The sequence below is a fragment of the Callorhinus ursinus genome, unplaced genomic scaffold (assembly GCF_003265705.2).
Source record: "Callorhinus ursinus isolate GAN/ISIS: 27379988/994484 unplaced genomic scaffold, GSC_fseal_2.0 scaffold22, whole genome shotgun sequence".
NCBI classification, from domain to species: domain Eukaryota; kingdom Metazoa; phylum Chordata; class Mammalia; order Carnivora; family Otariidae; genus Callorhinus; species Callorhinus ursinus.
Genome location: NW_027397084.1, coordinates 13,957,496 through 14,029,584, shown reverse-complemented (window position 1 = coordinate 14,029,584; position 72,089 = coordinate 13,957,496). Strand labels below are relative to the sequence as shown.

The 72,089-nt window shown below is 37.0% G+C and overlaps 1 protein-coding gene and 1 long non-coding RNA gene across 5 annotated transcripts in view; both read left to right on the top strand.

Moving 5' to 3' along the window:
• The window catches only part of COL21A1 (collagen type XXI alpha 1 chain), a 380,703-nt gene extending 360,642 nt beyond the window's left edge, over positions 1-20,061 (top strand). For both annotated transcript variants that reach the window (XM_073905127.1, XM_073905126.1), the window contains 12 exons: positions 552-605; positions 2,405-2,458; positions 5,314-5,367; positions 7,032-7,103; positions 8,805-8,840; positions 11,700-11,744; positions 14,650-14,682; positions 15,248-15,394; positions 15,484-15,538; positions 16,250-16,450; positions 17,247-17,324; positions 18,802-20,061. In XM_073905127.1, the coding sequence (XP_073761228.1) occupies positions 552-605; positions 2,405-2,458; positions 5,314-5,367; positions 7,032-7,103; positions 8,805-8,840; positions 11,700-11,744; positions 14,650-14,682; positions 15,248-15,394; positions 15,484-15,538; positions 16,250-16,450; positions 17,247-17,324; positions 18,802-18,989 (1,017 nt within the window). In that variant the 3' untranslated portion in view covers positions 18,990-20,061. The remainder of the gene's footprint in view (positions 1-551; positions 606-2,404; positions 2,459-5,313; positions 5,368-7,031; positions 7,104-8,804; positions 8,841-11,699; positions 11,745-14,649; positions 14,683-15,247; positions 15,395-15,483; positions 15,539-16,249; positions 16,451-17,246; positions 17,325-18,801) is intronic.
• A 28,746-nt stretch (positions 20,062-48,807) lies between these two features.
• Positions 48,808-71,524, top strand: LOC112837843 (uncharacterized). Of its 3 annotated transcripts, XR_012381982.1 has the most exons (6): positions 48,808-48,903; positions 49,612-49,697; positions 57,299-57,323; positions 67,090-67,321; positions 70,215-70,323; positions 71,472-71,524. It is a non-coding gene; the product is annotated as an uncharacterized lncRNA (long non-coding RNA). The 3 variants fall into 3 exon arrangements; XR_003211824.2 differs by lacking the exon at positions 57,299-57,323; XR_012381983.1 differs by lacking the exons at positions 57,299-57,323; positions 67,090-67,321.
• Positions 71,525-72,089: the final 565 nt, after the last annotated feature.

Here is a 72,089-nt window from a genome sequence, read left to right as displayed (position 1 = left end):
GGGATCTTTGAAGACCTCTCCAACTTCTTATAAGACCAGCACTATCTCCCAGAGGATGTTCTTTCCAGGTTTTTGTTCTTGTTGTTCAGGGTTCAAAGACTCCCTTGTAGGACCTAGTTAGCCACAGTCCAAGAAATTGAAGTAGACATGCTATTCTATATCCTGTATTTTCCTTAATTTATGTTTACTATCATGTTTCTTCATCTGTGATAAATAAGAAAATTTTTCACATGATTTTTCCTCCCCCCGTTGTCTCACCTCACCAACTCTGTGTGAACTTCCAGGTCTTCATTTGAAACAATGACAGTATCGCTCCTGATTTTCTCATAAAAATATATGACTTAGTGATTTCACAGACCTTAGGCCCAAATCTTTAAGGTGTTATGTTCCTGATTTTTCCATCCTATGTTGCTTCTGTTTTACGGTAGAGAAAGGGGAGGCAGACTGGGCTGATGGGTATTGAATTTTCATTTCATAATGCTTTGGTGGGAAATTCCTGGAAATGGATTGATAATTCAGAATTTTAAATTTGATCTGTATTTGATTTTTAGGGAGACATTGGGCCTCCAGGACCACTAGGAAAGAAAGGAGCTCCAGGGATTCCTGTATGTTAATGTCATTATTATCGGGTATTTGAAATACATTTTCTATGTACCAGGAGTTCTTATTTTGGAGTTTATAAAACTGGGGGGATCCAACAGTGGGATTTTGGGGGTCCATAGATCCATTTGTATGAAAATGATTATGTCCATTTTTCCAGAAACCAGAAAACAAATATTCTATCTATTTACTAAAAAAATAAGTACCATAAAAAGTCTAAAACTTTAAATGTTCTTTTTTCATTTTTTTAAAAAAAGTACACATTTATTACACTAATGAGGGAGAATATATTCAGAAGAGGTAGTATAGGAAGATCCTTAATTAGTGAACAAATAATTTTGGAAGTTTTGAGACTGGAAGGGACATATGAGTTTGATATTGGAAATTATGAAAATCCTATTGTATGTGTGCAAGATTGCATAAAAATTGCTAGAAGTGATGTTAATTTTAACCTGTGATTCAAGTTACCTATAATAGCTTTTTCTTTAAGTTAAATGGATATCTTTCATGTTTAACAGTTTATGACTTTAAGTTAAAAACAGATATTTTATCTATTGCTTGGTGAAAGAGCTGGTGAATTTTGCACATAAGAGTAAATAAGAAAAATATTGTGCATTAGATACGAATTTGACTTTTGGGGAGGTTTAAAAGAAGACTGTTCCCTTTAAAATGGAATATTCTACTTCCTTCTTCACTACCACATCATTTGTTCATTGAAAGCATAAACTTGGTGGGGTGCCTGCGTGGCTCAGTCAGTTAGGCGACTGCCTTCGGCTCGGGTCATGATCCCAGGATCCCGGGATTGAGCCCTGCATCAGGCTCCCAGCTCCGCGGGAGGCCTGCTTCTCCCTCTCCCACTCCCCCTGCTTGTGTTCCCTCCCTCACTGTGTCTCTCTCTGTCAAATAAATTAAAATCTTAAAAAAAAAAAAAAGAATAAACTTGGTGATTTACCAGTATCTGAGTTAGCTTCCAGAAACTGAAGGTATTGGCTAGAACTTCACTGAACTTTGAGAATATGTATATGTAACATACCTACTATTTTATACACAATGTGATGAGCCAGTATGTTTTACATTTTACAGTTGCAATAATATCCTATGTTGATAGCAAAGCATAGTAGTGATGATATGGTATTTTCAATATGATCCTATTGAGATTATGTTTTCTGATGATATTAATTGCATATTTTTTTGCTCATCATGTTTCCTTTGCTATGTTTAAGAGAAAGCAAATGTTTTTAATGTATGTAGTGGTATTTAAAGTAGAATCTAAATTAAATTAGTTCCTTGTTGCTAGAGTAATTATTGTCATATTTTGAATTATATGCTTAGTTAAAAATGTGACCATTTTGTGACTTGAAGAGAGATTGTTAGATTCAGAGAATATATTAGATGGTAACTCTTTCAAAATATTGTTTAAGAAAACAGAAATTGAATGTAAAGTTGACGAGGATGACATCTATGAAGAAACCTAATTCTTAGCCATCTTGACAAAAGGAAGAAAGGGAGAATGTAGGGAAAAAAAAATCAACTTTTGTTTACATTTTTCTTTTACTAGCTTTCCAGGAATTTTTGCTATTTGTAGGTTATTTGAGCAACCACGTTAGGAAGGCTTTGCTGGCCTTCATGCTATCTTGTGTAGATTTTGTATTATCCTTTATTTGGATGTATGTGGGAAGCTTTTCCCCATATTGTATTATTTTTGTAGCAGATTATTATGAGAATGGGTACCTTGGAAATGGATTTAATATTTTTCTAATACTGTTTTCTAAGTTACTCTTGAAACTTCCACTTAAAAATGTAGGGTTTGATGGGACATGATGGCTCACCCGGTCAGCCTGGAACACCAGGATCTAAGGTAAACAAAATGAAACTAAATAAGATAGAAAACTTTATGGAAAATGACCATTTATGTACTCAGAAAAACTTTTAACTATACTGATTTTATTTTAAATGTTTTAGTTCTATGAACGGTCATTTGTAAGAATGAAATCTTAGAACAAAAACTAAGCATATAAAAACAGGCTGATGTAAAGCAGGTCTGGTTTAAGCTGGAAAGTGTCCGAATCTCTCACTACTTGACCCCCTCCTCCTCTCTCATCATCCCAGGGGCACTGAGGACCGTGTAGAGTTGTATGGAGTTTGGTGCCAAACCCCACCAAATGGAGAGGGTTAGTAGTTAGGATTGAGGATAACTTTTTACCAGTTCCTAAGTCATCATCTTGATCTTTTTATTTGGTAGAGTGTATATGGAATTTTTATTGTAAAATACCTTGTCCTGAGTTCTGTTAGGCATTCTCTCCTTCAGCACTGTGAGTAAGATAGTATATTATCTTTACTTTCATTTTTAAAAAGTGTCAGGCAAGCCTGACAAATATGTTTAGGATGTCAGGTTAGGTTATTCTCAAGATAGAACGGAAACTCTGAATACCATGGTTGGACCATTTTCTAGGTATATGGAATCCTGTGCTAAGACAGCTATTTTTTTTTCTTAGTTTATTAGAGGCTCAAATCAAGTATGTTCTGGCTAGACTCAAACTATTCTCAACTATTTAATGGTAGAATGTAGGACAACCTTACAAAAGGAAATGATGGAATTGCTCTTTTGGAAGAATTAAACCTTTAACTAGACGTTGTCCCATGGGAATAGACGCTGGGATACAAAATGAGTAGATGAGTAGATGACCTAATCTATTCTACTTTTAATTTCAAAACTACTTAGAGAAAGAAATAGGATAAAACATCATGGGAGCCCAGTGATGAGGGAAAAGTAGCTGCCTTTTCACCAGTGGTGGATCCTTGTGAATCCTTGGAGTATTGTGTGTCCTAGCAGTAGTAAGTATGCACAGAATTGGTATAAAGCCCTTACCGAGTAGAGATCCTGCATAATATCTCAAAGTCATTTTCTAAGAAGATACAGAGTAAGAAGATACATAGTAGTTGTAACTGGGGTACAGCGGACTCCCCATGGTTTTCTGGATGCTCTAATTCTTATGAATTCAGCCTAAGATTTCATCAGCTTGTTTTTATCAGCCACTTCACATTGTTAGCTCACACTGAGCTGGAGGTCATTAAATCTGGAATTTTCATAAAAGGTTTTAGAACAATACTGTATGGCATCCACCACTTGAGTAGATTCTGCTGATATGGCTGGGAAAGCTGATATAGCTGTTTCCAGGATCAGTCTGCTTATTTTTACATGAATTACTGTAAAGTTTGTTTTCTCTCATCTTGTACAATTCTTTTGTTAAAAATAGATTCAAAGTGTTAAAATTATACCTCTTGAATGTAATCTTTTCAGTGAGACACTTCAACTCTTTTTCGCTTAGTATATTAGCTCAGGTGTTCTGCAAAAGGCCAGATAGTAAATATTTTAGTCTGAGAGCCATATAGCTTCTGTTGCAACTACTCAACTCTGCTATTATATTGCAAAAGCAGCCATGGACTAACTGTGTGGGATGTGCCTGTGTTCTGGCAAAACTTGATTTACAAAACCATGCATTGGGCTGGATTTAGCCCATGGGCCATAGTTTACTTACCTCCATGTTAGTTTATCTCTGCCTGTTTTGTCAACTAATAAGTTTGTGAACTCTGCCTTCAATATCAATTGGTATGAATTTTAGGGTGGGACAAAAAAGTTGTATTAAATAGGGCAAGGGTGAGGCTGAAACTCTATGGTGGATCTTTAGAAAACATCTAACTTTGCTTATAATACCTTTTTTTTTTAGAAAACCATTAAACCACACTATATTCTAGTTTTAAAAATTGTTATCTAAATGACATTAAGATATGTTAACATAATCAAGCCCTGTAACTTGCAGCAAGTCTTGTCACCTCTGTGAATTTCTGCTTAATCACTTGTAAAAGCAGAAATTTTATGGAACCATTGTTCAATGGCTTAATAATGCTGTTACGTGCTGAATGCTTTAAGTCCAAATATTGTGTTCATATGTTTCAACATGAGCAACCTAGAAAACTTTTCAAAAGCTGAAAATGAAGTCGATTACCTTTACTTATTAGTACACCCAGTTTGGCTCTTGCTTTTGCCAGATTTTGGGTATCAAAATATATTTGAAAATGAACACTATCTTTGACAGTCTCCCCTTATTAGCCAGCAGATGTGTTCTCTCTATATATACCCAACCCCTTTTATACTTTTATATTCTTTGCCCTGTCAAGTTGGTCTTGCCCTCCCAGCTTCTATTAGAAAGGACTGCACTCGAATCCTGAAAAAGAGCACTAAGTAAACATTTTCTGATTCATATTTTTTCAAAAAAAAAAAAAAGCCACTGTACCTTTGAAGCTAATTTTCTTTCTGTCAGTTGCATGCTGAAGGTGAGTCATGCTGAGAAAATGAAACAGGGCAAAGATGAAGATTCTCAGTGTATAGGACATTGTTAAAATACATGGCTTTGGTCTGTGGAGTATGGAGACCCAGCTAATTAGCACTGGTTCCTGAGGTTTCATAGCTTGTCCCTTACTTGTAGCTGCTAGCTTTAAAACATGCTTTTAGAAAGCTTTATAAATATGGGGACCCATTCCTTGCCTAAAAGAGTTTTTCTTAATAAGTAGGCTTAACATACAGAGTCTATGTTTCAAACAGTTGGAGAGTTGAAAATGTAAGAATTATTTTAAATGTATTCTCTTAAGTGTTTATGTCAGATATATTTGGAAAATATTTTTTAAAATTCAAATGGTTTGATGCATTGACAGGGAAATAAAGGTGAACCTGGACTTCAAGGGATGCCTGGGGCTTCTGGACTAAAGGTAATTATCATTTGAGGCATTTGGAAATATATTCAAAGAATTATAAGTCCCCTTCATTATTTGATGTATCCCTTAAGAAAAGTTATATGAAGTGAAGGATTATCTATATTACAACATGAAAGAAAATGGCCAATGCGAGGTTTCATTTGTTTTTTGGACACTTTATCATAGTTTGGGTTAACAGACATAAAATACCCTTTGGCTTGATTTTTCTAGAAATGCTAAAAGCCATATGCTAAAATGAACCTCCTCTTTGGTCCAGAGAATATCACTGTCTTCTATAACTGAAGGAAAGTGTGTGTGGCTCTCACAAGTGGTGCTGTTCTTTGTATGCTGATTGATGGGATTTAGTGTGGGGTCTCACAGCCCTTTGTACCAGTTTCCTCCAAACCAAATGGTTGGAGGAACCAAATGGTTGATGTTTATTTCAATAGGATTTTCAAATCTCTCCAAGCCTTTAGCAATCTACAGTAATATTCAACAGTTCAGGAATGAGCATAGTAAGTAAAGAGGACAAAGCTCTTTCCACAAAAGAGAGTAGGCTTTAGTTAATGTGATAGAGTTTGGGATTAATGGTAGAACTCAAACCAAAAAACCATGAAGCAAGTTCAGGATTCCATCCTATATCTTACAGGTATGACCTAAATGTCATTGACACATCATCACTATAACTTTCAGAAAATTTCCTTATGTAAGACTTTTAAGCAATCTTTATTTCATAAAGGAAATAATCCCTTGGGATTATCCATGGGATGATGGAGAGCAGAGGAATTAAGTTGTGGAATATTACCTGTACTGGAGATAGCTCAAAAATTTACTTCTAAAAAACAGTATTCCTTATGTATAAAGAAAAAAACATAAGTGTGTTTACTATTTAGCTACAAAGATGTTCACCCCAATATTGTTTATAAAAGTAAAAATTGTGAAAACTAATGTTTAATAATTGGCATTTTATTAAAACAAATATGGTAAATCAATACAGTTAAGTACTATTCTGTATTTAAAATTACATTTTAAAAACCTAACGGCAGATGAAGAACATTGCAGTATTAATATATTTTGTGGTAAAAGACCTTCTAAAATGATGCATGCATACTGAGTGAATCTTAGTAACTAAATTGTTTATTGTGTGCTTGTGAGAGGTAGAAAATCTATAACAAAGTGAAAACAATGAGTAATGAGATTTTCAGTAATTTTAGTTCTGTTTAGTCACCAGTTTTGTAACAATAAAACAGGTTCTTTAGTATGTGTGCTGCCGAAGAGATCACAATAAAATAGGTTCTTGAAAGTAGCAATATGCGAATAAGCAGTTTCAAGGAAGAAGAGAAAGTTAATAAAAGAAAAGATACCTGTGTTTATTATCACGACTTTATTATTTACTTTCTTGTTGAAGCTATAAAATAAAATAAAAATGGCAAATATTTATGAAATTTTAAAACATTGCTATCAGAATGGTTTAACTAGCAAAGATAGGAAAAAGGGTAAGAAGTTTTATCAGGACTCCGGTTATCTTTTCATTCTTTACTATGTCTGCAGTAGTAACTCTAAATGTCAACTAATTTTGTAACCATGGATTCTAAATTGGAGATGCATGTAGGGATAAAAACTGGTGTTTTTCATAAGCGGTAGGTCTGCAATCTTTATGTAATTTCTATGTTACCTAGGGAGAACAAGGAGCAGTAGGTCCCGCAGGAGAACCAGGGTACCTGGGTTTGCCTGGAATTCAAGGGAAAAAGGTATGCATTATTTAGGAGATATAATTAACTTTTAATCAGCCTTTTAGCATGTAAGTCTTCCTTTTGTGAAAGTATCATAGTGCAACTGATTATACTTTTAACGATAGGCTGACTTTTATATTTGTATACGTATGATCTGATCCACACCATGTCCATAGCTGTGGTGTCTTTCATGTCCCTACGTGGGTATGGTCTCCTAGATGGCGGCCTTGGATGAGGCATGCAGCTCAGAAAATGGAAACATATCCTTAAGGAATATCCTATGAATTCAGATTGCTTTGCCGTCAGTCCACATGAATCAGAATTTTATAGGCAAAGTATTCCATGTCAGGCGCTCTTACCGAAATGTGAATATTACTGTTACCAAAACTGGGGCAAACATGTAAAAAGATAAAAATTACACCCAGAATGTTTGACCATGAAGTTCCTATTTATGAAAGAGTGTATCACATAGAATTTCACTTAAAATGAATTTGAGGAGTTTCAAATACAAATCATCTATACTGATGTAGAATGATTTGGTGAGCGACGAGAGCAACACTTTAGGTTCATTCTCTCTCTCTCTCCCCTCAAGTAAAGGAAGCCTGGAGCTGTATCTATATAAATATTATTTGGGGGTTTTAAGACACAACTGACTGCCCATTTGTCAAAGAAGTCAATGCCACTGCAAATACATACATTTCAGGCTAAAAGTAAATATCCTGGCTTTTATTCTGGAAAGGATACTAACTTACATCCTCATCTATATATCCTTTGCTGTTTTAGTTTCTCTACCATTTCAATTTTCTGTTTCTCATGTATTATATACTTGGCCCCTAGGTTATTATGACCAGTATGATCCTTGACCTTTTCTTCCACGAAACAGCTGGTAACACAGGAGAGACAGGGATGACACTCATAGCAGCAATGAAGTGTTAGAAACTTAGTGCATATTAAGTAAACCTGTGAATATATGTTTGGATTTAGAGAAATTTAGTGTTCAAAACTTGTCCTTTCAAAGATCACCTATATTGTGTTTGTTGTAAACACAAAACTCGCTCTTTGTTTAGAGAGCATGGTAAGGTAGAAAAGAAATTTGGAAACAGTGTCCAAGCTCATCTTAGGGCAAGTGCTTATCGTTCTTGATTTGCAGATTCATTATATTAATTCATATTCATATTCACATTGAATTAGTTGATCTCGAATATCTCCTCTAGCTGAAAAAATCCTAGGATTTTTATTTTTATTCTGGAATATGGATTTCCTCCCAAATTCATTTTTGAAGCATATGTTTTCTAAAATACCATTTCAACGTAATGTTCTACTTCACTGCGTCCTATAAATGTGTGGTTACAGTTGGCTCAATGGAAGATTTTCAGTTTGATTTAATAAAACAACAGTTGTCAAAATGAGTTTTCTCATGTTTGTTTAACCTCAGATGGTGGTCAATACAGAAAATTGCCTTATTCCTGGTAAAATAGAAATTGTAGTCAATTTTCCTTTCAAATGTAAGAACACAAGACAGTGTTCATTTAGAACATCATTTTGACATAATACAATTTTACTCTCTTCCCAAATACTGTTTTGGAATCAGCTTCTGCTTATAAAGCACTTGTGGAATTTGTATGAGACCAAATATTTTTTTCCTGTGGAAAAAATGTTTATTTGAAAGGATACAGAAGATCCTAGGTTATGCTAGACATTAAACTGCCTTTTTTGCAGGGGGACAAAGGAAGTCAAGGTGAAAGAGGCATTCAGGTATGTTGCTGGCTTTTTTATTTTTGTTTGACAATAAAATCAGGGCTTTGCTCTTTTTAGTTCTTGCGTGGCTTTTCCAGCTCCTTCCTGTTTTGCCATCAGTATCTAATTGTTAAGTCCCAGCTTTCTTCTTGTCTTCTAAACGTTTTAGTCAACACCAAATCTCATTTTAAGATTCTTCTTCACTTCAGTGTTGTAGAAAACTTGGGAACCAAATGGTTCAACAAAACAGATATAGGTTTTATTACGTTACTTCTAATATCTTTATATATTTATGGAAAGTATGTATGTTTCCAGAAATGCTTTGAAATGGCTTATGGCACAAATCAATTCGATAAGAAACCATTAACACCAAATATAAAACATGTTCAAACTAACAGATGGGAGGAGAATTATACCAAAAAATTAAATCAGCCTGAGGACATCTAATGATTTAGAAGCACATTTCATTTGGGTGTCTTAGCAACAAAGGCAAAGAACTGTGGAATTTCTGGAGGCATAAAAGGAAATTACAAATTGAAGTAGTAGTAGAGTTAGACTCTACTAAGGTTAGAGTCTCAACAATTGTTTTTCAACTGTTGATTCAGTTTCTTTTACTGAAGATATTCAGGTCTTATCATGATGTCTTTCAGTTAATTTTGAAATGAAGAGTGAGGCAAATTTTAAGGAAATGTCTGTGAGGCTCTAAACCTACATATTCCAATTTCCTTCTTGGTACTGAGTTTGGATGTCTCATGTGCACATCAACGTGTCCAAAACAGAACTTGTCACCTTTCCCCATAAACCATCTCCTACTCTGTTCTTTGTCATGGTAATTGTAGCACTATGTAATGGCCTGAGGGAAAAAAGTCTTGAAAGTTATCTTAAAATTCATTCTCTTCTCTCTCCACCTGCAGTTTCCCATCTAAGTCTCTCTGGAACTTGGCCCCTTCTTCCTGTCCACACTGTCCTAATCATTTCTTGTCACGGGTCTCAGATTACTGCAGTATCCTCCTCGCTGGGCCCTTGAGTGCAGTCTCCCTCCTTCCTCCCATGCTCCTACCAGCATGCAATAACTAAGCTACACATCTGCTCAGGAATCCTTCAGTGGTGCCCCACACATTTCAAGATAAAGTCTGTCCCAGAGAGTGCTTCCTTGTTTGACTCTTTTTGGTCATTTAAGGTTGAGTCTTTTTCCCTACCCTATAAGATGCCCTTTCTGTCAGATACCCCTTCCTGTTCCGGTAGTATCCAGCCCAGATATTTAAGTATGCATTTTCATCATTCTTGATTTAATGGCTTATCTTTCCCACCACACAGTAAGCAACATGAAGGTAAACAATACCTTTGTTTCAGTGTCCCTCTGGGCCAGCAAATAGGTGTCACTCAATAAATATTAGGAATTCACTTAAGTAAATAAATGAATAAATCACGATGCAAGAGTGATTTAAAATTTAAGTCACTAGATCATTCATTGATTATATTACCTAGGTATTTGTTTTCCTAGAAATTGCTAATTATCTTGTCCAACATAGGGATGAAGTAGTGCTTTAGGGGCTAGGACCATGGATTATACATGATGGCTATCCAAAAGTATTTATTAAAGGGACAAATGTGTTTATATCTTTATTAATTTTCCTCTCTTTTTGTCTTGATTTAAAGATCTTCATGCAAAATGTTTTCTATGGTACTCTTCATACTGAAGTATAATTGCCATATAATAGTATATGGTTGACTCTTGAACAGTGTCGGTTTGAACACCCCAGTTCCACTTATATGCAGTTTTTTTTTCAATAAATATAGTACAGTATCATAAATGTATTTCTCTTCATTATGATTTTCTTAACATTTACTTTAACTTAATTGTAGGAACAGAATATATTACATATAACATACAAAAGATGCATTAATTGATAGTTTATATTATTCATAAGGCTTCTGGCAAACCGTGGTCTATTAGTAGTTAAATCTGGGGGGAGTCAAAAGTTATACACAGATTTTTGACTTTGAGGGAGGTTGGTGCCCTCAACCTCTGCATTGTTCAAGAGTCAACTATATTGCAGGTGTACAACATAATTATTCAAAATTTGTATACACTGTGAAGTGGTCACCACAATAAGTCTAGTTACCATCTATCACCATACATAGTTACAAATTTTTTCTTTTGATGAGAACTTTTAAGAATCACTCTCAGCAACTTTCAGATATACAATATGGTGTTATTAACTGTAGTAACCATGCTATACACCCATCCCCAGGACTTCTTTATTTTATAACAGGAAGTTTATGTCTTTTGACCCCCTTCACCTATTTCACCCACCTCCCCCTCCTTTCTGGCAAACATTATTCTGTTCTATCTATGAGCTTAGGTTTTTTGGTTTGGTTTGGTTTGTTTGCTTTATTTTGTTAGATTTCACATATAGGTGAAATCATACAATATTTGTCTTTCTCTGATTTATTTCACTTTGCATAATGCCCTCATGTTCCATCCATGTTGTCACAGATGGCAAGATTCCATTTTTCAAAATATATGAGTAATATTCCACTTTGTAGTGTATTTTTAATTTTTAAAAATTCCTTTAAAGATGTCTTCTTGTCTTTGCACATGTATAGTCAGCACTGAACATAGTTATGTCATTGAAATTAACAAAATGTCCACAGCCATTGGATTTTTAAATTATTTTCATGTTGTTAATATTAGGGTTGATTTTTTTTTTTTTCCTCTGAGAGACTTCTTTCTCTCTTACATCATTTTATATATTTGCATCACTGCTTTGGTGACATTTCTTCTTGACCACAGGTTAATACATAGTTTGTGTCTTAGATGTGATTGCATTATATGTGTGCAAGCTAATCAATAATTTTTATTAAACTTTAAAGGGCCAAAAGGGAGAAAATGGAAGACAAGGGATCCCAGGGCAACAGGTATTTTTGTTTTCTCTGATGGTCAATGAAATAATGAATCACATAACTGGATGGTGTTGGGAGCCGGTTACTTGCAAATGGAAATGAGTGGGAAGAAGGGCAGATGTAGTACATATTCTAAGCATGTGAGGAAGAGAATGTCAGGTGGTGGTGGTGATAATGGTTGGCTTTAATTGTTTGCCTTATATTTTCATTTTTCTGTACTGATTGGTGACTGTTATACTTGCTTTTCCATGCTTTTTTCTGGTCAAGTGAATGGCTAACTATCTTGGAATAGTTATTGACCAAAGGCAGCCATGCAATGGCAGTATCTCCATATCTACTGTTCAGTCTTGATTTTTTTCTTGAAATATGAGTAGTTGAAGCCTATTAGGAGGGGAGAAATGTACTTGTTTCCCTCTTACGTGTTCAGAGATAGAATTTACTACACTGGAGATTAATTAAATACTATCTTGAGGGACTGTGTTATGGAATAGATTCATAGTAAAATTGTTTTGCTTCTTCCCTGTCTAAACTCTCCTCATTAAGTAGTGTTTGTAGTGAGATTGCCATATGGCCTGCAAGTTCAGTCAGAGCTAAACTGGACCAAAAGAGGCCTACAAGTAATTTGTACTTGATGTAGCTTGTGTGCTGCTGCATTGCTGATAGTTAAGCTCAGATCCAACTTGGTCCACACTTGGAAGGGCAAAGTGCACACATGGGTCCCCTGGTGGGGTAGACCTCTTTCGAATGTGACATTCAAGAGAGATTCAGTAATTACACTGGTTCTGGAGAGAGGGGGATAAAACTGTGAGTGGTGTCTTTGAGGACAGAGGTCTCTGTGTCCCTCAGCTGGAGAAGTGAGAGACCATGGAGGCGAGGTCTGAGACCATGTGGTCACAAGGTTATCTATAATAGAGGATGGAAGGTTAGTGCTGGTATTAAGGAGAGTTGAGAATTTAGAAGCTAACACCAAGGGCAAAAGTAAGAGGAGAAATGGCCCGAGTTTGCCTGCATACAACTACGTTCAGTAGAATGTGTCTTTTAATTTTCGTGCTCCTCCACTTGACTCTGATCCTCTTGATGACACAACCAGCTCTGTCCCCCTTCTCCTCACAGGCAATACAGACTTGCCCCTTGGTTTCCCTGGGTTAATCACACAATATGTTTAAACAGCTGTTCTCATAGGAGGACCTTCACCTCTTCATTCAACCTCTGCAACTCAGGCCTTTCCCCCCAAATTCTTACAATAACTGTCTGAAAAGAAGGCTATTTCCGGTGGAGTCTGAGCTCCCAACTTCACTAGGTCACTGGCTTCCAGATGACACTCTCCACAGTTCCCTTCACGTGTTTTCTTTTTCCCCTCACTTCTCAAGGGAAAGAGCGGTCTGTTCCCCGGGCAGGGTTTGAGTTCCCTAGAAAGCTTCTGCCCTAGATTTGTTGGACGCTGCTTTTCTCACCACCAGGAACTCAGAGCCCTCAGGGAGTACCTGGGGGTCAGAGCAATTCTTGCTTTTCAGCAGCGGAATAGTTGTCCCAAGCTCTTTAAATAAACAGTACTAGTTACCTGTCATCTTACCAAGTGCTGCAAGTGTGTGATTTCTTGGCTTTCGTGTTATGTTTCACTCATGAAATCATCCTGGTGGATTCTCAGACGACAGCTGTTTTTAGTTTCAGCTCTAATTCGGTTCTAGTCCCGTGAACTGAACTCTCCTCTTACCCAAGCTCCAGTTGTAGGGTTATGTCTGGTAGGGAACACCCCTGTGTTTCTTCAGAAACCTCAGTACTTCAAGAATAGTCTTACAGTGTTTTACTTGTCATATTTACATGAAAACTTGGTATTTTTAGGCTCTCATTTTGATTTGAGAATCTGCCTTTCTCTGCGCCATACATGGATTTTTCCCTAATTTGTCTTCCCTTGTGTCTAATCTGGGTATCCTGGTTCACGGAACTTAGAGATGAAGCCAAATAAATATTCAAACGCAAAATTCATAGTGTGAAATGTTATATGCTAAATTTTGTACTGAATTGCGGACCACCCTTTCTAATTGTAAAGTTGAATCATGAAATCCTGCCTGTATATGTGCAAGCTCTACCCTTGTTCCTGAACTGGTACTGGGTGAGTTTAGAGCCTGAGTGTGCAAGGAATTTCAAAAATGGGAAATTCTAATGCCTTTCTTGAAAGTTCTTATCACCTGTAATGTGTCATTGTAATGAATACATGAGAGATGAGTGGGAAATAATTTAATAGAGCCATCCAGATGCATTCAATGATTGTAATGGTGAGTGAGTTTCCTGTGTGGCCTCCCCAGTGTGTGTATCACTTGGGAAGAATACCGTTTATACCTCACACTGCCTTTCTAATCTCTGAATTACCAGCTGTGCATGGTTTAGGCATAGGACAGATGGGTATTTTCTTCCCTATTAATCACTTTGAATGGCATCTTTGCTTTAACTCATCTTTTACAAATAGTACTCAATTGAAATTTAATTTTAAGAGCATAAACTTGGGAAAATAGAACATTTAATCACCAAATAAAAGACTAAATATATCTTACTTGATTTGAGTTTAATTTCCATTAAAATAGTAATGTATTTAAAAATCAGAATAGAATTTAAATAGAATTCAGCTAGAATCCCATTCTAACCTACATATTTGACCTGCAGTATATAAAAATATTCATATCTAAGAATGAAATAGTTACATAAATTCACATTTTTCTATTATCCAGTTAGCATATTGCCTAGTCATTAGTCTCCTTTAAAAAGACAAAACAGGTATCATGTGTAATTCTTTCACTGATTCTATCAGTACTTTTCAAATTAAAAACTAAAGTTTGATTAAACATGTGGCAAAAGGTGCATGCCACATTTCTAGTACTGTACCTTGCACAATTATTACAGTTTTTTTTCCCTATTTCCAAAGGGAATTCAAGGCCATCATGGTGCAAAAGGAGAGGTATGTTTCTTCATGTCTTATGCTCTCTTTTCAGTCCTTATTGCTTCAATTTTCAATGCTGTATAAATCTAGCTATTGACATCACAAACAGAAAATGCTTTTCATGTTCTTCAGTTCTTAGTGATTTTCATAATATGTGGATTCATTGAATTGGTTATGAAATGTTACATATTTGTGAACATTAATGGTTCTTCTAGATTAGGAGCTAAGTTTTTTTCTGCATATATATTCAACAAAGAACATGGTGTTTCTGTACTTGTCTCTCTAGAATTTAAACTCTTTGGGAACAGGACTGTGTCGTGTTTGCTGTTTCTCTGGCACTAAACATATTGCCTACACAATACGCTCAATGAAGAGAGGATATTTGTGGAGTTGGGTGGTTGGGTGGTTGGATAAATATATGAAGTTTCTGATTAATAACAGCATTTCACAGCTGTTCCCTATATAATGTACATCATATATACATATGTATATAGTCATATGCATATCCTTAAGGAATTCTGTGATGCAATTATACCTTCTGAAATATTTAAATAGAGCTTTTAAAGATTTCTTCTGATTTCAGAGAGGTGAAAAGGGAGAGCCTGGTGTCAGAGGTGCCACTGGACCAAAAGGAGAGTCTGGGGTGGATGGCCTGATGGGGCCTGTGGGTCCCCAGGGGCAGCGTGGGGAAGCGGGTCCTCAGGGACCTCCAGGATTGGATGGGAAACCTGTACGTATTCTGCTTCTTCCATAGTTCTTGTGTTTTCATTGCTTTTTACTTGGTACGTACATGTTATAACACCAAATAATTTGATGCAGGGGAGAGAATTTTCAGAACAGTTTATTCGACAAGTTTGCACTGATGTATTAAGAGGTAAGTCTCAAACAGATTTTATTTCTTTTTCTTTTAAAGATTTTTATTTATTTGACAGAGAGAGGGACAAGAGAGGGAACACAAGCAGGGGGAGTGGGAGAAGAAGCAGGCTTCCCGCTGAGCAGGGAGCCCGACGTGGGGCTCGATCCCAGGACCCTGGGATCATGACCTGAGCCGAAGGCAGACGCTTAACGACTGAGCCACCCAGATGCCCCTCAAACAGATTTTAATAACTTTAAAGTTACTAAAGTAATAGAGATTCTTGGTAGAAATTATAAAAGATATAAGTAAGATAAGAAAATAAAGGACATTTATAAACCCCTGTTTTTTTCTAGATGAGTATGTTTATGAAGATGAAAATTATATGTACTCTTTTGTAATCTTTTTAATAAAGAAATTTATCATGATTTCACCATGAATTAAATTTTCTTTTCTTTTCTGACATAATTCTGAAAATTTAATTCATAAATATGGATGTCTACAATTTGCCAGTTTCTTTTTTGAGGTTTGCTTTCACTTTTCCCTCCCATTTTAAGCAATTGCTATAATAAAATGATGACACAGACCAATGAGTATTTCCAGAGTTAAATTCCTAGAAGTGAAATTATTGGTCAACAGATTGGCATCTGTAAATTGTAAAAAATGAGTAGAGATGTTACTAATGCTCATTTGCCATTTAAACATAAGGGGTGGGACTTCTTTGTTTTTAAGCTCAGCTACCAGTCTTACTTCAGAGTGGAAGAATTCAAAGTTGTGATCATTGCCAGTCCCAACATGGTTCCCCTGGCATTCCTGGGCCACCTGGTCCCATAGGCCCGGAAGGTCCTCGAGGATTTCCTGGTTTGCCAGGAAGAGATGGTGTTCCTGGGTTAGTGGGTGCTCCTGGACGTCCAGGTGCCAGAGGATTAAAAGGTACTTAACTTTATGTGCATAAGCAAATGAACAATAAAAAAGGGTATGGTTTGTATTCACCCTCTAAACTGATTTAATAGGCAAGGGTTCATCTTTGTTTTTATGATGCCAAAAAGCTCTTGTATACCTCAGTCTCTAGATAATTTGTCAACTAGTTAAAAAGCAAATTTTCTGTTTTCTTAAAGCAATATTCTGAAGTAGAGAAAGGTTAAAGTTTAAAGCTTGTGAAGTACAAATTAGAAAACGTTGACAATGCACTTAGAGATTTTGCCTGAGTCTTTAATAAGAAGGTCTTTAAATAGAAAGTCACAGCACTATTTCCTTTATTTTGACCTCAGTAACTTCTGTTACCTTATTGAAAAGGTTTTTTTCTCTTACAGGAAAAATTATGTTTTGCAACCAAACTTCCTAATGGTCCACAACTTACTTCTCTGTCTTTGAATGTTTATATGAAATGTCATTTGATAATACTTCCCTTTTCATTTACTATTATATGAACAATTTAGATGTTCAATCAGTAATAAATAAACAACTATGATTAAGGGAAAGGGCTAATAATCCCAAACCATTTTCCTTTTTAATATGTAATCCTTGTTACATCTTTCTAGATCACTGATAATTTTAGAAATTTTTGCTTCAAAAATTCCATTTTCCATGAGAAATAATAAATGGCAAGCTATTTTTAAAAGATTTATTTTTCTTTCAATGTGTGTATGAACAGCTTTGAAAGAAACAATCTAGGAGGAAGTGATTTTATAGGAAAAGTAAGCTTACTCCCGTCTTTGACACTCTGCAGGTCTACCAGGAAGAAATGGGGCAAAAGGGATCCAAGGGTTTGGATACCCCGGAGAACAAGGTCCTCCTGGTCCCCCAGGTAAGACTTGTTATATGCTCGTAAGTGTTGCTGCACATTTGGCTTTAAGAAAATCATCACCAACCTATGTCAAAAAATTTAAAATCAAGACATTTATTTCCTTTTCTGAATGATTCACATTCAACACATTGAGCTCTAACTCCTAGACTTCCTCTATCATATTCATGAATCACTCAGGATTTTCTCTTGTTTATTCATTTGGATGCCTTAGAAAACTACTCTGTAGACTAGTTCTTGAATGGTTTTAGTCACTCATGTTTATCTAGTGTGTATCACTGTTCAATCTTTGATTCTCAAGGAAGCAGAATAACTGAAATGGAGGACTCTTAAGTCACCCTCTGCTAGCTGTGTTATTTAAATTTGTTATGCCTCTGTTTCCTCATTTGTGAAATGGTGATGTTATGTGCCTCATGACATTATTGGAAAATGATACGAGTTAATACACGTAGGGCATTTGGAACAGTGCATAACAATCATGTTTTCAATAAATGTACTATTATTTTTAAAGATTTTATTTATTTAAGAGAGGGAGAGAGTGCATGTGAGAGCGTGCGTGAGCAGACTCCCCGCTGAGCAGGGAGCCTGATGCTAGGCTTGATTGCAGGAGCCTGAGATCATGACCTGAGCCGAAGTCAGACGCTCAACTGACTAAGCCACCCAGGTGCCCCCTATTATTATTCTAGTTATTACCTCAAGAAGCTTTTGAGTGGATCAAAGGATTCAACAGTCTTTATGTAAAATACTTGGAACAGTATCTACAGTTGTAGTTAAGCGCTAAATAAATGTTTCTTAGTAATAGCAGCAGGAATAATTAGTAATAGAAAGTACCTCAGACTACTCTGCCCCATTTCAAAAGCTGAATATTTTGTTCTTTTGAGTCATCAACTTTTTTAAAAGGCCAAAATCCTAAATTAACTCTCCTTCCTTTGAGCATGCTAATTGAACTAATTAGACAATGATTCACAAATGAGTGCTATAACACCTTTGTGTGTATACGGATCACAATTATTGCATGGTAATGACTATTTAAATGTGGAAACTTAAAAATGTGTCTAATGAAAATAGTCATTTAACTGTAAATATGGCACAGAAGTGACTTCAGTGAAGTTTTAGATTACTGATCTATTCACTTGCTAATATATAATGATATTGACAGAAGATATGCTGGAAGGAAGAAATGTTTGGGCAACCCACCAATTAAAATATTAGAATGTTAGCTCTGTGTCCTAATCAGCAGCATGATTGCTATATTAGTATAGCTTAGCCCAGTTTTATAAAAATTGCTGATTATTTTTGAATAGTTCTTTTCCACATGGAAGGTATATAGTATTAGCAAGAGAGTCCCTCCTCTTTTCACATCTGTGCAAATACGTAAAACTTAAATTTTTTTTTTCAGTTTAAATTTCTTACAGAATCAGCTCTATCATCATCAACAGCCAAACTCCTCTGTTCATATATTGCTCATGTCCCATCTTAGGTCCAGAGGGCCCTCCTGGAATAAGCAAAGAAGGTCCTCCAGGAGACCCAGGTCTCCCAGGCAAAGATGGAGATCATGGAAAACCCGGAATCCAAGGGCAACCAGGACCCCCTGGCATCTGCGATCCATCGCTATGTTTTAGTGTGATTGTCGGAAGAGATCCATTTAGAAAAGGACCAAACTATTAGTGTCTGATGCCTCATTCAGCAACCTAGGCATGGTGCTTTTCTCTTATGGTCTTTTGCATCTCAGGAAGATAACAACAGTAATCCCTTGAAAAGAAACTAAAGTACCTCGGTGTTTTTATTATTATTTTTTTCTTAAGGAAAAATATATAAAAGATCACATATACTGATTCTAGAGACTGCAGTAATTCAAGAGCCTTTAGATTAGTAGCATTAACTAAATCTCAAGGGTTTCTTGTAAGTCCATTTATTTTAATCAAAGTTGAATCTTAACCCACCATTGCCTGTTACCAGTCAATTTCAGTCACTGTGAAATATTTCACATTCACCCTCCATGCAGCAGAGTATTTGAGTTCAATTTCATGTCTGTGTGAATTTCATGTTTCATATCTCATAGCACATGCTTGTCACATTAGCCAACACATGTCTGGTGTCGTTGGAAAGAACATCAGGGCTGACACTCGGCTAGGACCGACTGTGTTGCCCCACCAGCCATTTACTCCAGTGTCTGTCCTAATTGGGGAGGGACGGTGGACTGGTGGGCTTTCAGGGTTTTGAATGATCACCTCTGAATGAGATGAAAGTGTTTCTTAAGTACATGTGCAAATCCTCAAATTATGCTAAGAGACAGTATTGATTACATGGGGAATGGTCAAAATTGTGTCACGTTAAAAATATGTTAGAAAAAAGTTTCATGGTACCTAGTCAGTATGTTCCAAGGAATTGCAGGTGGTTCAGGAATGCTAAAAAGACTTCATTCTTCACATTTGCTTAGTAATTGGAATGTTTGTTGTATGCCTTCATCTTCCATTTCACTTATTATATGTGTATGTTCCTATATGTTAACTTTGATTTGTAGCAAAACTAATGGGAATAAATGCTCTAGTCGAAAGGAAAGATAACTCCACAGCTCCTAGTATGTGTTGATATTTTTAGCAGACTTTAAAATATTATGAACAGTCTTTGTGTACTGTACTTACTGCTTTTGTAAGGAACATGTTTGAGATATTCATCCTAATCATGCTCTAAATTTTGTTACATGCTTGTTACTCAAAGTACAATAAAGTTTTGTACAGGCCTGTTGCCGTGGTTTCTTTTTTATACATAATTTGAACTGATGGATGAGTATAGTATCCATATCCCATAGTCACTTATTCAGTGGATATACTTTATTAAATTATTTACCCTATTCTCTACAAACTTGTTCATCCGAAATAAGAACTTAGAAATTCGGTTGGTGTGCCACTCACATAAAGAGGTGCAGCACCTCCTTCCTGGCCCGGGAGTGGCTGTTGATCTGTGTTTAGTTTAACTGACATGACATTCTACCACTCTGATGAGGACCCCATAACATTCAGTAGCAGAGTTAGCACAAGGCTTGTTTTTTGTTGTTTTTGCTTTTTTTATTGAAGTACAGTTGACACACAGTGTTACATTAGTTTCAGGTGTACAACATAGTGTATGCTGTGCTCACCATCTGTCACCATACAACGCTACAACGGTATAGTGTGGCCACCATCTGTCCCCATATGATGCTATAATGTTATTGACTGCATTGCCTGTGCTTTGCCTTTCATCATTCCGTAACTAGAAGCCTGTACCTCTTACTCCCTTTCACCCATTTTTCCCATCCTCCCAGTCATCTCCCCTCTGGCAACTATCAGTCTGTTCTCTGTATTTATAGGTATGTTTCTGCTTTCTGTTTGTTCATTTTGTTTTTTAGATGCCGCACGCAAGTGAAATCATATGGTATTTGTCATTCTCTGACTTATTTCACTTAGCATAATATGCTCTAGGCCCATCCATGTTGTTGCAAATGACAAGATTTCATTCTTTTTTATGGCTGGGTAATATTCCATTGTATGTATGTACACCATGTCTTCTTGATCCATTCATCTATCAGCAGGTGCTTGGGTTGCTTCCATAATTTGGTGGTTGTAAATAATGCTGCAATAAACGTAGGGATGCATATGTCTTTTTGAATTAGTGTTTTTGTTTTCTTTGGGTGAATATCCAATGGTGAAATTATTGGATCTTACAGTATTTCTATTTTTAATTTTTTGAGAAATCTCCATAATATTTTGTACAATGGTTGCACCAATATGCATTCCCACCAACAGTATACAAAGGTACCTTTTCTCCACATTCTTGCCAACACTTTTTTTTTTTTTTTTGGTTTTGGTTTTGTTTTGTTTTGTTTTTTGTCTTTCGTCTTTCTTGTTCCAGCCATAGCATAAGGCTTATTTTGATGTTCTATCACCCTGGGTATCTTCTTATGCCTAGCCCCCAGCTAATTATGGCAATACCTGTTAAGGCAGTGGTAAAGGAGCAGAACGGGGTAGTTAGTATCACCTATTCATTCATTCAACCACCATTGACCATGTGGCCATTGAGTGGCAGGAACGGTGCCAAGGATACAATGGTAATATAGTTGCACTGTCTGGCCTGAGGTAGTTCATGTGTAATGAGGTGCAGGGAAGTAAACAGGTGATTCCAATACATTCTAAGAAAGGAGAAAACGCTATGGACTAAATTGTGTCTCTCCCAAATTCATATATGGAAGCCTTAACCCCCCTGTGACCATATTGGAAACAAGGGCTTATGGGTGGTAATGCAGGTTAAATGAGGTCATAAGGAGAGGGTACTAATCCTATAGGACTGATGCCCTTGTAGGAAGAGGAAGAGGGAAATCTCTCTACATGCATGCAGGAAGTGTCCTGCGAGCACACAGTGATAAGGTGACTGTCAGCAAGCCAGGAAGTTAGCCCACATTGATCTTGGACTTCCAGTCTCTAGAATTGTGAGAAAATTACTTTCTGTTGTTTAAGCCCACCAGTCGTAATACTGCCATAACAAAATAGTATTTTGTTATTTGCTGCCCAAGCACATAGGACAGGGTAAGGAAAAATGTCCTAAAGCAATCAAAGATTATAAACAGATTTGAAAGGCTAGGAGGTATTAAACATAACCAAGTCATGTCAAGATAATGAAAATGAGCAAAGGCTGGGAAGGGGGGGGTGGTTAGAAAAAACATGGAGAATTCTGAGAATAAAACCCGTGGAATACAAACCATGTTACTTTTAGTGTCCTTACTTTTTTTTTCTTTAAAATTTTTTATTGTTATGTTAATCACCATACATTACATCGTTAGTTTTTGATGTAGTGTTCCATGATTCATTGTTTGTGCATAACACCCAGTGCTCCACGCAGAATGTGCCCTCTTTAATACCCATCACCAGGCTAACCCATCCCCTCACGCCCCTCCCCTCTAGAACCCTGTTTGTTTTTCAGAATCCATCATCTCTCATGGTTCATCTCCCCCTCCGATTTACCGCCCTTCATTCTTCCCCTCCTGCTATCTTCTTTTTTTTTTCTTAACATATATTGCATTATTTGTTTCAGAGGTACAGATCTGTGATTCAACAGTCTTGCACAATTCACAGCGCTCACCATAGCACATACATACCCTCCCCAATGTCTATCACCCAGCCACCCCATCCCTCCCACCCCCCACCACGCCAGCAACCCTCAGTTTGTTTCCTGAGATTAAGAATTCCTCATATCAGTGAGGTCATATGATACGTGTCTTTCTCTGATTGACTTATTTCACTCAGCATAACACCCTCCAGTTCCATCCACGTCGTTGCAAATGGCAAGATCTCATTCCTTTTGATGGCTGCATAATATTCCATTGTGTATATATACCACATCTTCTTTATCCATTCATCTGTCGATGGACATCTTGGCTCTTTCCACAGTTTGGCTATTGTAGACATTGCTGCTATAAACATTGGGGTGCATGTACCCCTTCGGATCCCTACATTTGTATCTTTGGGGTAAATACCCAGTAGTGCAATTGCTGGATCGTAGGGTAGCTCTATTTTCAACTTTTTGAGGAACCTCCATACTGTTTTCCAGAGTGGTTGGCGGGGATGTGGGGAAAGGGGAACCCTCCTACACTGTTGGTGGGAATGCAAGCTGGTATATCCTTACTTTTAAAATTAACATTTCAAGGTGAAATAGTTCTGTAATTTATCATGGTATATGTTATGTCCTAATATATTTTTGCCTTGAACAAATTTGAGATTAACCATCTTACACTGACTTTCAGAAATGAATCGGTGAATGATTTTGTCCTGCAAGGACAATATGCATTGTAATGGTGTGTCAGCACCATGCTACATACAAACTCTTTCACTGTAGTTACAACAAGCATAGCTTCTGTAGTGGGTTTGCCCGGTTCAAATCCCCACTTCCTTTTTCCAGTGAGTCTTCTGAAAATTTATCTAGTTCTTCATGCCTAGATTTCTTCATATGTTAAATGAGGAATATTAATAGTACTTGTCTAATAGTAAGAATTAGTATTTTGAGGATTAAATGAGCTGAAACAAAATTATTTCATGGAATAAAGTCAGCTAATTTACCAGAACCATATGGATGGTGTGAGATTAGCAAATCTTGAGATGAAATTTTAGCTATTCAAAAGATTTTATATCTGTGTATCTCATACTGATAAAACTGATTAATCTGACTCATTGCAATTCAGAATGAAACTCTCAGTCTTAAGGGTAAAAATAATTCTGAATAAAAGCTGTCTGCCAGATTTTGATCAACTTGGTCGAAAATGTAAAGTAGGAACAATTGAGGGGAAAACCCCAACAAACCCTTGGGGTTTATAGTTTTGGGGTATTTTATCTGTATTTTATTTACTGTATTTTTTATTAACTCTTTTTATCCCTGGTTCTTAGAACTTCACCAGGTAATTATTTAATTTCCATTATGAAGGTTTTAATTGAGATGGAACTGAAAAGTCATTCTTTGATCCCCAGTAGAGGGCAGCAAAATACATATAACCGCTTCTATAGAACTTAGCTATGATAATCTTTTTCTCATTGCATTAATCATATAAACTATCACCATATATATTTAATGTGAAAATTTTCTCAGTTTTGCAAGCTTGGTTAGATTTATATCCTCAAAACTATTAATTCAAAGAAGAAAAAAATCATAACATTTTTGTAAGTTGAGCACCTAAGCCAGTTAATGAAGCTGTTTATATTTTGATGTCTTGCTTATCTGCTTTATCTTTGTATGATTCAGTTCATCTAGTTAAAGTGCTCTGGCTAGGAGCTTTGATTATATCTTCAGTCTGATAACTCTGTTGTCAAAGGAGAGGCTTGAAGTTCAGACCTGGTATTCCTCAGTTGTAGATCTGGCCAGTTGGCTGGTGTTTTAGGATTTTTGGGTCCAGGGCAGGCAGAAAGCTGCCCTTATCACTATCTAGAGTTTACAAGTGAGTAAACCAGACATACTATAATCCTGGAACAGTAGATTTTATAAAATGTCAGCACAAGAGATGAGCAGTTCTGTGGCTAAAGCATTAAGAGCCTACTCTCTGAGGACTGGGGCATGATGGGGAGCACAGAGGGACACGTCAATTAAAAGTCTGTCCAATTAAAAGTGATTTTAAAGGAAAAGACCAGAAATAAGTCCATAATTTGTTAAATTGAGCTGTAAATGTTTCTCCAGAATATCTTAAAACGTTAATCTTAAAATGTATGTAGAAAAATTGTATCTGGCTCCAAAGAACACATTTGAAATAAAGAACATTGCTGTTTCTACTTACTAAATTATTTCTGGGTTCCACCTTTCTTAAAAGTAGGTTTTCACAGAGGAACTTTGAATAAGTAGACTTTAAAAGTCCCATATTGGTATCCTAGATGAAAAGGGCCATTTGAAATCGCTGACTGGAGTAACCTATCTGGAGAACTGAAACGCAATGACACTGTTTTTCCATCATGTCCCCAGTTCAGTTGCCATTTCAAAATAATCTTAAAAAAATCAAATTTGAAAAGTGTCTATGGCTCTTACAGAGTGAAATTCAAAGTGAAATTTTGAAATAAGTCATTTTGACAACAAAAAAGATAGAGTCCTGTGACATGTGATATTGGATGAATCTGATAATTTCCCTGAATTTGTTTTCTTATCTCTGAAACAAAGGGTTTAAATGACTGTTTTTTCAACCTGGGCTGTGCATTACAATCACCTAAGGAGCTTTAAAAAAATGCCCTTGCTTGGGCTCAAGAGATTCTGGTGTAACTGGTTTGTCTTCCATGTGGAGGCAGTAACCGTACAAAGGCACTGGGCCAGAGAATACAGCTCAATGGAAATAGAAGAAATTCTATATTTGTGGGTTTTAGAAAGCTGATGGTAGAAGGTGGCAAAAGATAAGGATAGAGATATTGAGGGTGGGAAAAGGGATGGAGAGGGAAGGAGAAGATATTACAGAGTCTTGCAGGATTTTAAGGAGGAAATAGCCGGAAGAGATTTGCATTGCAGAAAGATCACTCTAACTGCAGTGAGAGTAGATGAAACCCAGGCAGGATTGGAAGTGGAGAAGCTAATTCAATGCCATCACAGTGGCACTGAAGATAAAGGTGAAGATAAAGGAGGATAAGACAGAAGCAGAGGGGATGGGAAAATAAAAGACCATCAATTTATTCTACTGTAATCGTGGATAACTTCCAGAATGTACCCAGTGATACCAGGAAGGTGAGGGCTTGCTGGTATAGTGCGAGTTAGGGTATGAACCAAATTTTTTAGACTTCCACCTGGCTGTTGACATAGGACAAGCTTGTTTGTAGGGCTCAGGGCTGCGTCTTCTAGGGGCCTCTCTTGCAAACGTTGGCAGGTTGGCATGAGAATCGTGGTGGTCTAGAACGTGAATGGAAAGGTAATTGTTTCAGGCTTCCATTGGGGCAAAACATGCCAGCCTATTTCTGATGCTGGTTCTGGTTGTGACAAGAGGTTTCTACACTTACGTGTTATTCACACCAACCTTTCACTGATAAGAGTAAAATATATCTGTTTTTCTTTTCTCTCTGATGCCTCAGGATTCAAGAGAAGATGATTTTACATGTGCTGTGACCTTTTAGGAACATCTGATGATATAAATGCTGTGGCATTGGTCATCTGCACAAGTGTAAGAATGTAATGGGTAAGTTTATTTTTATGACATGGTGTGTCTTGATTTGATGTAATTTCAAATCCACTTGTTGATGACAAAGATCAAAAGAAAATGAAGTTGATTTTAGAACTAAAGTTTTCATGAAGTAAGTTGTGTTAGGGTGTCTCATCTCATCTGTTGTCATTGATAAGCATTCAGGAGTTCAGTTGCTGACAGCCCCACTGGGGCTTACCTGTGAAAACATATGAAGATGCAACTGTGGCCAATAGACATGTAGACTATAAAAAATGAGCGTTTGTGAGGACTTCCTGAGAGTGTTTGGGCCAGGCAAGGTGACCGCTGCTCTAAGGAGCTCTCCCAAGACCTTGGGGCAATTAGCTAATGCTGCAGTAAAGATGACTCTCTTACCAGCAGTGCAGAAAACTGTGCAGCACTTCTTTTGTCAATTAACACTGGCACCGTCATTCTCTAGCAATGTGCTCTAGCAACAGCAGACTTTTAATTTGCCCATCAACACTGGTGCCATCATTCCCTAGCAATGTGCTCTGGCAACAGGGGACTTTTACGTTTTGGGCTGGTAGCTGGACATAAGCTCTCAGTTGGCTAAGCCGGATCACTCAAGTACTAATTCCTGTAAGGGTACACCTCACCTAAATGGGGGCTTTATTTTTTCACCTCCCCTTGCCTGGAACAATAGTGCAATTAACCTATCTCTGGTTTGAAGTAGGTTATTCTTTCCTTGGCTTTTGAAGAGACATTACCCTATATGCTGTGGGTTGTGAAAATCCTGCAGTAAACTTGTATTAAATAAATTGCTGGCAAAGACAAACCCAGTCTCTGAGCATTAATTTGCCACTCCAAATCGAAACATATGGATGCTAAGGTAAAGCAGGCTATTTAATGAGGAACTGAAAGTTAATGAAATGGATGTCATCTAGGCTGGAAATGCTCAATAAATCAAACTAGCTCATTAGATAAAAGGACGTACTCCAGTCTCCCCAGATCATCTGCAGTCAGCCTAAATTCGAGGAAAAAGCCCTGAAACCAGAAATGGGAAATGGAAGTTTTTAGAGCCAAATCCCAGTAATTGTTAATGATTGCCTGGAGGAAAGCAAAATCTAATTTAGATGTGTTTTTCCTTGCTTTCGGCTGAAGTGGTAAGATTAAGGGAGTTGGCGAGTAGATAGAAAGGAGTATCTGAGCATGTGGGTTGGATTTAGAGGGAAATCAATTTGAAACCATGTTTTGTTTTGTTTTGTTTTCCATCTCTGACCTCTCCTAAGGACTTTGCAGAAACAAACTTGAATTCTGTAAACTTGAATAATACCTTTATTAATCTTAGAATTAACTGTATGAACTATGAATTTTACATGGTCTACAAATTAAACTCAGGTGCAGGTTTTTCACAGTTACATAGAATTTAGGGGAACAGTAAGGATTTAAACCTAAATCCTTCTGTTTCCAAAGACAAGGCCCTGCTCCATCATATTGTCCATTCTTATGAGAATTAAAAAACGAAATAAATTGTTATGTGTTTTACTCTCGTTTATTTTAATTGATTTCCCCATTTCTCCTCATGATGAATTTAGTGATAACAGAAATATTTAAAATAAAATTAATCTCTATATTTCCTTAAGAATTATTGAAAAGGGGAGGAGCCTGGGCCAGTCTTTGGTGTGTTAAAAGGTAAACTGAGGCATAGTAAAAATTTAAGACTTGAACAAAAATAGCCTGTAATCAGGCAGCCCCCAACTGGAAGTTGTTAATGGTGCTCTACTGGACAGGAGCTGGGGGAAGACATAGACAGAGATGGAAGCAAAGCAAGAAAAGCATTTGATTGGCTATAGCTGGAACAGGTGCCTTATTTGGGAAAGTTTAGTCGGCTCTTTGTGATTGGTTGTTTCAATCTCTTAATCACGAGGCATCTCACTTTTAGGTTTTGGTTTGCTTATGCAGGTTACAAAGGTGTTAGAGTCCCCTCAATCTAATGGTCTCTTTGTTTAATTAATATAACAGTGGCTACCCCACAAGGCTCCTGGTAGAAACTTCTTTCTCTGGCAATATTTCAAACAAATATTTTCACATCCAGAGATTAAGAAATGAATTTAATAACTCATTCTAAATGACAAATGAAAAAGTGATAGGAACTAAGAAAATAGGAATATTAGATGTAATTCAAAAATGCTGTCAGAAATGTATTTCCTTTTCTCAGGACTCATTTAATTTTGTACTAGAAGGAGTTTATTGGACAGTTGTGTTAGAGGATTGCTCAGGACTTTGGGAAAAAAAAGATTGGTCCTTATACAACTGAGATGCAACATGGAATGGGTAGGAAGTGGCTTAGTGGGAAGAGCATATCCTCCCAGGTAACTTGGGCTCAACCATAGTCAAGGAATGTTCACTTCAAATATTATTCAGAAAAGAACAGCAAGGACACAGAATGTTAGTGACTGGAGCTGAGATGGCCTTGCCGTGGAGAATAGGTTTTCATCATAGCAATGGGTGCACATGTATTCATACGATGAACGCCTTTATGCCACATTAAGTGAAAAGATTGAAAGATAATTAATATTCCCCCATGTTGTGTTTCTATATAGGTCCAGGGAAACAAAAGGTCTAGTTGAAAAAAAATTGGGAGAATAGAGAAAGGTAAAGAACACAGTATAATGTTGGAGGATTGCTTTGATCACACATCTTGTGAGTTAACTTACCACTTTTAGATGTGAAATGTTAATGCTAATTAGCGTTTTGTTTATGCAAATGAAGAATGCAGAAGAAAAAGTCTATGGTTAAAGATGGTGTTTGTGAGGATAAAAGGAAAGAATGTTAAGAACCAAGAAGACATTTTCTGAATTTATTTTCATTAAAATTTCAGAAACAACTAAGATTCTTTACCTGTCCAGGGATCTCTTTGATAATAATATATTTATCTCCATTTAAGAGAACTTTTCCTTTTGGGGTGCCTGCATGGCTCAGTTGTTAAGTGTCTGCCTTCAGCTCAGGTCATGATCCCAGGGTCCTGGGATCAAGCCCCTCATCGGGCGTCCTGCTCAGCGGGAAGCCTGCTTCTCCCTCCCCCGGTTTCCCTGCTTGTGTTCCCTCTCTCACTGTGTCTCTCTCTGTGAAATAACTAAATACATAAAATCTTAAAAAAAGAAAAAAACTTTTCCTTTTTAACTTCTCTAAATTTAAGTGTCAGCAGCTGTCCTGGCTTTCATGTAATTGACAAACATTCCTTCACGCCTTACCAAGAAACGGGAAGGGGGGGACCTGGGTGGTTCAGTCGGCTTCAGCTCAGCTCATGGTCCTGGGATCCTGGGATTGAGCCCTGTATCGGGCTCCCTGCTCAGCCGAGAGCCTGCTTTTCCCTCTCCCTCTTCTCCTCTTCCCTGCTCCTGCTCTCTCTCTCTCTTGCTTGTGCTCTCTTTCTCAAGTAAACAAATAAAATCTTGAGAAAAAAAAAGAAACGGGAAGTGGGGAAGATCTTTTTAAGGCTTCATAGGAGTAAGTTGCACCCATGTAGGAAAAAGGGGGGGGCGGAAAAGACAGTTGGCTCTGATTAGTTTTATGCCACATCATACCATGATTCCATTGTTCATTTTAAGGCAAACTAGTTAAAATTTTAGAGACATTAGCTCACATAAGAAATGTCACTGTCTCCAATAATACCCAGAGAGTAAAAGATGAATGCTATTGTCTGTCTCCATGAAATGTTAATGGCCCCAGGCATGTTTTAGAGTACTGGAAGCCAAAAAGGGAAGAAACAGGGATCTGTTGAGTTCTTGGGTTCTGTCAAGGACTGTTACATTAGGAAGCCAGAAGAGAGACATTAATAAAAACAGCTACTATTGATTCATTAACTTCAAAACATCCTTCCTTTAGTATTTATAGCTTCCTTAGGACTAGGTGGTATGATTTTCATTTTATAAATGAAAACACTGAGCTTCATATGACTAGACAGTGCTGAATCCAAGATTCAATCCAGATCTGCCAGGCTCCAAAGCTCATGTTTTCAGTCTGAGTATAACTAAAATGTGTTCTCTATATAGTCCATGTTGCAATACAGTATTTTGTTGGCGACTGGAGACCATCTAATCCTTATACAACTGTGTTTGTCTGGCATGGTTTTTCACTGCCTTACAATATCTAGTTCAGTTGGAAGATATTGCACTGCTTTTGTTCTGTCCTTTGGACTGTCATTTGCAGGTTTCTTTCAGAGTGACTCTCCTAGGTAAATTTTGGGACCTCTCCCAGGTGTTCCACTAACATTCTGTGCATTTCCCCATGGCGGCATTTTTGTTTTTCACCCTGTTTTGCTACTTTTCTTTGTCACTCTCCCCCATGAGTCTGTGAGCTTGTTAAAGGCAAGCTTCCTGCACTGTTTCAAAATATGTTTTCAAGTACACCTCTTGCCAAGGCTTGATTTGAAATTCTTTTTGAACCATATTTGCTAATACCAAGATCATATAAGAGAGGGTAATGGTGGTATCTAGAAGCCTAGGATGTTGCTGAGTTGAGTAAAATGCCTAGAAGAGTATCTGGGACACAGTACTCTGTAACTCCTGGTTATCATCATTAGAACTTTCTGATGATTGGCTTATTCTTTTAAACTTCTGCAGTGATGACAAAGAAAACACAGGGAAAGAACAATTTCTTTTGCAGCACAGGTTTTGGACAGAAGTTCCATTTCCTAGCTGTGTGGCCTTGAATCTAGTCGTGATAAGCACCAGCAGTCTCATCTTCGAAATGAGAAGGGCAATGACATCTCAGGGGTTTGTTTTTAAATGTGATCGTTAATTTTAAACTACAGAACAAGTACCCAACATGTAGTAGGCACCCAGTAGTGGGGAGCCGTTACTGTGATTACCAGTGGGGCTGGTTTTCTCAGGCTAGCCACCACCCGGTCATGTGTGGCTAATCACTAAAAAGTACTAACAAATTTGGCCCATGCAGACAGTTACCAGATCTCACCTCCAACTTTGATCCTAACTCTTTCTCTAGTCTCCTGTGTAACAGAATTAGTGAAGCCTCCTTGTCGGAATATCCTACCATCGCTTAACTCTGAAGTGTATAACAGAATTCATTTTTCACCTTGCTGGTGTAATGCCCTCATCAGTATTAGTAGTAACCATTAACTCTTGCTCAGCTAGAGAACTGCTCTCTTCTTATAGTACCTAAACACGCAGGCTGCCCTCCAGATCGCGACCCCTCTGGTCGCTACTGGTGGTGCCAAAAGGCGGTGGCCTACAGTTCTCCTGCTTCCTGAAATATATGATGACATTTTTTTTCCTGAATAAATCCATCTGACTTGACTAAAGTACTGTGGAATCAGGCCTCATTGTTGCAGAGAATTGCAACTAATTGTGAATTTTCAGGACTTTTTTAGGTATACTTTGTAAATTATTACTTCTATTTCATCTATTCACACATTAAATTCAATCACTAAATAACTCTCTGGAAATAAATGAAAGTATTTGCTTTCTTCTGTAATTCTGGCAAAACTGACTTTTCTTATTTGAATGAAATTTACTGTATCTATATAGTAAATGATGTACTCAAACACGTTTTTCTGTTTTAAAATATGTAGATAACAAGCACTGTGTTGTCTTTTTTCACATCCCCAAATCCCATGTCATTTTATAGCAATAGGGAAAATGAGATTTTGAAGAATTTTAAGCATTCAGTCTAATTTAATGCATTGAAAATATTGAACACTTGATAGAAAATTAGTTTGGGGGGAAAGTGGGGGAGGAGACAATAGGAAAAAAATACATACGTTGCTAAGGAAAATCATAATTCACAGTTTCATTTTTTCTGATGTTCCACTTATTTAATATTGGTGCTTTCTAAGGACATGACTACACACCATTTGTCAGTGGAATAATGTGGTTTTCTGGTGCCAAATTCTGCATTCCACAAGGCTAACTGCTGATGGAATTAGAAGGGCTTGTTGAATATTAGGGATTCTGGTCTTTTGGCATGGAAATTAGAGAAAAGTATTCAACCACATAACTTTTTATGCCTAGAATTATCTAATTTCTGCATTGGAAATTGGCAAGGAAACATTCTTTCCCAATAATGTTATTTACATGAAACTCTGTATAAACGCCTATGAAATGAAATTTGTACATAGTGTTACTCAGGGGAAAGAATATTCTGAGGGCAAAAAATAATTGCAATGGTTTTGTATTGCTGATTACACAGAAGATAGTTCAAATGAAAATAAATAAATCAAATAACTATTCTCCTCTTTTCACAATTTTGTAATTGCCTAAATTTATCTGTATTTTACTTTTTTCTATCTTCTGCCTTTCTCTTTTCTCTCCTTTTCCTCCTTTTGGCTTACATAAAGCCCAAAATAAAATCTAAAATTAGATTTTTAACATGTACATTTAATAAATATAATAGGCTAGCTTTAAAAAAACACTTTATTGAAGTGCAAATTGCATATAATATAATGCATCCATTTTTAAGTGTATATTTTGATGTGTTTTGACAAATGGATCTGCCCATGAAACTATCACTGCAGTTAAGATATAGAACATTTCTATCATCCCCGAAAAGTTTTCTTGTGCCTTTCCCCAGCTATTTACCCTCTTCCAGTCCTAGGAAACCTCTGATCTGCTTTCTGTCACTATAAGATTAAAATTTTATTTTCTAGAGTTTGTATAAATAGAATCATCGGATTACATTATGTAATCCTTGGTTTTTGGCTTCTTTCGTTCAGCGTGTCTGAGATTCATCTGTGCTTTTATCTCTGTCAATTGTGTGTTCCCTTTTTGTTGCTGAATAGTATTCCTTTATCTGACTGTATTTCATTTTGATTATTAATTCACCTTTTTATGGAAAGTTGGGTTATTTCTGGTGTGGGAACAGTTGTAACAGTACAATGGACACCCATTTACAAGTCTATGTGGAGATACATTTTCATTTCTCTTGAGTGTTAGGAATAGCATTATTGAATTGTATTATAAGTATATTCTTAACTTTATAAGCAAATGTATTTTCTGAATACAAGCCCTTTGTTCTCTATTGCACATATTTTCTTCAAGTCTATGGCTTGCACTTTTATTTTCTTAATATAGTCCTTCAAGGAGTAGAACTTTAAAATTTTTATGATTTACAATTTTTTTCTTTTATAGTTTGCACTTTTTGTGCTTCATCTAATAAATCTTTGTGTATCCTGAGATCATGAAGATTTTTTCCTTTGTTTTCTGCTAGAATAGCACTGTCTGATAGCTATTTCTGGTAATGGGAAACTTCTATATCTGTACCGCGGCCACTAGCCACACTTAGCTACTAAGCATTGGAAATGTGCCTAGTGCAATTGAGGAGCTAAATTTTTAATTTAATTTGCATTTCTTTAAATTCAAATAGCCACATGTATCTAGTGGCTACTATATTGGCCAACATAGGTCTCGAAGTTTTTATGTTTTTAGCTTTTGTGTTCAGTCAGGTCTACCATCTATTTTGAGTTAAGTTTTGTATAAAGTGAGAAGTAAGGTTCAAGATACATTTTTCCCCAAAAGGGCTATAAGCACTGTATGTTGAAAAGACTTCATTTTCCCAATGAATTACTTTGGCACTTTTGTCAAAAATCAATTTGTCATAAATATAGGGTAGGTTTCTGTTCGATTGATGTATGTTTATCCTTATGCCAATACCACACTACCTTTATTACTTCTGAGGGAGAGTTGAGCTCAGGTAGTGTGAGGCTTCCAACTTTATTTTTCTTTTCCAAAGTTGTTTCAGCTATTTTAAGTGCTTTGCATTTCCATAACATTTTAGAAACAACTTGTCAGTTTCTACAAAAACAGTCCTGCTGAAACTTTAATTGGGATTGCAATGAATCTATTGGCTATTTTGGGGAAAATTGACATTTAAAAAATAGTTCATCTTCCCATCTCTGAGCATGGTATATTTCTTCATTTATTTATTTTATTTCTCTCAGAAAATTTTTGTAGTTTTCATTATATAGGTCTGGTACACATTACTTAGCAAAATTTATCCTTAAGTAATTCATGTTTTTGGATGCTTTTGTAAATGCATTGTTTTAAACTTCAATTTTCTTTGTTCCTTGCTAATACAGTTTATAGAAATACTGTTGATTTTTTTTAATTGACCTTTGATTCTGGGACCTTACTAAGTGTACTTGTTAATATTAGTTGAAGTAGCTTTTTCGTAAATTTGTTAGAATTTCAAAAACCCAGATGAGGTTACATAAATTTTCTGTATTTTTTTCCATTTTATACTTCATTAATTTCTGCTCTTTATTGTTTCTTGTCCTGACTTACTTTGGATTCATCTTGCTCTCTGTTTTCTGGTTTCTTAAGTTAGATACTGTTTAATCAATATTAGACCTTTCTTATTTTTTACTGTAAGCATGAAAAGCTATCAATTTCCCTCTAAGCATTGCTTTAACTGCATCCTAAAATTTTGATATGCTGTTTTTCATTTTCATTAAGTTTAAAATATTTTCAAATTCCTCGTGATCCCTTTTTTGATAGATGGATTATTTAAAATTGTGTTATTTAGTTTTCACATATTTGGGTATTTTTTAATTTCTTACTGTTACTGATTTCTAATCTGAGTTTCATTGTCAGAAAAAACTATCAATTCTTTTTAATAAGACTTACTTTATGGAGCAGCATATGGTCTATTCTGGAAATATACCATCTACACTGAAAAGTATATGCATTCTGCTGTCCTCAGATGGAGTACTCCATAAATTAAACCATATTAGGTAATAGTATTGTTCAAGTTTTCTCTATTCTTAATGATTTTCTGCCTACTTGTTCTCTCAATGCTAAAAGAGGAGTCTAGAAACTTCCAACCACAACTGTGGAGTTTTCTTTCCTTGTAGTTCTGTCAGTTTTTGCTTTATGTATTTTGTAGCTCTCTTACATAGTGCATACATGTTTAGGAATATTATGTTTTCTTGATAAATTGATTCCTTTTTGGTTATAAATTCTCCTCTTTATTCATTGTAATAGTCCTTGTTATGAAATATGCTTTATTGTTAATACAGACACTTAGCAATCTTTGGAAAATAATTTGCATAATAATATCTTTTTCATCTTTTGACTTTTATCTATATTTTTACATCAAAGATGTAAAGATTTCTTATAGGCAGTATATAGTTGGATATTGCTTTGTATCCAGTATGACTATTTTCAGTTAGTGTTTAGATCAGAGGTCAGCAAACTTCCTTTCTTTTATTTATTTATTTATTTTATTTGAGAGAGAGAGAGCACAGACAGGGGGAGGGGCAGAGAGAGAGGAAGAAACAGACTCCTCACTGAGCAGGGAGCCAGAGGCAGATATAGGGCTCGGTACCAGGACCCTGAGATCATGACCTGAGCCAAAGTCTGATGCTTAACCAACTGAGCCACCCAGGTGCCCCTCAGCAAGCTTTCTTTATGAAGAGCCAGATAGTAAATATTTTAAGCCCTGCAGGTCATACATTATCTCCTTGCATCTACTTACCTTTATCATTGCAGTGCAGAAGAATACATAGACAATGCATAAATAAATGAGGAGTGCTGTGTTCCAATAAAACTTTGTTTACAAAAACAAGTAGCAGTCTGGATTTGGCACATAGGCCCTAGTTTGCTGACCCCTGGTTTTGACAATTTCAATTTAAAGTAATTATTAATCTTGTTGGGTGTATAGCTACCCTCTTTCTATTTGTTTTCAGTGTGTTTCATCTATTCTTTATTACATTTTTCTTTACTTTTGTCTTCTAATGGATTTAGTATATTTTGGGGTTCTATATTATCTCCATTATTGAGTTACTGGCTATACTTATTATGTATTTTATTATTCTAGTAGTACCTCTAGGGTTTACAACATGTACTTATCTATATTTTTCTTTTGTTAAGCCAAAGAAAAGCCTACGTTCTATATCATCTGTACTTTATAAAGAATGCATTTGTTCTGTATATGCATTACCTCTTTTAAAAATTGATACTCTTGGCTTATTTAAAGTAAGAAAAAAGGCCAAATTCATTTTATAGTTATTTAATTTAGAAAATTTAAAAAGTAGGTATCTGAAAAAAAAAAACCCTGCAGCAAGTTTACAGATTATTTGAAAATGTTACTGAATATTCAGTAAACACAGTTGATCTCAAAATCTTATACACAGCAAAGCAACAATGAAAAAGCAATGAAAAAAATCTTTAAATGACTAACAGATTATATTAATAAGAGAGAACCCCACAAAGCATAAGGCTGTTACAATCCTAAATTAAAGAAATGAGGAAGAAGATTCTCTTAGATAAGAGAGTTCATAATGAAACCTTTACCTGTACGTATCAAAATAAGAAATATGATACCAAACCCAGTAAGACTACTTGGTGGTCATGTTTTAAAATGGGAAGTTAGGAATAAAAACAAACAAACAAACAAACAAAAAACTAGCAGAGAGACTCAGTTGAGTCTTTGTGTCTGACTTTTTGAAGAATGTGAAGGAAAACTCTGATTTTTTTTGAAAGAACCCCTGGATTTGTTGTAAGAGCAGGTTATAGTCTCACACCAAATTAGCCAGCTGCGGAAGCTGAATTTTCAATTGCCCTCCTTCCCTTGAATCTGCATCCTATTCTAGCCCAGCTCTGGTTCAACTTCCCCAAATTAAAGCCTGGCTACATTCTGATAGCCTCTGTGTTTACTTCCAGCAAATCTCATCTCATAATGTTGAAAAGAGATGGTTTTGAGCTGTATGAAGGTGAATGCAATACCACATTGTCTAGCAGGTTATAAATGTACAAAAGTTATTATCCCAGATGATAGTGCATGATTAAAACAAAATTTCAAAGATAGATTTATAAAAGGACACTGGGATTGTCAGATACTATCATCTCATCTAGTGTTCTTCAGGACCGCTTCTAAGAGAGCTGTAGAAGAGCCAGCTGTTTGTTTTTTTACAGGCATTTTGAGAAAATTGGAGGGGAGGGAGGGAGGGAGAGAGAGAAAGTGAAAGGAAGCAGGGGAGAGGAGGCAGAGAGAGGAGAGGAGTGGAAGGAGGGTAGTGGAGGGGAGGGGAGGAAAGAGAAGAGAGAAGAGAAGAGAAGAGATGAGAAGAGAAGAGAAGTTGATTGTGAAAGAAAAAGGGAAGAGAATAACATGTATGTGGAAGTACTTTTAAAAGTCAAGTTAAGTACCATCCTATTTGTGGACTTCCGTAAGGAGCAGAGAAGTTGGCTGAACTTTGAAATGAGGACAGTGGGTGTCTCTAAAATTGCTGCAAGCGCTGCACCACTGTATTTCAATCAGTGTGTGGTGAAATCCACTTGGATGTGGCTGTGACTGGAAAGAGTGACCTTAGTCCATTGTAGAAGGCCACAGTTCCCTCAATGTTTATAGCCACCAAACTCATCATGTATTGAAAACTCAACCGTATGAGCTTCAGAATACAATTGTTCTATGTTAAGTTCAAAATTAAATGTGTATGCCTACAATTTTTGCAAAGGAGAATAAAGGAGTATGTTACAAGGCACATTTGTTTAAAACAGCCTGTCAAAAGGATATCTCTGGGAGGAAAATATTATTGGTATCTTTAAAGTAAAGTTTCACTTGACACAGAAAGCTCACAACCCTGTGAACTAAGTAGAACAAGTATTTTTACCTCATTTTATTTATTTATTTATTTATTTATTTAAAGATTTTACTTATTTATTTGACAGAGAGAGAGACAGCGAGAGAGGGAACACAAGCAAGGAGAGTGGGAGAGGGAGAAGCAGGCTTCCTGCTGAGCAGGGAGCCTGATGTGGGGCTCGATCCCAGGACCCTGGGATCATGACCTGAGCTGAAGGCAGACGCTTAATGACTGAGCCACCCAGGCGCCCCATTTTTATCTCATTTTAGAGAAAGATACTGAGACAAATAATTATTGACTTCCCTAATATCAGGTATCTAGTTAAGAATAGAAAATATACCAGAACTTTTATCTCTTAATTCTCAGGGCAATATATTTTTCTGCTCAACTCTATTGCCTCACACTGTACCATGCAAAATACCAACAAATTCTGCTTAAATCTATGTGGATTTTGGAGTCCCAGATAGTAGCAATAAACATGGTAATTTTAATAACCTTTGAATTGCTGTAGCACATGTTGGTGTCACCGGATTTGAACAATAAGAATTTAATTGTTTATTTTAATGGATTGGTATGTGAGTTGGTTTCTTGAAATAATCTTGTTTCTCAATTGTGAACTTCATTATATTATTTTTTAAATATGAGTAATAGAACATATTCGATTATTTTTTATTGACATATTTTTGACAATGTACCACATTTGTATGAACTGTGAAACTGTCCACTCTGGGTATTACAACTATTTTTTTACTTGGATTTTCAAGATACGAGGATCTGAATAATCATGCTATTGTAAGAAGAACAGATTTGGAACTAATTTTACTTCAGCTTCTGCTTTCATAGAACGTGCATTCATAATTCCTCTGAAATTCTTATAATTCATTAGGTAAAATATACTATGAATAGAGCTTGAAGACTAGGATAAAAGGTAAAACAATAATAATCTATTACTTCTTCAAAATTTGTTTGGACTTTCGTTCAGACATATCGACTGAAACAAATTATCTTTAGGGCAACTGGGAAATTTGAATATGGACTGGTATTATATAATGTTAATGTGTTAATTTTGATGATGTGTGGCATCTGTGTTTTTAAAATAGTACTTAAGGATGCAGACTGAAATATTTATGAATAAAATAAAATGGATTATATAAATGCTGATAATTATTGATAGTAGATAATGGTATGTGAGGGAGAGTCTTTATACTATTCTAATTTTGTGTATATTTACAATTTCCACAATGAAAAGCTTTTTAAAAAATAGAAAGAAATGAAGGTGACAGATAGGATGTGTAAGAGGTGTTCCAAGGCAAATAGGAATATCAGGGGAGGCTTTACTAAGAAGGTGACATTAGAGCAAAGATTTGAGAGAGAAAATGAGCAAAAATGAGAGAGGTATGTGGATGAATGGGAAAGAATATTACAGGCAGAAGTAGAAGCTAATGCAGGGCCCAAAGGTGGGAGTGTGCTTTTCATCTCCAAGAAACAAGAAATGCAATGGCTGAAAAGGAATGAGTAATGGGTAAAATAGTAGGTGGTGTCAGAGTTAACATGGTGGGTGGGAGGCATGCAGAACCATATCCAACAAAGAGTTCATATCCAAAATATATAAAGAATACCTTCAAGCCAATAAGAAAAAAAGGCAGGAACCCAATAGAAAAAAATGGGCAAAAGACTTGAACAAGCACTTTACAGAAAGGAAATGAACAATAAGAATATGAAAAGGTGCTCTACTTCATTAGGCATTAGAGAAATGCAAATTAAAAACCACAATGCTACACCACTACACACCCACTGAAAGGTTAAAATGTAAAAGGTAGAGAATACTAGGTAGAAGAGAGGAAACAGAGCTCTCATATATTAGTGTTAAGAGAGAGGAAAGAAAACTCTCATATTATGCTCATGTTAGGTGTTTAAATTCATACAAACTGCAATATCTATTAAAAATTGAAAATATGCATACCTTATAAACTAGCATTTCTATTTGTAGGTATATCTCCAATAAAAAAACCATGTACGTACTCATTGAAAGAGCTGAAAAAGGTGCGCCTGAGTGGCTCAGTCGTTAAGCATCTGCCTTTGGCTCAGGTCATGATCCCAGGGTCCTGGGATCGAGCCCTGCATTGGGCTCCCTGCTCAGCTGGGAATCTGCTTCTCCCTCTCTCACTCCCCCTGCTTGTGTTCCCTCTTGCATGCTATCTCTCTGTCAAATAAATAAATAAAATCTTTAAAAAAAAAGCTGAAAAAGAATGTTTTGAGCAACACTATTCTTTTTTTCTTTTTTTAAAAATTTTATTATGTTACGTTATTCACCATACATTACATCATTAGTTTTTGATGTAGTGTTCCATGATTCATTGTTTGCATATAACACCCAGTGCTCCATTCAGTACATGCCCTCTTTAATACCTATCACCAGGCTAACCCATTCCCCCCACCCCCCTCCCCTCTAGAACCCTCAGTTTGTTTCTCAGAGTCCATAGTCTCTCATGGTTCATCTCCCCCTCTGAATTCCCACCCTTCATTTTTCCCTTCCTACTATCTTTTTTTTTTAACATATAATGTATTATTTGTTTCAGAGGTACAGATCTGTGATTCAACAGTCTTACACAATTCACAGCACTCACCATAGCACATACCCTCCCCAATGTCTATCACCCAGCCACTCCATCCCTCCGACCCCCTACCACTCCAGCAACCCTCAGTTTGTTTCCTGAGATTAAGAATTCCTCATATCAGTGAGATCGTATGATACATGTTTTTCTCTGATTGACTTATTTCGCTTAGCATAATACCCTCCAGTTCCATCCACGTCATTGCAAATGGCAAGATTTCATTCCTTTCGATGGCTGCATAATATTCCATTGTATTCCATACCACAACTTCTTTATCCATTCATCTGTCAATGGACATCTTGGCTCTTTCCATAGTTTGGCTATTGTGGACATTGCTGCTATAAATATCAGGGTGTGTGTACCCCTTCGGATCCCTACATTTGTATCTTTGGGGTAAATACCCAATAGTGCAATTGCTGGGTCATAGGGTAGCTCTATTTTCAACTTTTTGAGGAACCTCCATACTGTTTTCTAGAGTGGTTGCACCAGCTTGCATTCTCACCAACAGTGTAGGAGGGTTCCCCTTTCTCTGCATCCCCACCAACATTTGTCATTTCCTGACTTGTTATTTTTAGCCATTCTGACTGGTGTGAGGTGGTATCTCATTGAGGTTTTGATTTGGATTTCCCTGATGCTGAGCGATGTTGAACACTTTTTCATGTGTCTGTTGGTCATTTGGATGTCTTCTTTGGAAAAATGTTCATGTCTTCTGCCCATTTCTTGATTGGATCATTTGTTCTTTGGGTGTTGAGTTTGATAAGTTCTTTATAGATTTTGGATACTAGCCCTTTATCTGATATGTCATTTGTAAATATCTTCTCCCATTCTGTCGGTTGTCTTTGGTTTTGTGGACTGTTCCTTTTGCTGTGCAAAAGCTTTTTATCTTGATGAAGTCCCAATAGTTCATTTTTGCCCTTGCTTCCCTTGCCTTTGGCGATGTTTCTAGGAAGAAGTTGCTGCGGCTGAGGGCAAAGAGGTTGTTGCCTGTGTTCTCCTTTAGGATTATGAAGGACTCCTGTCTCACGTTTAGGTCTTTCAACCATTTTGAGTCTAATTTTGTGTGTGGTGTAAGGAAATGGTCCAGTTTCATTCTTCTGCATGTGGCTGTCCGTTTTTCCCAACACCATTTGTTGAAGAGACTGTCTTTTTTCCACTGGACATTCTTTCCTGCTTTGTCAAAGATGAGTTGACCATATAGAGTTGAGGGTCCATTTCTGGGCTCTCTATTCTGTTCCATTGATCTATGTGTCTGTTTTTGTGCCAGTACCATACTGTCTTGATGATGACAGCTTTGTAATAGAGCTGGAAGTCTGGAATTCTGATGCCACCAGCTTTGCCTTTCTTTTTCAACATTCCTCTGGCTATTCGGGGTCTTTTCTGGTTCCATACAAATTTTAGGATTATTCCATTTCTTTAAAAAAAGTGGATGGTATTTTGATAGGAATTGCATTAAATGTGTAGATTGCTCTAGGTAGTATTGACATCTTCACAATATTTGTTCTTCCAATCCATTAGCATGGAATGTTTTTCCATTTCTTTGTGTCTTCCTCAATTTCTTTCATGAGTATTTTATAGTTTTCTGAGTACAGATTCTCTGCCTCTTTGGTTAGACTTATTCCTAGGTATCTTATGGTTTTGGGTGCAATTGTAAATGGGATCGACTCCTTAATTTCTCTCTCTTCTGTCTTGTTGTTTGTGTATAGGAATGCCACTGATTTCTGTGCATTGATTTTTATATCCTGCTATTTTGCTGAATTCCTGTATGAGTTCTAGCAGTTTTGGGGTGGAGTCTTTTGGGTTTTCCACATAAAGTATCATATCATCGAGCAGCACTATTCTTAACATCCCCAAACAGTACCCAAATGCCCACAAACAGTTAAATTGATAAACTCTTATAGTCCCAAAATGTATGCTAAATGGCATTTAGAATAGCAAAGTAAACATTATAGATAAATGTCACAAGAATATTGAACAAAGGATACAGACACAAAGGATTTAATGCTGTGTGCTTCTATTTGTGTAAAGTTCACAAACAAGAAACAGTAATCTATATTGTCAGAACAGTGGCTACTCTTAAGGAACAAGTGCCTAGAAAGGAGGGTGGTAGATGGCAGGGAGCTGGTAATGTGTTTCTTGGTCTGCATGTTAGTTCAATAGGGAGTTCAACTGTGAACAGCCACCAAGTTGTACACTGTTGATTTTTGTACATTTTTGTATCTAGATAATAAATAGTTTAATCATGTAGGAGTTATCTTGTCATGTCCACCACTTGGACTCTACTACCCATGTTGAATAAAAGGGACATGGGACATGATGGATTGTTGGTTTAAAAAAAAAATAGAAGACTTGCTTTCTCAACCCACAGGTGTAACCTCTATAGTTAAAGGTACCGAAACATACATACGTAGTAAGTTCTTTTGCTCTTGGAAAGGAGACATCTGTTCCAAAGCAACTGGGCAAAACTGTAAATAAGAAATAAAATATGATGGGAGATATCTTCTTAGAAGCTTTCTGGATGATAATAATGTACCTTGTTTTGTGTTATGCAATAGAACATTTTGTATAGCATCATGATGTTAAATATTGGCATCATTTTAAGACCCATTACTCAGAGTTTACAGAAAAAAGTATAGACATTATGAGCTCTTTGATAGCCAAAAATTATTCAAACTAGAAATGAAAATCCACTGAAGCATTTTACAAATTTTAATTCTCAGGTAAATATTAATAGCTATAACCCACATAAAGAAAAAGCTCTTTGGGGCCCACGATAATTTTTTGATGATTTTTTTTTTTTAAAGTAAGCTCTAGTCCCAATGTGGGGCTTGAACTCATGACCCTAAGATGAGGAGTCACATGCTCCACTGACTGAGTCAGGCACCCCACGGGGGGCTTGATAATTTTTTTAAAAGGGTAAAGGGTCCTTCAGGTCAACATATGAAAACCACTATGGATTATCCCCATTCCTTGCTCATTGTTATGTCGTTGTTATGGAATGACAAGCCTGCATTTAAGTCCTTGGTTAGGCCTCGGTTTGTGGTCCTTCCAGTTCAGAAAGCTGGTTTTCAGTAACCTGAGAGATTTTGATTAAAGATAGATTGTTTGTTCTTTGGCATTATGGGTCCCTTGTCTATTTTGTTTGTTGTTATTATATTTTTGTTTTTCTTTACTCTTTAATTTTTTCTCATTTAATTTTTTCTTTATTTTTCTCAATTTCCCTTTATCTTTTATACTCTTTTTTTTTTAAATTAGCTTGCCAGGTTTTTTTTTTGTTTGTTTATTTTTTATTTTGGTCTCCAGTTGTGGTTTTTGTTTTGTTTTATTTTGTTCTTGATTCCAGTATAAAGATCAGTTCATCAGGTATGCTTTGGAAATGATTTTCTTTTAAGGTGATTTGGACCAAGTTTCTCACCGGCTTTTCCAAATTTTAAGCTGCCCATGGGACACCTTGACTCTAACCCCAACAGTAAGTCCAACACAGTGCAGTTCCTTTCAGCCATTCACCTCTGCTGAACAGGAGGCCTCTGTTGGTAGTTGCTAGTCTCTCAAGAACATCACCAAGTGTTACCTCACCAAGGATAACTTCGGCAAGGTGAAATTAACTCAGCACATTCTGACTGGGAAAGAGATAGCTGTGAAAATCACTGACAAAACTCAGTAGAACTCAGTCTCCAGAAATGATTCCATGAAGTAAAAATCATGAAGGCTTTGAATCATAGTGAACGTAGTGAAATTATTTGAAGGGATAAAGACTGAGTAAATACCTTATCTTCTCATGGGGCATACCAGTGGACAAGAGGTATTTGAGTATCTGCTGGCCTAGGGAGTAGGAAAGAAAGAGGCCTGAGCCAAATGCCACCAGCTAGTATCTACTGTGCAGTACTGCCCCTGGAAGTTTATTAATAGAGACTTAAAGTCAGAAAACCTGCTCTTGGATGCTTTCATGAACATCAAGATTGCAGACTTTGCAGCAAGAAATTCACCTTTGACAATAAGCTGAGCACCTTCTGTGTCAGTCCTCTTATGCTTCCTCAGAAATCTTCCAGAGCCAAATGTAAGATGCACCCCTGGGAAATAAATATGTGTTGCTTGGGAGTTATCATATATACACTGGTTAGCAGTTCCCTGCATTTTGATGAACAGAATTGGGAGAAGCTGCAAGAGCCAGTAGTGAACAGAAGATACCATACTCCATTTTACATGTCCATAGGGTCTTAAAACCTCAAGAAATTCCTCAGTCTCAATCTCAGCAAGAGAGCCTAACTGTGCCAGGGTCAGAGGTCTCCATGGCTTCTCTTTCCTTGGCAGTCCCCCAGGCCCAGCCCCACTGCACCAGGAATCCAAGTCACCGCCATGTGGCACAGCCAGGCCTCTAGGCTGTGACCTGCACAGAGAAAATGTGGGGGTGCTGCAGTCTCTGGAATGGTCCAATCACCTCCTCTTCTACCCCCAGCATCAGCAGCAGTGATAGAGGCCCATATGCAAGCAACATCTTCATGGGTATTTCCAAAGGAAACTTTGTCCATGCTTGGCAGCTGGGATAGGTGCATGACCAGCAGGATTCACCCTGTGTGACCCCAGCTTCTCTCCCTGGCAACAACCATGGCCAGCAAGGGACCATTGGGAGCTGCTTCAAGTTTAGATACAGAAATATGTGTTTCGGGTTTGCCAGAAGAAACCTAAATGAACCTGAAAGCACAGATGAATTGGAGATGATCTAAACTCATGTAGTGGGCAGCCGAGACTAATGAAAGGAAGTGGGGAGGAAGGAAAAGGGGAAGGAAGGAAGGATAGAAGTTAGGAAGTTGAAAGGAAAGGTGGATGATGGATGGATGGATGGATTTGCAGAGGCTAGCCCTGCTCACCACACCTTCCATGGAATATGGAGATCACCGTGTCATGGGGTGCAAGGAGATGATGAGGGAGATTGGCCTGTGTAAGCTGAAACAAGAACAGGTGCGGCTGGGCATGTGTAGCTGGCAGGGCCGAGACGACCTCTGGCAGGGGAAGACAGAGGTGTGCAAACTACCCCGGAGCTCTCTCAAGCCAGCTCAGTTTAAGTGAGTATTGGTATTGCTACAACCTTCACAAGCATTGCCTCCAAAATAACCAAGAACCTAAGCTTTATAAGGCTTCCAGGAGTGGCCTCAAGGCAAGGGGAGGGGCTGGCTGGCCCTAGTACCCTGCTGGCCGCTCTATCCCCACCTGGGCAAATTTCAGAGACTAAACTGGTATGTTCACCCTGGGGCACTTCCGCCCCCCCTTCCCCCTCCAGTCTCCCGTCTCCCTCTTCTGTTTTGTCCTCAAGGGGAGATGGTTCACAGAGAAAAAAGGGTCTCCTATTTCCTTAGAAGAAAGGAGGCACAGAGATAAGATAATGTCACAGCATCTTGGTTTCTACCACTTCACCATTGGCTCACACAGCTGCATTCCATTGAAGAGCCTTTCGCATGGAAGTATGTATGGGATGAAGACCATGTCAGTCCTCTGAAGATGAATTCTGAACTTATATTTTAATTCAAGATGTAAAACCAGAATATGCAAGGCTTTTGAGTAGCCCTTTGCGTATCTAAAGAATTCCAGCATGCTCTGGTCGCGACAGAATCATCCATTTTTCTCTTTCTCTTTTAAAAACACCTTTGGACCTTGTGTTAGAGACCACAAAATCTCTTTGGTCTTTTTCTGCCTCTCACACAAGAAGCCAATAAACTCTGAGAAGCCAGGTGCATGAAATATTCCATCTTCCATTTCATTCTAGAAGGCTCTTGTGTTCCTGGATGAATTTTTAACCCCATTCACTACTTTTGATAATTACTACTTGAGGGTAAGGTGTTGTAAAAGAAGGAATTGCTCCCATGAAATGGAGTTATGAGAGATTTTGTCTTTGCTTCCAGTTATGTTCCCTTCTGCCATGAGGGTTAAGGGCCACCAAAGTGCAATGATACGTCACAGGGCAACAGTTACTTTCCTGGATCATAATTTGTCCCAGCTTGCATAGCAGTTTGCTATTCCCTTCTGTCTACTCTTTTTAAAAATGTAGAAGGAGCCACTTGGAAATGTGGAATCATTTCTATAGCTAAAGGCATCTAAGATGATAGAGCTCTGTTACCAGAAGGATTTGCTTTTGAATGTCATTCTAACATCAGCTCCCTACACAGAGCCATGAGTTTCCCATTTCCATTTTACCAAGTTTTCTTGGGTGAACTTTTGATGTTTAGCTAAATTTTCTGTTCTTATTATAAAAGATACAAACTTGGCAAAGTGCCATTGCTCAAGGTGGGTTTTTTGTTTGTTTTAGTTTTTTTTTTAAAGTAGGCTTCACACCCAGCATGGAGCCCGGGGGGCGGGGCTTCAACTCATGACTGAGATTATGAGCTGAGATTAAGGGTCCAATGCTTAACTGACTGAGCCATCCAGGTGTCCCGTATTTTTGAGATATTTAAAATCTATGATCATTTTTATAAATGTCATCTCTATTTCAACTCCTGAACTATACCATTCATTCCATAACCTATCTTTCTGTACCATAGTTCTTTCTGTATTATGATACACCTGCATTTCGTTGTTGTTGTTAAATGTTTCACTAACCAGCCACCAAAATGGAGCTGATTAAGTGGAAGCTTGTTTTGCACTGAGGAGGGAAATCATCGGGGTAAATGGTACTACCCCAGGGACTTGTGGTGGATAGGAAGACCCAGATCCTGAAAAGGCACAATTGCTGTTGGCATCATGTCTGTATCAGGTCATGAAATTTAAAGATGCTTGTTCTTCGGTGTGGAATTGGGTTGCAGAAATCTTCAGACTGAGCAGCATCATTTACAGATGGCCTCCCGCCAAAAGACCTCCCATTTTTATTCTTCTTCAAGAGGCTAAAAACATCTAAAATGGTGTTCTGTCTAAAGCACTTGGTAGAAAAGACAATTTCTTTTTGGCTTTCCTGGTACTTAAGACTACATCATATTACATGTGTATGGCCCTCTGCCCTAGGCTGCAAAGTCATCAAGCTGTCACTAATGCATGAGAGAGTGAAAAGAGAAAAGAACTAGGAAATGTGAAACTTGACTTCTGGTCCTAATTTTCCAAATTTGTGACTTCCGACAAATCTGTTATAATATAGGCCTGATGTTAGTTGTGAAGATTGAATGAAAATAAACAAAACTCTACATCAAGGGCTTAGTACAATAAGTAAGTAGGTGCTTAATAAATGCAATCTATCTTAGTGTTGATTATATTTCACATCTGCCTTGCAGCTCCGTGTGGCTGTGTGACTCAGTTCTGCCCCATGGGATGTGGTCAGAATGATGTGGGCTATTTATGGGTTGTGCTATAAAAGGATGGAAACTGTCCGCTCTGGTCCCTTTCCTCTATCCTGCCTCTTGGAATGTGGACATGGTAGCAAGTCCTCTTAGACCATGTAGAGAAGGGCAGTATGCTAGGGATGTCAGATAAGGTGACTTGATGGAGCAGATTCTTCACAGCAGCTCTGGACCATTCATGGCTAGACTCTTATAAGACAGAGAAATAAATATCTAGCTTAGTTTAGAAATCTATTATATACTACTGAATCTATTTCTATCTGATAAACATTAGTTTAACTAGCACAGTATTTGGTTTGTCAGTATAAAAATAGTACTAATTATTCGTTTATGTGAACCATAGTATCTTTTACATGAAGTATAGTAATACATATGCATATTTTAAATATAAGTCATTATTTAGTTTGCATATGATACTAAACACACTTTCTGTGTCCACTGTCATCCTATAGCTTGTTATTTATATATTAACACTCACATACACACATCATACAGTTATTACAAACATATGCATCAAAATGTAAAATAGCCTATATATAGTCTTACCTCTATTTAATGCCATACAATGCCCATTTAAGACCATTGAAGTGTGCAGTTAAATTACTACAAATTATAAACATCATTTGAAATATTTATGACAGGAAACTGGTGTTTGAAAACTTCATTAGGATCAGAGATTCGTTTTAACCACATTTATATGAAGCCATTTTCCAACAGTCTAACTTCTTTTTGACCACATAAGGCATCTTACCAATTTCTTAACCCATAGTTTATAAACCCAGACCATCTTGAATGAAAAAAGATCAGGAATCCTTGAGAAAGTACACTGCAATGTCACCACAAAAGGAAGACAGAGAGAGATGTATCAGAAGGGGAAGTCAGAAAGATTCAAAGCATAAGGAGATAATCAGCCATTGCTGGGTTTGAAGGTGAAGAAGGTCATGAGCCAGAGAATGCAGGTGGCTACTAGAAGCCGAGAATGAGCCCTGGATGAAAGCCAGTGAAGAAATGGGGACCTCAGTCCAACAAATCTATGGAACTAAAATCTGCCAACAACCAGATTGATCCTTGAAACAACATCATGATTTTAGCCTGGGGAGACCCTTAGAATTCTAACCTATAGTTTGTGAGATAATAAATGACATTGTTTTAAACCTCTAAATATGTGGTATTTTGTTACATCACCCGGAGGAAAACGATGCTGCCACCCAGAACATTTTTGTGGTTCACTGGTTGTGGGCTTGAGAAGAGTTGAGGTCAGGTGATACATGGAATTTTGGCTCAAGACCATGTCACAATGGGCCTATCAGATGTGAAAACACAGCCTTCCCATTATTCATCCTGTTTTCTAAGTATATTACTGGATTAGACATACTTATCAATTTCCAAAATGGTGTGAAGACTGCCATAGAAGAAGAGTCAAATGGTAAATAGTAGAATGCTAGTTCCCTACCACAGTATAAGCCATAGAAATACTGTATCCCTAAGAAATCAGAGGTTAGTTCTATGAAAAACTTGGAAGATGTAGGTATGGTTATCCTTATTACAGGTTCACTTATGGTACCTATTGTACTTGGGCCCTGGAGAATAAGGGTTCTGAATGTCAGCTTAATAAAGTGATGACTCCATTGAAGATGTCATTTTTTTACTAGAGCAAATCACAACCTCTGGTACTTGACAGGGCGCTATTGATCTGGAAAATACATCCCCCACCCCTCACTTCAGTAATTGGATCTTAAAGAGTTGGCTTTTACCATGTAGAGATGGCAGTACCCCTTTAGGGTTGAATAGGATCTGTTAGCATGACTCCCAGATATAATCATCACTCTAATTTCTTAGCTCTCGTTTCAGGAGAGCGTTTAAACCAGGGAGGCCAGGGGTGATAAATGAACCCTTAATAATGGACTCTCTGATTGAACTATACTATTATATTTTATATTGTATAGCATCTAGATTGATGAAGTCAACCTGCCTTATATGATGCTGCCTCTGGCACAGAGCCAGATGAGCCTGTGTGAAGAACTTTTCCAGGTTTAAATATATGACATTGGGCTGGAAGGGGAGCATTTGAGCTTCCCGAAAGTTTGGTATAACTTTCAGTACGATGTTTCACCTGCACTTGTTCCCTTTTCAGGAGAACATGAAAATTCATACGAAAATCTGTTAAAGGATAACGTTGCTGATCTTCGCAATATTCTGAATCCTACATTCTGATTTGCGGTAGGTATTCTGATTCCAGTAACTTCCTTCTAGAGTAAGATAAGTACACCTTACTTAGATAAGCAAACTTTATTTGATATACCCATGCTTGTGTCTGCTTCTGCCTGAAATGAGTACTGGTAGTTGTTAATATGGTGGTTTCATAGCTCAACATGCATGTCTCTTCATGAAAGCTCACCAGGCTACTGCTCGTGCTAAGTGCTTAGATGTCGAGCAGCAGCACGCTGGCAGAACTGTCTCCACCCCTTACTTGCTCCCCCACCTCTGCCCTGTGAAACATGCAATGCATACTATAAAGAACTGGCAACCAACTGATGTCAGGTTGAGTATAGAGTGGATGCCTTCTATCATGGACAGGGAAGCTCTCTGTCCTTAATGGAATACACACTTGGATGTAGATATGTCTTTCCTGACCATCATACTTCTGAAAGTTTTCTCCCATCAGATACATCCATGCAGGCCTTAGATTCAGAAGTGGGCGCTCTGAAGAGACGGCTATATTTGGAAGAAGTGATCTGGTGCTAGGTGCTAGATCTGGTGCTCACTGCTCGGATCTTCCCTTTAAGGTTAAAGGAGTCATCTTGAAGTTGCCAGGATGTTGCTACTGAGAGCTGTCAGCTGAGTCTGTTTCTAGGAATTGCTCTTGAAGGGTAGCTCTTCCCCCAGAGGCAGCTTGTGTGGAGTGACTGGTCCATTCTAGGGATCGAAACTCTCGGTCTAAATTTAGGACAACTAAATGCTCAGAGCTGTCTAAGTCACTGAGGCCTCCGTTACAATTTTATTACAGTTCAATTTATCTTTCTACCTAATGTTACTTCCCTCACTAATTCTTACAGGCATTGTTCCTAAGAGTAGTCCCAATAAATATACTGCACAGGAATCCCTGCCTCAGAGCCTGTTTCCCCAATGCCCTGACCCAGGCCTCTGGTTAGTATTGTGTACAGTGTTTAGGAGGGGAAGCGGTGTGTTGGAATGTCTAACATCTAATCCCAGGCACTTGCTGGGATTTAATATTCGTCTTTATTTTATTCCGAATGTGTACACGAGGTGATCTGGATCAGAGACAGATTTTGTATTTGTTTCTTTATAACTAATAAGCATGTGATTCCTCCTCATCTGAATTCTTACCCCTGAGGTGATGTGATGAAAGCCAGGTAGGGAAACCTCTTACATATGTAGTGGACATTGCCCTGGTGAGGGACAGGGGAAAATGGGTTCCCTCCTTATACACAGGACAGCTGCCTTGCCTCTCCTCCCCTCAAAGGAAGAAGAAAAATCTCTGTTCTGTGGAGATGGGATGGAAAGGATCCTGGGTTCTCACTCGAGCCTTTTGGAATAGACATCCATGTCTCCAGGAGCAATATAGGCCCCCTGTATGTAGCTCTCTGGCTTTTTATGACCTACGGATGTTTCCAAGGGCCTGGGACTCATTTTCTTCCGAAATGTAAACACATACCTCTAGAATTAGGTAAATCTCTCTGGAATTCTCTAAGCATCTTACCCTAGGATCCCAAGTTTTCAGCAAAATTCATTCAGAAAGCCCAGACAGTACAGAAACACAAAACTATTTTCTCTACATCCCACTGCCTCACCGTTGCTGATTAGAAGCATTGGTGTTTTCATTAGAGAAACTTTTGTGATGTGGTTGGACTGTGTGTCTCAGGCTGCCTTTCTGAGAATCCTGGGGATTCTATGAACCACTTAATATTCTGTAAAAAATCTTTTTCTGTTTAAACTCACTAAAGTAGATTCTTTTGCATTTACAACTAAGATCCCCAGCTGCTAAAGATTAAATTTATATAATGTTATAAAACATGCAGATAAAACTATATATTCTTAAGGAAGCACACCTATTTAGTAAAATATAAAAACATGTTGAGGAATAATAATTATCAAATTCGAGATTACCTCGTACTTACTTCAGAGGTTGGGGAAAGGAAGAATTTTGATTGGTAAAGAGCACACAGGACCATAACCATATTGGCAATGGCTTATTTATCATGACTGAAAGGTACAAGGAGAGTCACTGTTTTATGATGTATATACATGTAGGTATATATACATAATATGTGTATGTATATATATATGACATTGCATAAAAAGTGTAAAAATACCTACAGAAAATCTCTTAGTGCTCACTTACCCTGCTACAACAGAGCTTCCCAAATAGTCTAGCTCCAAGAAAAATATTAATTTATTCCTCCCTCACATAAGAATCTTTAGAGAAACAATCCAGGTTTTGGGAGTAGCTCTGCTCCATATTGTCATTCAGTGACTCAAATCCCTTCCTCCTTTATTACTCCATCTTCCCCCCTAGAGCATTATCCTCATTTGCATGGTAAAAACTGGGTCACAGGTGTGTGTGTGCCCAGCTCATAGAAAGGGAGCAAGGATGTGCAAGGTTAAAACAAGGCCAAGACCAGGAAGTGGCTCACATTATCTCTACTAACTTCCTGGTAGAGAGAACTGGTATCTATGGTCAAACCAGATTACAGGCACTTCCTAGCCAGACGAGGTGCCCAGCTACAACGTTCTCGCTGTGAAAGAAAGGAGGAATGCATTTTGATGAAAAACTAGCAGTCTTTTCCAAAGGGACTTTAGGAAAGCTGTGTACAAAAAATACAATTTAATAAGACCTAAGTGTAATTTTCTTTCCTGTCACAAATCTACATATATTTATCGGTTTATCATTTAATCTTACCTCAGAGGTGAAATTCTGCATCTAAGACAGAACAACTCCAGAGAATATGCCGTGTCTGGCTCTTAGTGGGTTTAAGGACTTCATGTGAGTAATAGTCTACTTAAGAGGAAAAGGATTAAGAGCTTTCATAAGTCTCCTCATTGGATCTCTTGCCATTATTGACCAAAGCTCTCCAGGAGCTTCTGCACTTCTCCATCCTCTGCACAAATGCCTTCTCTGCTCTGTTTGTCTTGGTTTTCTTTTTCTTTTTCTTTTGTTTTGTTTGTTTGTTTGGCTTGGTTTTGAATTCACCTTTCAATTACATGTTCTCACTTGTCTTCTCATAGCAAAGATTGAGGAGAAAATGATTTCCGTTGTATTTGTTAGAACTCGTGATCTTCTCCAAAGTAGGGAAAGGTTACTGTGGCAATAGTATGTCTGAATTGTTCCCTCCATCTAACTAATCCGGATTCCTGTCCCTGTTTACATGAAGGTAAGGGTTTGTGGAAGCAGAGTTGCAGCAGAATTAGTTTGTGCAGCACAGATTTTCTCTTTCAATATTTGTGGCCATCCTTCTGAGTATTAAAACCATTTTTGAATAAAACAGTTTTTAAGTAGAAAAATATGGTATTTTCACATCTTTTCTCTTTTTAGAGATAAAAAAACTAGGGGGGAAAAAAGAGATCATAGTGATAGAGGCATACTCCTCCCCTCAACCCCATCCTACAAATAGGTTGCGGCTTAAATTGGAATCATAATTTCAGCAATATTGCTGAGGGCAGAGATTCCACACATTCACCATTGCCTCCACCCCCAAGCACACTTCCTTCCATACCTACCTATGCTAAAAGTTGCTAATCAGCACTTTTCCTGCTGAACCAAGCTGTAGCCATAACTCATTCTCAACAAAGTGTTTTAAGTAGGTGATGCAATTTGGATTTGGTACTTGAGTTGAAATTATTTGCCAGCCCTAGTCTAATTCTTTGTCTCTGGAATTCTAGTCCAGTATCTTTATATTTACTATGCTTAAATTTTCACTGTTATACCAATGATTTAGATATTTTAGAGCAGACTAAACGAATTTTTACATAAGTTAAACTACTTTTGTTATATCCATATGGCCAACCATTCACACTTTGGGCATAATTATTTCATTGATAAAAATTTTCATTTTTTTCTTAAGTAGGAGTCGTCAAGTTCAGAATTCTGCCTCACACTTTTTATACTTGAATTATATTACGCTTGAATTATTTTGTTCTTCAATTATTTTTCTCTTCTTGGGTTATTTTAGCAATGGACCCCTTAAATAAGTGGATATCCTAAAACATTTACCCACAGGTAAAATGTATTTGCATAATATGAGATGGTTAAATACATACACACCCATTACACAATAGAAAAATGTCCCCAAACTGAATAAATTCTTAATATCTACTATTTCAAAATGCTTTACATAATTTTAGTCTTTTTCAGAACATGCTAATAGATACCCTAACAAATAACGGTTAATGGCTATTGAACCAGATAAGTATGACAAACAAAACTGGATCTGCCTAACACAGGATACTGGGCCAAATTATATCATAAATCCACACATGAGACTTTCTGTGAGGCATCCTCTTTGCAGTTAAGAGCGTAATTTAGATCTCAGTGGTTATGCTTGTGTACAGCCTGAGGGGTGAAAATAGAAGGGGTTTGGAATAATTCAGAGTTCCACCATTGTTCTTTGTTATGTTTTGTTAGACTTTGTAAATAGTTTAAATTAGATTTCAAGAAGAAAGACCACACAGAAAAACAATCTTGCATCTGATTCAAACTTTACAAGTCAGTTTCTCCATCTCTTGTGATCATGCATTCACATTTAAGACAAGGAAAGTAGCTATTCAAATTTCCATGCACTCACCACCCAATGAGGAATGCCATGCTAATTAGATTACAGTTTCTAGATTCAGAGTGACTGCTGCCTCCTGGTGCCTTGAATTAACACTGACAGTTTGAGTTATCATTTTATGCCTATGAACCAAAAATATTGCTTCTCTTATAAAGGAGAGTGATATTAATTTAAATCCCCATTAAATTGTTGGTGATTTTTGTGTATTAGTAATTGTGTTGATGGATGATGCAGGATTATCAATCATAGTAAATAATAATTAAAGCTTATTCCTTTGTATTATGCCACTGTCCCTCCCCACCAGATTTATAAATGTTTTTATCTGAGTTTTTCTTGCATCAAAACATTCTCTTTCTTTTAACTTGATTTATTTATGATAGTCAATGTAACTGAGTTCCCAAGACCCTTAAAACACTGTGTTGTGTCTTCCATCTCTTCCTTTGTGCTGCCCTCTTCTGGAAGAGGTTGGAATGGCAGCAGTATACATACAGGAATTTTCTCACCTTTTTTTTTTTTACCCCCCCCAACCTTATAGTGAGTTCTTTGCAGGGTCATAAAATTTATAACTTTAAGGGAGGTTAGGATACATTCTGTCTAATGTATCTATTTATGAATAGAGGGATGGATTTTATCATATCTTATCCTTCCCTTGTTTTCCCTACCCTGAAAGAAAAATGGTACCTCTGCATTTTGCATATTATCCTCTCAAAATTATAAATAATTTCAATCATTCTCCACTTCCAGTTCATACTCTTATCACTGATTAGTTTTTTCTAACCACGGTGCCATGCTTAGGGATGTATATACTGTATTCCAAAATTTCATTATCCACAATGAAAACTGTTGACACACACAAAAATATTGTCCACAAATTTAATTCAGTTCTTCCCCTAATATAAAATGAAGGGCCATAGCTATAGAACTACAAATTTCTGAACTTATTTTCTTAACACCTGTATTATGATCTTAAAAGTTTGTGGAGATAAATTCTAGTTTTTTACCTAAGTCTGCAGGAGATTCTTTGGAATCTACCTATTTTGCCATTGTCATTGGCATAAATATGGTTTTTTGAATTGTACCCTCAGCATTAGGAGTTCTTCAATCTTTTTTCTAGAGTGGCACTAGCAATGTGACTTACCTCTACCCCATTATCTCTCTTCCAAGTGTTAAATTCTTGAGAGACAGATTCCAAATGGCCCAATTCAGGACAGGAAACGACCTATGAATTAATTAATAGTGTGGCCAGAGTCCCTGGTCTCTTAGCCCAAACACCTACACTTGTATGCAAAAAATCATGCTCAGAAAATAATGAGTTAATGTGAATTGATTACCTCCTCCTCCTCATAATAGTATTTATCTATTGCTATGTAATAAATCGCTACAAATGCTGTGACTTAAACAACATATTCATTATTATACAGCTTCTGTGGCTGAAGAGTCTGGGCATGGCTTCTCTGGCTTCTCTGACTTAGGATCTCTCATGAGGCTGCAATCAAGATGTCAGTCAGGGCTGAGGTCTCATCTGAAATCTTGACTGAGGGAGGGCTTACTTCCAGATGGAAAAACTGACAGAATTCATTTTTTAGAAGAGCTGTCAGATTGAAAGTCTCAGTTGCTAGCTGGCTATTGGCTATAACTTGCCATGTGGATCTCTCCATCATGGCCTCTTGCTTCATCACAGTGTACAAGCCAAGAGGGCAACATAAAGAGTCTGCTAACAAGATGGATGTTATGATCTTATCTAACTTACTCATGGAAATGATATTCCATCACATTTGGCATATTTTGGTGGTTACATACAAGTCACAGGTTCTGTCTATGCTCAAAGGGAGAGGATTAGGCAAGGAGGGATCACTGAGAGTGTTGTCTACCAGAAGCACTATTAATCAACCATAAAGACATTTTAGTTAGGTCAGCAAGTGCTACACCTCTAACCTAAGGCACTGTGTTATATGATTGGGGACTTAAGAAAAAGACAAGATTCTTTCCATTGCCTTTATAAAATCTGTAGTTTACCACTTTAGTCAAGAGACTCAAAACAATATAGAAATAATAGTTCAGACCATATGCTCCTTGAAATGCTTCGTATTGCTCTGAGACTAAAATACAATTTCTCATCAAACCTCAGCATGGCCTGTGTTACCTAGTCCTCAGCTGCTTTGACATCCTCATCTCGTGTTTCTTCCACTTTTCCCCTACGTTCTACCAATGTTAGTGTCTGACAAATCCTCGCACACGTGTATGTTTGAAAACATTTAGAAAAAAACTTAAAAAAATTTTGTCATTAAATTCCCACCATTAAAACCTCAATCATACAAAGAATGTCTAGCTTTAAACAATATAATTTCATATTGTGGCCGCTAAGATAAACTAGTTGTCAAAATGTACCCTTTGATAATGAACTGCACTGAATTGCTTTATGGGACTGTTAGCTGTACACTGGTTGATTGCTGAACACAGCTTTCCATAGATGAATGTTTTGATTTGAAGAAGTAACTTAACTAGACCTCAGAGTCCTGGGGGCACTGTGCAAGAGTTGGAAGGATCCTTGTAGGGTATATATACCAATCTCATTTATTCATTGTTCAGTGTTTTTCTTTCCTGTATCACATAATGTCTTCTTACCAAGCAACCACAGAAGTTCTCTTGGTTCCAAGAGAAGCTTCTTAGCAATTGTTTTAAGCTCATGTCATGGCTACTTACTGATCAGAATCCTTTTTTTCTTTCTCAAAAGACACATTTGAAGTCATAGACACACTGAAACCAACATATTCTGACTTAAAAGCCCATGGTCATTCTTTATATGGAGTTTACATCTTCTCCCCTGAATTCCTTTGTCTTCATCTTCAAGTTCACCTGAGTCAATGAGATCTTTCTGCCTTATAAAATCTCCTTTTTCTTTCTAGTTTATAGTGCATCAAACTGTGACCATGATCTATTTAAGGTTCTGGAAAACTTGAAGTGACATGTATTGTTTCTCTGACACATTTTTTCCCATTTTTTTTCTTTGTTACTTACTGTGATCTGAAGCACCTGATTCAAGAATTACAAATGGGTAAGTAGAAGAAAATTATTTTTCTCTCCCCTCTCTCCTTCCTCCCCTTCCTTTCTCCCTTTACCCTTTTCCTTTTTCTTCAGTTTTTTTCCTCCACCTTCTATTATAGAGGAGAAGTTTTCTGTCATCTATGTTCAAGGTAGAATGCTTAAAATTTGAACAAAAAACCCATCACATTTTATCATAAAGTCTACAAAGAAGTTGGCAAGTTATGCATATACTTTGGCCCTCCTTCTTTTTCTCTATAATTGTTTATGTCACTTGGGAATGTTTTATACCTGGGTTAGAAGAAGAAAAGAGAGAAGGAAAGTGAAGGACAGAGTAGAATGACTTCATAATTAGCTTGAGGTTACAGGCTTTCTGAGTGCGAATTACATAGAGGCAATGTTTTCAGTCAAGTGAAAACTGACTTGGAAATAGATTTAGTTAACACGTTTTAGGTCTCTAAGGGACTTTGGTTTTACTTAGGCTATTTAAAGATGATCGCTCTCTGGGTGAGCCAAGTTGAGGCCAAAAGAACAAGGCTCCCCTGCCTCTCCTGAAAGTGTTGAGATTTATTTCTCTGGGGTGGCCTAAGTGAGTACTGATCCATTCCAACAAATCATCCTGTTTTCATTGAGAGATTAATATGTTACCATATAACACCCAAAGAAAACTGGAGGAATTAGTAATGATATATTTCAATAGCCATTGCACCATAAAATAAATTGAAAACATAGGGCCTGTTGTATGTTTAGATACCCAGAGACTTGTATGAGAGTACCTAAAGGAATAATTTTGAAACCTAGGCCAGGGTGTTAGAGAATTAAAAGTATCTGGGTTTCACATAGATTTATGAGAAACCACAGTTGGAGTTACGTTTAGGATTAACAATCTGTGTTATATAGATTTCCATTTTTACTGTTGGGATTTATTTACATCAGTTCCTCCCATTTAAACATGATTCATTCACTTATTCATTATTACATCAATTCAATAAATACTTATTGTGTGCTAAATATGTGCTAGGTATTTAGGATAAAAAGATTTATAAGTGTGGCGTCCTGCTGTGAGGAATTTATAGATGTTGAGACAAGAAGTCTCTAAGGAGCCTTGTTCTGCCTCTTCATCTCTCCCTCTGCCCTATGGGAGCAGTAGAGGAAAATAATGATGAAGCAAAATTTAATGCTGTTTTGCAACTAAAAGATATATCTGGAGTAGAATACACTCACGATCATATTATTTAATTTTCTCAAAATCATCCAATTCTGTACTTACATATTTGGGCCAAAGTCCTTCCATTTGCCCCTCAAGACCCACTGCCAACATCAAATGGTTTCCTTGATTTCTGGCCTTTCCAGCAGGGTTTTACCAAAGGGAAGCCCCAGCAGATCAGAAGGAAGCAGAAAAATATGGTCAGAGTGTTCATTCCTTCCTCTCTAGGCTATCATCTTGGGATGATGGTGCCCTTCTACCGGAAGTCATTCCTCTTCTCTAGGTGGGTTTCTCTGCAAGACTCTGATGCTGGGTTCTATCATGTGCTCTCACCTCTGTCTTTTGAGCTCCCATATAGTAAGGCTTTAGTGTTACGCTAAGCACTGCAGTGTTCCTGTGGTTTATCCAACACTTTGCCTACACTTTTGAAATTAGTTTGTAAATAAATATGCCTAGAATTTTTCTATTTTGAGTATTGGGACTCTGATTATTACAGTGTTCAGTCACCCTATTGTATTTTATTTATTAATTTGCTTCCTGACTTGTCCTAAAAAAAAAAACCCTAAATAATTTGTGGTGTATGTTTATTGTTTTTAGATACACAATTATAATTTTCAAATAATTGGAATTTAAGTAAATATAACAAACATAAAAATAATATGCTTTTCTTAAACCAATAAATGTTTTCTGACCTATTTTCATATGCTTTATAATGATAACAGTATAAACAAAAATACAGATCTCACATACAAAAGGAGATGGATAAAATTGTGCCTTAAACAGAAATATTTCATTCTTTGGCCTTTTTGGTATTTCTTGTTCTTGATTTATTTTCTTTTCAATTCTTCAAAACAGAAATGAAACAATACTTCTTTTATTTCTTATTTCAATGTTATTATGATATTCTCTGGCTTTTAATGGAGCATGTGCAGTCTCACAGCCTGACAAATCTGGCAAGATTTCTTAAACAGAAGTAACGCTCCTTGACCAACAGGTGTTTTGTTACTCTCACAGGCCCAATCACATGAGGGAGTTAAAAGTTCAAATGAAGTTTAGCAAACTTTTTTCAGTCTAAAGAATATTTTTGTTAAGATGGTTCAACCAGTACTTCTGAAAATAAAGCATAAGTCCTGGGATATTAAATGACTTTCTAATTCTCATGTATTGTAAATATTGAATATATTCATTTGTATCTATTCTATGGAATATTTTGATATGTTTGCAAACAGATTAGAATTTATAATCAATAAAATTGGAGTACATTCTGGTTTTCTCAAAATATGACCTTTCCACTCTGTAAAATTTACAATAACCTGACCAAGATTTCTCCTGGCCCCAAAGATTTAGAGCATCAAAGCTATATAATCAGAAGTTTTCAACCTAGAGTCTATGGCCTCTGGTCCTTGGGTAAACTATGGAGTTCACAAGACCTAGGATATTACTGTATTGTTACATATTTATATTTTTCTGGGAGAACTTATTAAGAATGCAAAAGAGGTTAAGAGCCACTGATTTTTAATTTTTATTGAGCATTGTAGATTTGTTGAAAATATTCAAGAAGCTTACATGTAGGGTCCTCCTTATAGGGCCCTATAGCCAGACAAGAATAAGCATGTGACCTAATAAAATATAGGTAAATGTGATGTCTTGCCATTTCTGAGCAGAAGCTATAAAACATTTTGAAGTTTCAGTACTTCCTGGGTTAACCTCTGCCATCAAACTAGAAAGCCCAGATACAGGCTGTTCTGCCAGCCTGGGTCCTATGCTGGAGCAATACCTAAAATACTGAGGAGTTTCTTTGTTTCTGCAGGAAAAGTTACCCTATGCTGATTGAAAGTAAGATGGTCAATTTCCACATATTTTCTAGAGTTGACTAAATTAATCTCCCTGTGCTTGGGTTAAACAGTTAATCAATTGAATTTTTATTCATTATTTTCCACACTATTCCACAGTGGCTGGTACGTCATCATCTATGATTGCCTCAACAGAACTTTCTCTCTTTCCAAAAACTTTTCACAAATCCTTTCTTGTTAAAATCAGGTCAGATACTTTGCTTCCAGTCTAGAAGAAGGAATAGGGACCATATTTACTCACCCCTGAAGCAACAAGAAAAATACAGACAAAATATATGAAACAAAGGTTTTCAGGATCATAGATAAAAGGCAACAAAAGACAATGATCTGAGAGATAGGAAACAGATGAGGTGCATCTTATCTGACAAAAATCCTTCAACTGATTCATTAAACTACTAATACTTGAAGCTGCAAATTTAGCCCTTGAAATAATATATTTAAACCCCAAAACATTTTTTTCTTTAATTTTGAAGGTATTTTCATTTCTTGGATAGCCTCATCAATAACCACTAGATAGTCATTTAAATGTATGTTGATTTAATGATAAAACAGCGGAAGACATCCATTCAGCAGCCAAACAATATGCAGTTTGTCGAACTGTAGAAAAATTTACATTCAGATGACAATTAAACAGCTTCTGACTGTGAATGATCTTTGAGGATTCTAACTCGAAACCCTTCTAAAAGAATTTCCACATGAGCTGGCTTACAAAATCCAGCTTGTTTCTTTTTCAAATAGCTATAAAGAGAATTGTTTGGGTGCCTGGCTGGTGCAGTTGGTTGAGGGGCCAACTCTTGGCTTTGGCTCTGGTTGTCATTTCAGGGTCATGAGACGGAACCTCACATCAGGCTCTGCACTTAACATGGAGTCTGCTTGGCATTCTCTCTCCCTCTGCCCCTCCCCCCACCAAAAAAATCAATAAAATCCTTTAAAAAATGAGAATATATTTATCCAGATAGTTAATACTAGCAACCTTCAAAACTTAGTTAACATAATAAAAGTCAAGTCCCATGAGGGTCAAGCAAGCACTTTTGTTGGTTTCCTTCAGGCAGTAATTGAGGAGTCCACCCTTCTTCCATTGGGCAGCACCAGCCTCTGAGAGAGAGGAGAGGGAGTGCATGAAGAATGCCCCTGGAGGTCTTAGGGCTAGGCCTGGGAGTGTCATTCTCCTCCTCCTTCCACATCTCATTCACTGGAAATGACTCACATGGTCTCAGCCTAATGCAAAGGATGGCTGGGAAATGTTAGTTTCATGAGCATCTAGGAAGAGCATCAAAGAGCATGTTGTCACCTTTACAACAAAAAATACAATTTTTACATTTTTAAATCAATGGTTTTTCATTTTTCTCCCTCCAAATTTGTGTTCCCTGTTAGCCATTCTGCCCTTCCCCGGCTCTAGTCACCGTATCTATGAGGGGATGGGTGATCATGATCATGCCAAGGGTGTAGCTAAAACTAAAATCTCAACATAAGCCAAGTTCCTTGGAAAGATAGAAGAAATTTACCCACTGGGGAAGAAAGGTGGTAAAGAAGTTTGTCTATACCAGTGTAGACCATGGGTGATCTAATTTTTTTTGATTAAAACTTTCTTTTCACAAAATTGGATATCAATTATTCTTTAATAAAAAAACCCAAAATTTTATAAAAAGGCAAATTAAAATGTTTTTAACATTAAGTCTCTTTTTATGGCTATATTATTATTGGCATTGAGAAATAAAGTATATTTGACTCATTAAAAAAATCTATCCTTTTCAATATCAGAATACTTTCTACTGATTTCATGACTTATCTTTATTATTTTTGTTTCTTACGTTGGAAAGTGAGAAGTGCTATGGAAAGAGAGGGTAGATAGGAAAGGGGGAGGGGAATACCAGTAATGAAAGGAGTTGTGTTCAAATTTCAAGTCCATCTTCTACTAGCTAGGTGATGTTCGGCAAGGCAATTTACTCAGTTTCCTCTCATGTAAAATGAGATAATAGTACTACTCCATAGGTTTGCTTTGAGAATTAATTTATATATGTAAAGTGCTTAGAACAGTGCCTGGTATAATGTAAATGTTAGCTACAAATATTAACATACTGTGTGCTTTATAAATATATAATGTAATATATTAAGATAATATATCTAAAATATTTTAAAATTTACTAATGTCACAAAATATTCATGCTGTTGGAAGTAGAGTTGTATCTTCTTATTCTGCACATTTACTTTTAAATATTTTGCTTGTTGTGAAGAATGCCTCCTTACTAGTTAGTGTTAGTTAATATCTGAAGGCATAACATACCCTCAAAGACAAGTTTGTAAACCCACATTTCAATATCCTCTTGTGTAGTAAAAGTAACTTACGATGGACAGCTTCCTGGCACATATCATTAGATCATCATTATTTTACCTTTTAATGTGGCTGACTGTGAGTTCATACTAGGAGCAGAACAGTAAGCTTTGCTATTGTTTTCTTAGGTTTGCATTATTAAGGTTATATCTTTTGAAGATTTTTCCAAGAATAATTTAAAACCACGTGGCCATTTCATTAGATTAGATGATGTGCATGAATTTATCTGAAATCCATTTATCAGATCACAGGTAAACTGAATAATTCTGTTTTTCCTTACTCACAAACTCCCAGGGCATTTTGTATCATTACTTTTGTGTCTTGGTCTTTATGCCTTGGTGTTGGGTGAGTTGGAGCAGTAGGGTAGTTCTTGGACACATCATTTGTATACTGAGATAGTTAGCAAGTATTTAACTCTACATGAGAGTAACTGCAAACTATATGATTATAGCCCACCAAACCAAAACTAAAGGTATCCCCAAGGGCAAATCCTTCTAGCCAGATCCACAAAATGCCACAGCCGCTCCAACCCTACCTACTGTGAAGAGAAATATGATGGAAAGGAGTCTGTATGGAATGAAACAGGGGTCTTAACTGGTTGCAGTTAAATTATCAAAAACATATACCATGTAAATACATTACTAGAGTCCCCGCAGGGGCCTTGAAAGAGGCCCCTGCACAGGAAAGATCCTGAAATTCAAGGTTTACTAGTGTTATATTAAATATATTTTTGGGTAGAGGACTATAAGTAGCAGAATTTGATAATTCTAGGTGCTAAATGCAGATTAACTTGAACTGCCCCAGAGTGTGATTTCCTGAAGATCAAGGCCAAGATGGTTTAATTTGCCCTTTGCAGTGACAGGAACAGTACTCATTCTGGTGGGTACTTAGCAATTACTTACCTAATATTATTATTTTAATTAGTTTATTTCTTGATCTCAAAGCCAAACAGTTGTACATTTTGTTGTCAAATAGCATATTCTGTTACAGGAGTAAAAGGAGAATTTGTGATTTACTTACAGCCAGAGTAGACTTTTTTTTTTTTCAGTTTTAATTCCCATTTGTGTACTGTGATTTGTATTAGGCACTAGAAGCTCCTTATGGTTTTCTGCTGAATGAATTTCTTAATACCTGAGCCATGAATGTCAACTGTGTATTTCTATGTTTACCTGTAGATGAAACAGTTGAGCAGTATTGTTAGGATATTTTGCAGAAGAGTTTAAAAACTATATTTGAGACTTTTTCACTGCTCTTGTTCTATGGACTTTGATTTTGGAAAGTGATAAGAATCTTTAAATTTGTTCTCCAAATCTCATTTGAGATTACAGCTTATTAAGAGTTTAAAATCTTTGAGAAAGTCATAAAATGTATTAATACAATTTATAAGATATTAAACTGGCTAGGAATAATTTTAATCTGTTAATACCTGATATCATTTCTAATCCATCCCCCTCTCCCTCCCTCCCTCTCCTTTCCTTTTCTTTTTTTTCCTTTCCTCTTTTCTTTCCTTTTCTCTTTTTTCTCTTCTTTTCCTTTTCTTTTCTTTTTTCTTTCCTTTTCTTTTCTTCTTTCTTTTCTCTTTTCTTGTCTCTTTTTCCTTTTCTTTTCTTTTCCTTTCTCTCCTCTTCTCTTCTCTTCTCTCTTCCCTTCCCTTCCTTTCCTTCTCCTCCCTCCCTCCTTTTTTCTCTCTTTCTGTTTCTTTCTTTCTTTTCTTTCCAGAAAATATCAGCTGTCAAACAGATACTGGCCTGTCATTGGCCTCTGTCTCTTAATAATCCCTTGCTCCAGAAGAGGTTACTTCTTTTATGGAAAAATCAGACTTCCTTGGTCTGTTATAAATGAATGCTTCAACTTTCTGGAAAGTGGTGGTTTCGGTCCATGTATTTTGAGCAGTCACCCATACTAAATGATTATTGGATATGTTATATATCAAAAATCTGTTATTACCAAAGATCTACAAAGACATTTTGAAATGAGAGTTATCTGATACTTGTATAACTTCATTGGGGGTCCTATTCATGAAAATAATTGACATACCTGATACAGTACTTCTGATGAATCAAGATTCTTTAAATGGTATTCAAAAAAATAATGAAAGGACAAGTATCAAAGATCTAATGAGCAAATTGTTCTTGTTTCTTTCTGGGATAAATCTTAGGTCAGTTTTGCAAAGACCGTTCTGGGAATTAGGAAGGAGTTGTTTCTTCCTCAGACCAGGATGTCAGCATGTTCAGAGAATACCTCACATGCATGAGACTTTTTTAAACTTTCCTGATTATACAGGGATTTCAGAGATTTTTGTTCAATATGTGAACAAATAGTAACTTAATTATGACACTCCTGAGAATCAATTTGAATTCACTCATAACTCACTCAACAAATTCCAAGGAAGCTTTAGAGTTTGTTTGACCAACTGCTCAACTCTCATTGACCTGAAAGGTCAATGTTGAGTACGTTCAGTTTCATATGTCATAGGAACTGTGTTTAGGAATTAATTCAATAGAACAAACTTCCTCAAACTACTTACCTTTAGTTGTTACCACTGATGATATGGTAGCAGGTAGTTAAAACAGAAAAGTTGGTTGAGTGGACATTTTATTTTTTTCGTATCAAGTCGGATGCTATGTTTTCTCATGGGAAATTTCTTTAAAAACATCTCTGTTCTGGGAATGGTTTTGGGATTCACACACCAAGGTTAACACAGAATGTCTTGGACAGTATTAGAGTTATTTTTAACACATGACAAAAGTCATGCTGTGGGAATTCTGAAATGTGAAATAATAATTCTCTCTGTAATCATATCTTAGATAATAAAAATAGGTAATGTCCACTCCTTATATCCAATCTTGATTTTTCACAAACCTAAAAATAGCAATTCTATCTTGGGAAATATAAATTCAGTATCAACATTTACTAAAATAAGTGAGATTTGATATAAGAAGGGTTAGATTTAAGCAAATTAGACAGAATTAGATCTCAGTGTAGAAAAATAAGTTCAACATTCTCCTTTTTCTTCCTTTCTCATTACCCAACCCCCAACTACGTAAGAGTGAAAGGAAATGAATTAAACATTCAGAAAATGTTTCGCAAATGCCAAGATATCAACAGAAGCCAGTATCCACTCTTTTAAAAAATAGCAAATACGTTACTTCTTTTCTGGTTTAACAGGAAGCACATATTTATGATAAATAATTTGTTTATGGTAGACAACTGAAGGATATAAAAATATCCCATTTAAATCACCAACTAGAGAAAACTTCTATTAACATATTGATGTATCCCTTTGCAGACATTTGTGTGTGTAAGCATATGAAAACATTGGTACTTTGCAGATATTTGTGTGTGCATGCATTTGAGAATGTTGCTGTTTAAAAAATTGACTCATATTCTTTTTGTAATATTTTTTCGCTGAATTCCAGGAGATCAGGTATCTTTGTCTGTTTTGCTCACCGACATATCCCAGTGCCTGACACATAGTAGCCATCAGCAATTACTTGTTGGGACACCTGGGTGGCTCAGTCAGTTAAGCATCTGCCTTTGGCTCAGGTCATGATTCCAGGGTCCTGGGACTGAGTCCCGCATCAGGTTCATTGCTCAGTGGGGAGCTTGCTTCTCCCTCTGCCTCTACCTGCCACTTTCCCGGCTTGTGCTCTCTCTCTCTGACAAATGAATAAATAAAATCTTTACAAAACAACAACAACAACAATTATTTGTTGAATTCACTAGTACAATATGACTTTTATTTATGTGTCAGTAAATATTCTTTGAAAATATCATATTTAATGGCTGCATGACAGTGCATTGTAACTTAAGTAGCAAGCATACTATTGCTGGGAATTTAGATTTTTTCAAATTTTTGATGCATAAAATTGCCAGAACACTTTTTCTTCATGACTCCTTTTCTTGTACAACTTTGATTATTTGAAATAAATTTTAAAAACAGAATTATTTGAAGTTCTCTACTTTATTTTTTCTATTTTTTTAAAAGATTTTATTTATTTATTTGAGAGAGAGACCATGAGCAGGGGGAGGTTCAGAGGGAGAGGCAGATTCCCTGCTGAGCAGGGAGCCTGACTCAGGACTCCATCCTGGGACTCCTGGATCATGACCGGAGCTGAAGGCAGACACCCAATGACTGAGCCACCCAGGTGCCCTGAAATTCTCTATTTTAGAAAGGCTTCTATAAAAATTGACTCATACCCCTTCTTCATGGAAATAGTATTTTCTGTTTCCTTTGATGGACCTTCCCTCTGATATTCTCATCCAGAAGGTTTTGGAGGGGTTGGCCCCATCTGGGGAGCACTTCTTCTGGGCCAGAGTGAATGATTTAGGAATGGACACATAACTTAATTCAGGCCATTGAGTTGAGAAATATTTACATTTTCAGGACTCTTGGGAAAATCATTTCTTGGCTCCATGATGGAAAGGAGGAAGAATACAGCTATGGAAATTGTGTGTATGGGGAGTCAGCTTTAAGGTAAAGCTAACAGCACAGAAAGCAAAGACAAGGCAGAAAGAATCTGGATTTTTGTACACTGGGTCTAGTTCTTACTTGAATGGTCTACCGTGAAACTTTTCAGCTACCTGAGCTGACAAATTCTCTCCTATCTCAGTATGAGGTAAGTTTCTTGTTAGCTCTAATATAAAGATCCTGATATGATGAATATTCCTCACAGTATATAAAGGGGTAATTTTCCCCAAATCCATTCAACATTGGTTGTCATTATAAATTGGCTGATTTCAGTGGAAGCGCATTATGTCTCGTTGATTTGTGTTTCTTCAACCGCTAGTGAAGTTGAACATTTTGCTTATGATCATCAGCACTATTTAATTCTTCTTTTATGATTCTAGTACCTTGTGTGGCATTCCAAACACTTAGGTTCCACGAGGCATATCAATCTCCTTTTGTCTGTTTTAATCTTTTACTTTGGAATGATTTTTGATTTGCACAAAAGTTGCAAAGATATTGCGGAGAGTGCCTGTATGCCCTTCAGCCTTCTTTCCCTCACATAACATCTCACAAAACTATGCTCCATTTGTCAGAACTAAGAAATAAATATTGGTACAGTACTATTAACTAAATTACAGACTCTTTTGGGTTTCAACAGTTTTTCCATTAATGTTGTTTTCCTGTTCCAGGATCCAATAAAAGTTATATTTAGACCATTTATCCTTGTTAGTGAATTTCTCTCTGAAGATCTTCAAATTCTTGCAATCAAATTTCACTTGCCTGAGTCAGTCATGAACATGCAAAGTGCTAAGTGATTTTTAACATTAAGCAGATTTGAGAAAGAACTTCCTATGATAATGCTTTTATTATTTCTGTGTTTACTGGCTGGAATACCACTCAGCAAATATCCGGAATGATGCAGAGAAGATTGACTCTGTGTTTGGCTTGTCAGTAGGCTGAGTCTGTGTTGTGGGTACAAGACGAATAACACAATTTTGGAGGTCCCCTCCAAATCTGCACTCACTGTGAAATAAGAAGGACTGAGCTTCAAATACTAGGACATGGACCAGCTGTGTGTGATCCTGGGCAAGTTACTTAAACATTGGCTTTGGGTTCCTTGTCTGTAACCTATCACTTGATTAGGCATTCCAAACTTAACATGCTTAACATGGAACACTTGATTCCTTCTCCTCGCTGTGCTTCTGGCTGTTGCCTCTCCTTGGTGAACAGTGTCACCTTCAAGCCACTGGAAGCCCAGTAGGTGTCATGCACTCATTCCTGCCTTCCTCATCTTCCACATCTGGGCATCACCATGTCCCCCCAGCTGACTGTCCCAGTGATACCTCGGATTTATCAGTTTCTCTTTGTTTCCATTATTAGAATCCCAGTTCATGTGATCCTCACCTCTTGTTTGGATTACTGCAATAGTTTCCGAATTATCCTCTCTGATGCTAATTTTACTCTTATAATCCACTCACCACATTGGACTAGAATAATATTTAAAAAATGCAAATCATAGCTTGGTTCCAGTTTTTTTTTTATTTTTAACTTTTAAACTTTTTTAATTTAAATTCAGTTAATGTATCATGTATTATTAGTTTCAGGGGTACTGGTCTGTGATTCATCACTGTGATTCATCAGTCTTATATAATACCCAATGCTCATTACAACACATACCCTCCCCAATGTCCATCACCCAGTTACCCCATCCCCCCCACCTCCCCTCCAGCAATCCTCAGTATGTTTCCTAAGATTAAGAGTCTCTTACGGTTTGTCTCCCTCTCTGGTTTCATCTTGTTTTATTTTTTTCTCTCTTCCCCTATGATCCTCTGCCTTGTTTCTTAAATTCCACATATCAGTGAGATCATATGATACTTGTCTTTCTCTGATTGACTTATTTTGCTCAGCATAATACCCTCTAGTTCCATCTACAACCTTGCAAATGGCAAGATTTCAATTCTTTGATGGCTGTGTAATATTCCATTGTATATGTATACCACATCTTTATCCATCCATCTGTCGATGGACATCTGGGCTCTTTCCATAGTTTGGTGATTGTGGTTGGTTCCACTTTTTTGCTTAAAAATTTCTAATAGCTTCTTGCTTCGCTTAGAATAAAAATCTGATTTACTTTTTGCTGCCTGAAAATCACTGCAAGATCTGGGCCCTGACTTCCTCTTAACTTTATCTCCTATAATTCTTCCCTCCACTCAGGATGCTCCAGGTACACTGGCTTTTGGTTTATTTCTTGAACAAGTTTCACTTGGTGCAGGCTTAGGGCCTCGTGTTCTTGCTATTCTGGCCCCTGGAATATGTTTCCCTTAGGCTATTTCAAGGCTGGATTTTTCGCATTATTGAAGATCACTTCCAGCTTAAAGAGGCCTTTCCAATTTGAAATTTTAATGGTGTATATTTACGTATTTATTTTCTCTTCGTCTGTCTTCTCCTCCAAAGTGTAAGTTCCATGAAAGCAGGAATGGGGTGTCTGTATTCATCTGTCTCTTTGGTGCTAGTACAGTGAGCAGGACCTAACAAGCTTTCAACAAATGTTTGTTGACCGAGAAATGAAGGATAAAATGATGTCAGTTTACCTATTTGAGAACCATTCTGCTGGAGTTGGGAGGTTAAAAGGGAGAGAAAATAGGACTTAAAAAAAATGTATATAAGACTTGCCTACTAGATTTTTCACAATACACCTGAAATGATTTAAGCTGCTACTTTATGACTAGTGAATGGACTTCCCTTCTGTGGTTGTTAACATTTTAATATTAAAACTGAATTCCAGTTCCTACTATTTGTTTACTTATATCTTTCTTGATTTTAAAAGAAGCTTTAATGCTGGTTCCTGCTGCTATCATCTTCCTCAGGGATACCCTGATCCACCCCCACACATGTGTATGTGTGCATGAGTGCAAGTTTATGATTTCTAATGAAACATCACTTTGGAAGTTATTGGTTATAGGCAGAGTTGAGAGTTGTATCAAATGGCTTCTGATAATCAGAAAATGTTATTATCACAATAGGCATCTTTAATATATTTTTGTTTCTATGAACCCTGTTAGGTAACTAACGGTGTTTGAAATGGCTTAAGATATTGAGAGGATGTTGGTCTGGAGACTTCTTCTGTATCTACTGGCCTTCAGGCCTCGTGCCAGGCACTGACAATATTGGGTGAGAAAACACAGAATTATTTTCTGCCTTCATGTAACTTATAGATAATAGGAGGAAGTGGGCATTTATCACAGAAGCACATGAATTCCTGGCTACAATCAGAGACACATGCTGGGAGAGAACAGTTCAGGCTGTTCTCAGAGTGAAAGAATTTAACTTTCTGAGAGGCAGGGCATGGCCAAGGTAGGCAGATGATCTTGCTGAGGAAGTTGCCTGAGACCCGGAAGTACCAATGGGAGGTATTAGGTGGATGGGGTGTGGAATGGGGTGGGGGTGGGTATTAAGGGCTTTGGGAAGTGTGGAGAAATTTCCGGACAGATGATAGCATGTGCAATATCTTTGGGGAGTGAGGGAGGCACGGGCTAGGATGGCGAAGTGAACAGACAGCGAGAAAGAGGAAGAGGAAACTTCCCTTCAGGAAGAACCTGAAAGGCTCGAAGAAGTGGATGAGAGATCCCAGTGAGTGTTGAGTCTGGGGACTTGGGCGGAAACATGTGTGCCTGTATTGGGGAAATGGAAAAGCACTTTTCAATTTTATTTGAGGTCCATCTTGTCCTTATAGCCACTAGATTTTCTATTACAAATTTCATAAATCCTCCCCAAACACATAACGTCAGTCTAGTCATGAAAAAAAATATCAGACAAAACCAAATTGAGTGACATTCTAAAAATAACTAACAAGTACGACTCACAACTGTGACCCATCACACCTCTGCTGCTCACAGGTCTTTGCAAACGAAGGAAGTCTGAGAAGCTGTCAGAGCCAAGGGGAACCTAAGGGGATATAACAGATAAATGTAAAATGGTATCCTGGATGGGATCCTGGGGCAGAAAAAGGACATTAAGGTAAAAACTAAGGAAATCTGAATAAAGTATAGACTTTGGATAATAATCACCAAGGGGTGGAAAATTGTCCACTTGTTTAGTGTTTGGCTTCTAATTGACACCGCTCAAAGATGGATTTTGCTGACTAGGAGTCAAGAAGGAACAGGAAAAGACGAGAGCTAGAGGTCACATTTGGGTTTCCAGTGGGGTTAGTCTTCTAGAGGACATATTTTCAGATTTTTTTTTATTATTAACCAACAGCTTCTCTTGGGATTAGCCTCTCCCATCAAACCCAAAAGTATTTGCACTCTTTTTCTCCTTAGCTTCTCCAAAGAAGTGTGAACATGTAGACACCACCACAAACTACTCCTCAAGCTCCTGTTCACTGTTCAGCCTGCAGCACTCTGCTGTCACCCTGACCACTGACTGACCAGGACTGTCTCTGAGGTCACATATGACTTCTTGCAGATCAAATCCAGACAGTGCTTATAAGAATGTGTTGCATAAAAATTCCAGCTCCATTTCATAATCAAGAGCTCTGTACTTATTCAAAGTTTTCCTTGGTTTCTGTTCTCTGCATTCTTCTCCCACCTGTCTGATCACTCTTTCTCAGTCACCTTCTTTCCTCTTATCCTAAAAGTTGTTGTTTCCCAAGGTAATGACTTTGGCCTTATTCTCTTTGTACTCTCTGCATTTTTCCTGGATGGCTTCTTTGCTTCTATTGTCAGCTATACATAGATGTCTCTGAATGCATGGGCTAGTGTGAACGTTTCTCCTGAGATCTCCACTGGAATTTCTGACTGCTTTTGAGATATTTGTACCTGAATATCACATGGATCATCAACACACTTGTTCTTCATAGAATTTATCACCCTTATACCACATTCTCAAACCTATTCCCATTCTTGAATTCCTAATTCTATTTGCTGATACTGCTATTC